The sequence below is a fragment of the Schistocerca serialis genome, chromosome 5 (genome assembly GCF_023864345.2).
Source record: "Schistocerca serialis cubense isolate TAMUIC-IGC-003099 chromosome 5, iqSchSeri2.2, whole genome shotgun sequence".
Lineage (NCBI taxonomy): Eukaryota > Metazoa > Arthropoda > Insecta > Orthoptera > Acrididae > Schistocerca > Schistocerca serialis.
This window is the reverse complement of record NC_064642.1, coordinates 121,333,427-121,405,515: the sequence shown is the minus strand read 5'-3', so window position 1 is coordinate 121,405,515 and position 72,089 is coordinate 121,333,427. Positions and strand designations below refer to the sequence as shown.

The window sequence follows — 72,089 nt, the reverse complement described above, 5'->3', positions numbered from 1 at the left end:
GTCTCTCCTTATCAAAAATCGTCAGCAGAAGTTGGAATCGAACCCAGACCATTAGTATATGAACCTAGCATCAATCCAAAAGACCACTAAAGTTTTCCTTTCGACTTGAGCTACTCTACTGCGCTATCTGTTTGTTAGAAACGTCGTGCAGTGCAAAAGAAAAGCTGTAACTGTCTGTCTAGCAGAGGTCTAGATCTGGCCATATGCATTGTCTCACAGCACTGTGCAAAGCGCAAGTTCTGGAGGAATTGTTGTTGAGTTCTGGAGGTGTCGTAGCTCTGTGTCAGATAGTAGCGTAACGGTGAGTGTCGCGCACTGTTGATAAGACGTCGCGGATTTGGGTACATTCACTGCTACATTTTTTAAAACGCCATACTGCTGTCTGCTGAAGTTATCGATCTAATGGAACTTTGAACATAATTCCCTTCACTTCTCAACCCAAAATAGTCTAATGTGGAAAAGGGGCTAACTTCTGCGACATTTTGTTCTTTTCAGGTTTAATAGATGGCCAGGCTAGAGATGCATCTCGAAACTTTTGTATTATGTATGGGGAGAGCGCATCGTGCCAAAATACGTCAGAAAAGTATTTTCTACAATAGCTGTCGTGTGGCAGTGGCATTTTATTCTTCATAAAACCTTGTTTGACAGCTTTAACTCAGAACAAGTTTTCTAGATGCATGTAATCAATAAACTGCATGTGCATTGTCAGACAGTTATAGATAACGTCAGAGAATTCGCAATTATCGTTGATGATTAATTTCTCTCTCATGTTAACTAATATTTTAACAACACTAAAACAAACCGTACGAAAATTGTGCACTGTATTATAAGAAATGAAATAAAACTACCCACGATAACCTTACGACGAAAGTCTGTTTCAATAAAACTGAGTATATGTACACAAGTGCGCCTCTATCATCACTGGTTCAAATGGTTCAAATGGCTCTGAGCACTATGGTACTTAACAGCTATGGTCATCAGTCCTCTAGAACTGAGAACTACTTAAACCTAACTTACCTAAGGACATCACACACATCCATGCCCGAGGCAGGATTCGAACCTGCGACCATAGCAGTCGCGCGGTTCCGGACTGCGCGCCGAGAACCGCGAGACCACCGCCGCCGGCCTCTATCGGCACTAATTAGTAAAATACTAATCACTTAGATTTCGATTGGGTCTGTGTTTGATTGGTATGCTGTGTCATACTCTAGTGGTATGCACATGTGGCATTTCATAAATAAAGTTATGTATTCCTAGAAACCCAAAATTTGTTTGTCAGCAGCGGAAAGAGGCGTTACCTGTTGTGCAGAGTTGTAAGTTTTTCACCATTACACTATGAGCCGAAAGTATTTTGTTGCGATTTCCGTATCGATGTGTGATCTGACTGCTTGTAGCTCTTTCACAGAAGGGTTAAAAACGTTACAGTCAACAGTACTGGAACCTCAAACCATAACTGACGCTTCCTCCCACGTTAGCACGTTTCCACAAAGCTAGGGAAGAGGCAGGCGTCTAGGGATCCTCTTACGAAACCAGTAGTGGCTAGAACTCGTAAGCCGCTATTTAAAGGACAAGATAAGATGCGATTTTCACGTGCAACGACTTTCCTGGGCTGAAAACCGTAAATTTACAATCTTTTGTTACAGCAAGCGTTAATAATAACTCAAATATTCAATGGAAATGACAGGAAAGATCAAGTGACCTTAGAGGCTTAATTCCGTGCACACCAGGAAGTAACTCGTCGATCACAGAGTTGCCAAATATACCTTGCCTTGTTGCCGATTCTCAGTTACATTACCAGCAGGAAGAAGACGAACCGATGTGATCCTACAGTGGGCTGGGAAGTGACCATAGCTGACGTCTCAAAGACGCGGCTGCTACGGCCTGGAATACGTAATCCGTCTGATTCACATTTCTGTAACTGGGTTTAGGGACTGGAGCGTAGTTACTAGTAATACTCAGAACAGACTGCAAACTAAGCTTCGTAAATCAGTAACTCTCATAGTTGCTATTATATATCTTTCGTAAATGTACTCAAAACTAAGAAAATCAGTGACGAACGTTTTAGTGCCTCGCCGATAGTCGAGCACAACAAACAAATAAAAATTAAAAAAGACTGTGTGCGCGCGCACGTGTGTGTGTGTGTGTGTGTGTGTGTGTCTGTGTGTGTGAGTGTGTGTGTGTGTGTGAGAGAGAGAGAGAGAGAGAGAAGAGAGAGAGAGTGAGGGAGAGAGATAACAATAAAAAAGAATGAGAGAGAGAGAGTAAAAAATTGTTGCAGAGAAACTGAATCATGGTATGCAAAGAAATCTTCCCCGATTGTGCCATTCTCATGTCAGCAGGATGTAAAGACTCTTCTAGGCATCATAGCTTCGATGTAAAGCCATTTTGAAATATTCACTAATTCAGCAAATTTCTTAGTTCAAGATAATCGACTGTGAAGTGTGAAGTTACCGGATAATTCGATAATTACCATCATTGTTACCATCATTTTCTTCATACCGTTGCTGGAACACGTGTGCTTGAAGATCATTTGATGCCTTTTATTCATTATAGACGTAGTTGCCCAAGAAGAGGTTCTTTCCCTGTCTACGGAGTCGTTTTCATGTTAATATCAAATATCAGCAATTACTCGCAGATTACATTAAAACTAAAGTAATTGATGAAGACGTTACTTGATAAAAAAAAAACGCGCTGCCTTTCTTAATTTACTTGCGCCTAGAAATCGCTGTCGAATACTGCCAAACCAAAAGCCAAGGGATCTTACTGCCTTCCGTTATACGTCGCTGTCAGTTCTTCCACAAGATTTGGTCGACGTGACCTGTTTCAAGTTGTGTATGGCAGAGAATGTTTTAGAAAATCAATTTTTTCCTTTTCAATAAACAGAAAGATTTTCATAGTAAGCTATCCAAGTTCAAAATTTTCGCAATATTAGTTCAGATTTAATATTCACTTATATAATGTAGGAAAGTATTTCACAGTTGCAAAACCGGCATCCGACTCATTGACCTTATACTTAGTCTCTGACCATAAATTCTAGCTCAGAGTGACACCAGTTTAAGTAACCTAATGTAGCGAAGACTGTTTGCCAGTGCTCTTTTCCACCGGAAAATATGCAATTCACTCATTGGGCTCCAATAGCACACTGTAACAGTAATTTCTGTGTGTATACAATGCATGCCGATTGTGGAATTTAGTGGTGCTCTCTCTTCCACTTCTGTATACAATATGCCTGACGTAAACGGGCCCTTTATCATTACAGGCCCTGGGCAGTACAACATCATTCTGACAACAGTAATGTGCTTATACTGACAGCCTAACTGTTTGTTTTAGCTTATTTTGTAATCATTTAAATAGAACAACATGACCTTCCAGTGGGAGTCATTTCGTCCCCCTTTTGCTTGCGTGAAATTTGTCAGTAAGCTTTTTGCCTTCCAACCAGCGAAATGCGGCAGATTACAGCCCGTAAACGAATCACATAACACGATTTAGTGCCGTTAAGACGGTTTCTTTAAACATTGTCGTAGCTGAACGAATTTAGTTTCTTCTTAAATCGTCTTATGCAGCAACGTTCACAGATATCTCAAATAGGAAAAGCTCTTTATCCAGGTACGAAGGTTGTGAGACAAATTTCCCACAGTTTGTGTCAGGTTGATCTTTTCGTCTGGTAGCACTGCGTAAGTATTTTGTCTAAGAGATATCACAAGTAGTGTTCCTGTAGCTGTGGGAATCATTGGTTGAAAACGAGTTTAACATCAATGGGTACAGTACTGCTAAATATTCAAAATGATTATCAACCTGTCTGAGTTCATCCACAAACTGAGGCGTATTTATAATACGGTAGCTAGACTGTGTATCCTTGTCTTCCTTGAGTGGGCATTACACAGATGTATACAATACTATGAATACTTCGAACGCTGTAGCTATCGTTGCATTCAAATCTAATTTTAGTAGATGGGAGGATACATAGAAACAATCAGACTCATGGGTGTGGACAGAAACTAAAGGGCAGATGCGGGCAATGTTCAGATCTGTACTTTTCCTTCTTCCGATCTATACAAATAATGTATACAAATCAGCGCATGCATTGCTTTCATAATGTTTCCCTCTTGTTTAGTCTTCTAATGATGAGGTGGATCCACACCCATGAGTCTGATTGTTTCTTTGTATCCTTCCATCTACTATCTTTGTGTGTTACCGCTCGGTGTTCAAAAAGCAATAAATTATGCCTGCTCCCACGAGGTATTAGGACGAGGTCGCAAGAAGGCTAACGAATTATAATCAAAATACAATGAGACGCCACTTTGTCTATCGTCATGGTGTTAAGTCCGTAGAAATACACTCCTGGAAATTGAAATAAGAACACCGTGAATTCATTGTCCCAGGAAGGGGAAACTTTATTGACACATTCCTGGGGTCAGATACATCACATGATCACACTGACAGAACCACAGGCACATAGACACAGGCAACAGAGCATGCACAATGTCGGCACTAGTACAGTGTACATCCACCTTTCGCAGCAATGCAGGCTGCTATTCTCCCATGGAGACGATCGTAGAGATGCTGGATGTAGTCCTGTGCAACGGCTTGCCATGCCATTTCCACCTGGCGCCTCAGTTGGACCAGCGTTCGTGTTGGACGTGCAAACCGCGTGAGACGACGCTTCATCCAGTCCCAAACATGCTCAATGGGGGACAGATCCGGAGATCTTGCTGGCCAGGGTAGTTGACTTACACCTTCTAGAGCACGTTGGGTGGCACGGGATACATGCGGACGTGTATTGTCCTGTTGGAACAGCAAGTTCCCTTGCCGGTCTAGGAATGGTAGAACGATGGGTTCGATGACGGTTTGGATGTACCGTGCACTATTCAGTGTCCCCTCGACGATCACCAGTGGTGTACGGCCAGTGTAGGAGATCGCTCCCCACACCATGATGCCGGGTGTTGGCCCTGTGTGCCTCGGTCGTATGCAGTCCTGATTGTGGCGCTCACCTGCACGGCGCCAAACACGCATACGACCATCATTGGCACCAAGGCAGAAGCGACTCTCATCGCTGAAGACGACACGTCTCCATTCGTCCCTCCATTCACGCCTGTCGCGACACCACTGGAGGCGGGCTGCACGATGTTGGGGCGTGAGCGGAAGACGGCCTAACGGTGTGCGGGACCGTAGCCCAGCTTCATGGAGACGGTTGCGAATGGTCCTCGCCTATACCCCAGGAGCAACAGTGTCCCTAATTTGCTGGGAAGTGGCGGTGCGGTCCCCTACGGCACTGCGTAGGATCCTACGGTCTTGGCGTGCATCCGTGCGTCGCTGCGGTCCGGACCCAGGTCGACGGGCACGTGCACCTTCCGCCGACCACTGGCGACAACATCGATGTACTGTGGAGACCTCACGCCCCACGTGTTGAGCAATTCGGCGGTACGTCCACCCGGTCTCCCGCATGCCCACTATACGCCCTCGCTTAAGGTCCGTCAACTGCACATACGGTTCACGTCCACGCTGTCGCGGCATGCTACCAGTGTTAAAGACTGCGATGGAGCTCCGTATGCCACGGCAAACTGGCTGACACTGACGGCGGCGGTGCACAAATGCTGCGCAGCTAGCGCCATTCGACGGCCAACACCGCGGTTCTTGGTGTGTCCGCTGTGCCGTGCGTGTGATCATTGCTTGTACAGCCCTCTCGCAGTGTCCGGAGCAAGTATGGTGCGTCTGACACACCGGTGTCAATGTGTTCTTTTTTCCATTTCCAGGAGTGTATTTTACGATCTTTCGCATGAGACAGTTACACACAACAACTCAAAAGAGCTACCTAATCGATTTGTACAACAAATGTGCCAAGACTTGAATGACGCGAAACTAGGGTGCTTACCTTACGATTCCAAACTTAAAATAAGCACTGAGGAGCCACACTTCATCACCAATTTCGCAATTTCGTGAAATACTTCCTCTTATAGTCTTTGACGGTACTGAGCTACCTACCAACAAAAGTAAAATGCATGGGAGTAATCTTGGATGAGCATCTAAATTAGGAAGAATAAAGTGTCACTGAATTTAGGAAATCTCACAAAGAAAAATAAACAACGCAATCAAAGAACTATATCACTCTTTAGTACTGCAGAGTCTTAGCTACAATGACGTAGTTCATCAACAAACTAATTGGAAACTCAAGAATAGTCAAACTAACCGTACGATATATGATCAACATGCAGTTGATCACGTCACTCCTTTCTATGCTCAGTTAAGCTGGATGAGATCTGATAGGCGACCTAATTTTATGACTCACTCTTTCCTTGTTCGGTTTGTTAGTCACTGTTGCCGTCTATATTACACGTCGCGCATTAAATAACTATCATTATTCCATAACTGCGGTATAAGATCTGATACGTCCACAATATTGGATGTTTCGACGCATAACACTAAACTTTCTCCATTGCCTTCCCTGTTTCAGCCATACGACTCTGGAACAAATTACTCAGTAATCTGCATCTCATCCGAAACTACTCTGCATCGAGGGAAGATGAAGTCTTTAGCTGTTGTCATCAGCAGTGCTTTTCTCTCGGCATTTACGAGCTTTTTTCCTTCAGTGAAGTAGTATTTCTATCACACTGTGAACACTAGCCACGCGTTTCTCATCACTGTCTTTTCCTGTTTTCTTCCTTCCATCTCATCTGCTAACGTTGCCCTATTATTTCTCTCTTTTCTCCTCGTAATTTAAATTCCTCTTCACTTTTAAGTTCCTTTGTTTTACAGACATACATTTCTTTTTTGTATCATTAGTTCTATTCGATAAGAAATTAATGAGGAAATCGTTTTACACAGCGTTGATAAGACTAACGTTACTGATTTACCATATATTCATTACTTCTTCTCACTAATTCTGTTATACCATATATATATATATATATATATATATATATATATATATATATATATCGTAATGTTTATTGTATCAGTTTTTTTCGTTATGTTCTTCTCACGTACTACGCAGTCTATAACATTAACTTACGATGTACATGTGATTATAACTCAGGAAGGGACTGAAGCCCCTAACGTTGCCGGGTGAAATAAATTCATGAGCAAATAAAGAATTTTATTATAGTGCGTAGGGAACGACTGGTAAATTGTTATAGTCCACTGACAGATATTCACCTTCACATTTAGCTTTGTAACCTCCACCTTAACTCAGCTTGATATATTCACCATTCTCCATCATCCTTGAAAATGTATATCGTCATCACAGAAACTCCATATTACAGGGAAGAATGGAAAAATCTGGCCTGTCAACCTGACATTTTCTTCAGAACCCAAACTATCTTTCCCTGTTACTTGATTTAATTTGCATTGGAATAAGTCGTCTTCAGCACATCAGAAAAGATTGGTTTAAAGATGCATGCAGGCAAAATAGGCGGAGCTGACGTGCTGCAGGGGCAGAGAGCTGAGTCAGCGTGCGATAAAACGTTGGAACAGACAAGCTCTAAACGTGGCGATGTGATCGCTATGGACCGCAAATTAGATGTTTTCTAATTTATATTATACGCAAAATATCTCACAGAAATTAATTAAATTCTGAGCGAAAGTCTCTTTAATATTTATTCTTTCGAATAAACTTTTGGAGTAACTTAACTTTGGCTACGCTACTTTGTGTTAGATTTTCTTTTCTCCCAAACTTCTTCACTCTACGAGAGCGTCTTTTCTTTTCTTCTTAGAGTCCATTTCCTCCCATTTGCTGACGTCTTTCTTGCCTGAGTTCCTGCCTGTTGTCTTGCCTATTTAAAAAGTGTTCTGTAGTCTACCATTTCCGTTGTAATTTCATATTATTCGTATTTTGTAAATTTCAGTGAGCCTTATGGCTTTGAATTTGCAGCTGTTTAGTAAGTGAAAGATCTACTTTCTGAGCCCTCATTTCCTCATTACATCATTTTTACCATTTTAAAACAGAGGTCGAGGTTTGATCTTAATTTGTATTTAGCACTACTATTATAGCATTTACCTTCAAATTTTTCTTTCAGTAAAATGTAAATGTCGTGTGACTAGGGCCTCCCGTAGGGTAGACCGTTCGCCGCGTGCTAGTCTTTTGATTTGACGCCACTTCGGCGACTTGCGCGTCGATGGGGATGAAATGACGATGATTAGGACTACACAACACCCAGTCCCTGAGCGGAAAAAATCTCCGACCCAGCCAGGAACAGAACCAGCCTTTAGGATTGACATTCTGTCGCCCTGACCGCTCAGCTACCGGGAGAGGACTTCTTTCAATTATTTACCGTTTTTCAAGATCTACAACTCTTGTTAAAATGGTTCAAATGGCTCTGAGCACTATGGGACTCAACTGCTGAGGTCATTAGTCCCCTAGAACTTAGAACTAGTTAAACCTAACTAACCTAAGGACATCACAAACATCCATGCCCGAGGCAGGATTCGAACCTGCGACCGTAGCGGTCCTGCGGTTCCACACTGCAGCGCCTTTAACCGCACGGCCACTTCGGCCGGCCAACTCTTGTTAGTTTCGCTGTTTCTGCGGCGTACAGTTTTTCGGATTTTACCGCTGTTTGATAGTGTTTTAGTTTTCATGCCACCATTTCAGATACAAGCAGCCTTCTTCGATTCTGTGATTGACAAAATTCTGAGACAGTGAAAATATTACTGATGAACTTGACACACTTTGGTACACTGCCAGCACAAATGAGCGTAATCCTTCAGTTGTTGATAACGTTTCTTATTTTATAAAAGAAAAGAAACAGTTTACAGAAATAAAGCTTGAAAATATAAAGCAAGAAAATAAAACTAGGTTTGAAATCTTATCTTTCATTAGGAAATTGTGAGAGAAATTAGACAACTTTTTAGAAATATCACAGTAATGTTCAAGTTTTGTTCCAGACAGGCAGTGAGACTGGAAGTAAATTTACTCCCATAGGTCACCTGTATCGAGTCAGGAATATAGGGCAGAGGGGTACAAAAGATAAGACAAAGTTTCATGCACATTTAAGTCAATATAACCAGTCTGTATTTGAGGGATATTTAAAACAGCTTACATACAAGAAGAGCGTATGAAATTTTACTTATGGTAAAGAATGGACAGTATACGGATATTTTAGAATGTATTGATATCTACACACATATGAAATGCAGCCCTAATAGTATGCTGGCTGAACAGACAGATCTTACGAATGTGAAACTACCTAGTCTGAAAGAGGGTAATAGGAAAAATGACCTTGAAGTATTACTCGGTTCTTTCAATTTGACACCCGTTATTGATTTTCCTACTCGGGTGGTAAAGGATAGCAGCTCACTGATAGATAACTTCTTTATAGACCAAGATAAGTTTAACCAGATAAATGCTCAGCCTGTTGAGAATGGTCTTTCTGATCATGGTGCACAGCTAGTTACAATATATGACATAGCTCCATTCAGCAATACTAAACAGTCCTCCAAAGTAGTACGTTCAGTCAACGATTTAACAATTGCAAATTTCAGGGAAAGCCTACAGCAGTTAAACTGGGATGAGGTGTACCGTGAACCTGATGCCAATTTAAAATATAATTTATTTCATGACATTTTTGTAAATGCATTTGAAAACTGCTTCCCCAAGAAAATAGTTAAATATACTCGTAAGAAACCTTGTAACAAACCATGGCTTACTAAGGGTATAAAAATATCTTGTAACCAGAAAAGGGAAATGTATCTGACAGCAAGAAAGAGTAGTGACCCAGAAACTATCAAAAATTATAAAAACTACTGTGTTATATTAAGAAAAGTTATTAAAAAATCCAGGAGTATGTGTATCATGTCTGAAATCAGCAGCTCTGATAATAAAATTAAAACAATTTGGAATGTTATTAAAAGAGAAACAGGTCAACCAAGAGCAGAGGAAGACAGTATTACCATCAAATCGAATGAAAGCTTTACGAACAAAAAGTCAGAAGTTGAAAATATTTTTAATAATCATTTTCTAAATGTTGTGGATATAGTAGGATCCAGGTGTTCATTAGAAGATGCTAGGCTGTTAATGGAAGAGGCCATACCTATGCAATTTGATACAATTGAAATCTCACCCACTTCTCCCTCTGAAATTAGGAAAATAATAAACTTGCTTAAAAGCAAAAACTCACATGGAATTGATGGCATTTCCAGCAAAATACTAAAAGCTTGTTCTCAACAGATAAGTAAGATTCTCAGCCACCTGTGTAATAGCTCTCTGGAACAGGGCATTTTCCCTGATAGACTGAAATATGCTATTGTTATACCTTTGCATAAAAAGGGGGATAGATCTGATGTCAACAATTACCGTCCAATCTCCCTTCTAACAGCTTTATCCAAAATTTTTGAGCAAGTAATGTATTCAAGAGTAGCTTCACATATCTGTAAAAATGAAGTACTAACAAAATGTCAGTTTGGTTTCCAGAAAGGTTTTTCAACAGAAAATGCCATATATGCTTTCACCAGTCAAATTTTGAATGATCTGAATAACCGAACACCACCCATTGGGATTTTTTGTGATCTCTCAAAGGCTTTTGATTGTGTAAATCATGAAATTCTGCTAGACAAGCTCAAGTATTGTGGCATGAGTGGGACAGTGCACAAATGGTTTAATTCGTACCTAACTGGAAGAGCGCAGAAAGTTGAAATAACTAGTTCTCATAACATGCAAAGATCAGCACATTCCTCAAACTGGGGAACTATCAAGAATGGGGTTCCACAAGGGTCAGTCTTGGGTCCTTTGTTGTTCTTATTATATATTAATGACTTGCCATCCTATATTCATGAAGAGGCAAAGTTAGTTCTCTTTGCTGATGATGCAATTATAGTAATCACACCTGAGAAACAAGAATTAACTGATGAAATTGTCAATACTGTCTTTCAGAAAATTACTAAGTGGTTCCTTGTAAACGGACTCTCACTGAATTTTGATAAGACACAGTACATACAGTTCCGTACAGTGAATGGTATGATGCCATTAATAAATATAGACCTTAATCAGAAGCGTATAGCTAAGGTAGAATATTCCAAATTTTTAGGTATGTCCATTGATGAGAGATTAAATTGGAAGAAACACATTGATGATCTGCTGAAACGTTTGAGTTCAGCTACTTATGCAATAAGGGTCATTGCAAATTTTGGTGATAAACATCTTAGTAAATTAGCTTACTACGCCTATTTTCACTCATTGCTTTCATATGGCATCATATTTTGGGGTAATTCATCACTGAGGAATAAAGTATTTATTGCACAAAAGCGTGTAATCAGAATAATAGCTGGAGTCCACCCAAGATCATCCTGCAGACATTTATTTAAGGATCTAGGGATATTCACAGTAGCTTCTCAGTATATATACTCTCTTATGAAATTTGTTATTAACAACCAAACCCAATTCAAAAGTAATAGCAGTGTGCATAACTAAAATACTAGGAGAAAGGACGATCTTCACTATTCAAGATTAAATCTAACTTTGGCACAGAAAGGGGTGAATTATACTGGCACTAAAGTCTTTGGTCACTTACCAAATAGTATCAAAAGTCTGACAGATAACCAACAAGTATTTAAGAAGAAATTAAAAGAATTTCTGAATGACAACTCCTTCTACTCCATAGAGGAATTTTTAGATATAAATTAAGAAAAAAAATAAAAAAGAAAAAAAATATTAAAAAAATAAAAAATAAAATAAAAATAAAAATAAAGAAAACAAAAAAACACAAAAAAATAAAGTTGTTATATTAACTTAAGTATGTTGTTAAATTAACCTAATTATGTCATGTATTGGAAAATTCGACTCGTTCCACATCATTACGAAATATCGTATTCATGATCCATGGAACTAGTATTAATCTAATCTAATCTAATCTAATCTAGACAGGTTTGCTGAAATCTTAATTACCTCATGTTAACTAGTGTGATATGAGATGTTAGCTGTGAATGATCCAAAAATCGTTAGTGTGTTACTTTTTTAACTTTCTTGATTGACTAATAGGTTACATCGATCAAAACGATAGCTCTCCTTTAAAATTATGACATCTGTTGTGACCTTTCCAACTGTTAAGCGCAAATATATACCTACATTCCTCTATACTCTTCTTTTGATGCTTGTGTCATTCTTTATTTTGAACAGTAATAATTGGAATAGATGGTGTCAGTCACTGTCTCCATCAATAGTGTATCATATGTTATAGGTGTCATAAGGTAGATCAGTCATAGCATAATGAATGTAACCTTACCTTATTGTTTGTATTTTATCCCACTGCCAGCTTGGATTAAGGATCTATTCAAGCTCCTCTGATATGACACAAAATTTCTTTTCTGCTAAGTCACTCATGTGCCATCCACACCAGCTGTTGTAGTAGTATAATAACTACTTTGTTCTTTTGTATCCCAGCAGTCTTGAAATTATGCACAAAAATTGGTGTCGTAACTCAATCAGCACTGAACCTAAGTAATATGTTTACTGTTGTACTATGATTTATTATATTCATAATATGCATGATAATGTTAGACTGTCCAGTGATTAAGCTGAAGTAAAGTGCCACTACAAATGTTACAGGATATGCATTCATTGTGTAACTCTGATGCCTGATAAAGTGTTGCTGGTTAATGTTAAAGCTAAATGTAAAAAGTGTAATTGTTGATGCTACAGGATATACAGGGTGATCAAAAAGTCAGTATAAATTTGAAATCTTAATAAACCACGGAGTAATGTAGATAGAGAGGCAAAAATTGACATGCTTGGAATGACATGGCGTTTTATTAGAACAAAAAAAAAAAAAAAAAGTTTACAAAATGTCCGACAGATGGCGCGTGAAATATCTCTTACGCACGTCGTTTGCTGATGATCGTGTGCTCAGCCGCCACTTTCGTCATGTTTGGCCTTCCAGGTCCCCAGACCTCAGTCCGTGCGATTATTGGCTTTGGGGTTACCTGAAGTCGCAAGTGTATCGTGATCGACCGACATCTCTAGGGATGCTGAAAGACAACATCCGACGCCAATGCCTCACCATAACTCAGGACATGCTTTACAGTGCTGTTCACAACATTATTCCGCGACTACAGCTATTGTTGAAGAATGATCGTGGACATATTGAGTATTTCCTGTAAAGAACATCATCTTTGATTTGTGTTACTTTGTTATGCTAATTATTGCTATTCTGATAAGATGAAGCGCCATCTGTCGGACATGTTTTGAACTTTTGTATTTTTTTTTTGGTTCTAATAAAACCCCATGTCATTCCAAGCATGTGTGTCAATTTGTACCTCTCTATCTACATTATTCCGTGATTTATTCAGTTTTCAAATTTATACTGACTTTTTCATCACCTGGTACATAGATCTACATGAACCTGATACTGAAACCTACTATACAATATTATCACCACATATTCAAAAAACATTTAATATTATCACCATAGCCTCAAATTTCACAGAATTTAATTCCTAACTCATAAAAAATAGAAAGAGTCTAATACATCTACATCTACATCTACATCTATACTCCGCGAGCCACCTTACGGTGTGTGGCGGAGGGTACTTATTGTACCACTATCTGATCCCCCCTTCCCTGTTCCATTCACGAATTGTGCGTGGGAAGAACGACTGCTTGTAAGTCTCCGTATTTGCTCTAATTTCTCGGATCTTTTCGTTGTGATCATTACGCGAGATATATGTGGGCAGTAGTAATATGTTGCCCATCTCTTCCCGGAATGTGCTCTCTCGTAATTTCGATAATAAACCTCTCCGTATTGCGTAACGCCTTTCTTGAAGTGTCCGCCACTGGAGCTTGTTCAGCATCTCCGTAACGCTCTCACGCTGACTAAATGTCCCCATGACGAATCGCGCTGCTTTTCGCTGGATCATGTCTATCTCTTCTATTAATCCAACCTGGTAAGGGTCCCATACTGATGAGCAATACTCAAGAATCGGACGAACAAGCGTTTTGTAAGCTACTTCTTTCGTCGATGAGTCACATTTTCTTAGAATTCTTCCTATGAATCTCAACCTGGCGCCTGCTTTTCCCATTATTGTTTTATGTGATCATTCCACTTCAGATCGCTCCGGATAGTAACTCCTAAGTATTTTACGGTCGTTACCGCTTCCAATGATTTACCACCTATGGCGTAATCGTACTGGAATGGATTTCTGCCCCTATGTATGCGCATTATATTACATTTATCTACGTTTAGGGAAAGCTGCCAGCTGTCGCACCATGCATTAATCCTCTGCAGGTCCTCCTGGAGTACGTACGAGTCTTCTGATGTTGCTACTTTCTTGTAGACAACCGTGTCATCTGCAAATAGCCTCACGGAGCTACCGATGTTGTCAACTAAGTCATTTATGTATATTGTAAACAATAAAGGTCCTATCACGCTTCCCTGCGGTACTCCCGAAATTACCTCTACATCTGCAGATTTTGAACCGTTAAGAATGACATGTTGTGTTCTTTCTTCTAGGAAATCCTGAATCCAAGCACAAACCTGGTCCGATATTCCGTAAGCTCGTATTTTTTTCACTAAACGTAAGTGCGGAACCGTATCAAATGCCTTCCTGAAGTCCAGGAATACGGCATCAATCTGCTCGCCAGTGTCTACGGCACTGTGAATTTCTTGGGCAAATAGGGCGAGCTGAGTTTCACATGATCTCTGTTTGCGGAATCCATGTTGGTTATGATGAAGGAGATTTGTATTATCTAAGAACGTCATAATACGAGAACACAAAACATGTTCCATTATTCTACAACAGATTGACGTAAGCGAAATAGGCCTATAATTATTCGCATCTGATTTATGACCCTTCTTGAAAATGGGAACGACCTGCGCTTTCTTCCAGTCGCTAGGTACTTTACGTTCTTCCAGCGATCTACGATAAATTGCTGATAGAAAGGGGGCAAGTTCTTTAGCATAATCACTGTAGAATCTTAAGGGTATCTCGTCTGGTCCGGATGCTTTTCCGCTACTAAGTGATAGCAGTTGTTTTTCAATTCCGATATCGTTTATTTCAATATTTTCCATTTTGGCGTCCGTGCGACGGCTGAAGTCAGGGACCGTGTTACGATTTTCCGCAGTGAAACAGTTTCGGAACACTGAATTCAGTATTTCTGCCTTTCTTCGGTCGTCCTCTGTTTCGGTGCCATCGTGGTCAACGAGTGACTGAATAGGGGATTTAGATCCGCTTACCGATTTTACATATGACCAAAACTTTTTAGGGTTCTTGTTTAGATTGTTTGCCAATGTTTTATGTTCGAATTCGTTGAATGCTTCTCTCATTGCTCTCTTTACGCTCTTTTTCGCTTCGTTCGGCTTTTCCTTATCAGCTATGATTCGACTACTCTTAAACCTATGATGAAGCTTTCTTTGTTTCCGTAGTACCTTTCGTACATGATTGTTATACCACGGTGGATCTTTCCCCTCGCTTTGGACCTTAGTCGGTACGAACTTATCTAGGGCGTACTGGACGATTTTTCTGAATTTTTTCCATTTTTGTTCCACATCCTCTTCCTCAGAAATGAACGTTTGATGGTGGTCACTCAGATATTCTGCAATTTGTGCCCTATCACTCTTGTTAAGCAAATATATTTTCCTTCCTTTCTTGGCATTTCTTATTACACTTGTAGTCATTGATGCAACCACTGACTTATGATCACTGATACCCTCTTCTACATTCACGGAGTCGAAAAGTTCCGGTCTATTTGTTGCTATGAGGTCTAAAACGTTAGCTTCACGAGTTGGTTCTCTAACTATCTGCTCGAAGTAATTCTCGGACAAGGCAGTCAGGATAATGTCACAAGAGTCTCTGTCCCTGGCTCCAGTTCTGATTGTGTGACTATCCCATTCTATACCTGGTAGATTGAAGTCTCCCCCTATTACAATAGTATGATCACGAAACTTCTTAACGACGTTCTGCAGGTTCTCTCTGAGGCGCTCAACTACTACGGTTGCTGATGCAGGTGGTCTATAGAAGCATCCGACTATCATATCTGACCCACCTTTGATACTTAACTTAACCCAGATTATTTCACATTCGCATTCGCTAATAACTTCACTGGATATTATTGAATTCTTTACTGCTATAAATACTCCTCCACCATTGGCGTTTATCCTATCCTTGCGGTATATATTCCATTCTGTGTCTAGGATTTCGTTACTGTTCACTTCCGGTTTTAACCAACTTTCCGTTCCTAATACTATATGCGCACTATTTCCTTCAATAAGAGATACTAATTCAGGAACCTTGCCCTGGATACTCCTGCAGTTTACCAATATTACGTTAACCTTTCCTGTTTTTGGTCTATAAGGACGGACGTTCTTTATCAACGATGATAATGTCCTCTCTGGTAAGCCGTCAGGTATTTTATCGTTTCGCCCAAGGGGGGGTCCCTCTAACCTAAAAAACCCCCGTGTGCACGCCACACGTACTCTGCTACCCTAGTAGCTGCTTCCGGTGTGTAGTGCACCACACTTATTAGACTGTGAGGAATGAAACCTCAATTTATGCTTGGATTTTCATCTTGCTACGAGTTTGGATTAAGAATCTGTGTGGACTCACTCTACCAAGAACTACAATTTTTAGGTAAGGCACTTATTATGCGCCCAATATAGCATCTATTGTGGTTGAATTGAGTGAAAACCTTATAATATATTTTCAATTTTTAGAACGAAATTTTCACTCTACAGCGGAGTTTGCGCTGATATGAAACTTCCTGGCAGATTAAAACTGTGTGCTGGACCGAGACACGAACTCGGGACCTTTGCCTTTCGCGGGCAAGTGCTCTGCCAACTGAGCTACCCAAGCACAACTCACCCCCCGTCCTCACAGCTTTACTTCTGCCAGTAAGGCTTACTATTAACATTGTCTGCATGGTCATTAATATACGACATCAATAGGAAGAGTCCCAACGCACTTCATTGGGGCACACCCGAAGTTACTTCTACATCTGACGATGACTCTCCATCCATGATAACATGCTGCGTCCTTCCAACGAGGAGGCCCTGAGCCTAATCAAAAATTTCATTTGATACCCCATGTGATCGTACTTTTGACAACAAGCGTAGGTGTGGTACTGAGTCAAACGCTTTTCGGAAATCAAGGAATACTGCATCTGTCTGACTCCTTTGATCCAAAGCTTTCGGTACGTCATGTGAAAAAGTGTGAGTTTGGTTTCATATGATCGATGTTTTCAAAATTCATGCCGATTGGTGTTTGAGCTCAGAAAATTTTCTAAAATCGTACAACAAATCGATGTCAGCAATACTGAACAGTAGTTTTGAGAATCACTTCTATTACCCTTCTTGCAGACGAGTGTGACCTGTGCGTTTTTTCGAGTGATCTACGATAGATTATAGTTAGAATAGGGGCTAACTTAGCTGCAAATTCAGTATAGAGTCTGATAGGAATTCCATCTGACGCTGGAGCCCTGTTCGGTTTTAATGATTTCAGCCGTTTCTCAACACCACTCACACTAATACTTATTTCATTCATCTTTTCAGTGACACGAGGATTAAATTGGGGCTGTTCTCTTGGATTGTTCTTTGTAAAGGAACATTTGAAAACGGAGTTAAGCATTTCAGCTTTTTCTTTGTTACCCTCAGCTTCAGTTCCTATCGCATTCTCTAGAGACTGGTCACTAACTTTGGAGCCACTAACAACCTTACATACAACCTGAATTTCGTTGGATTTTGTGAAATGTCGTTTGACAATATTTTGCTTCGGTAGTGATTGTAGGAATCACGTATTCCTCTCTTGACAGCCAAACGCGTTTTATTAATTATGTCTCCATCTATAGCCCTACGTTTTGTTTTACATCTATTATGCAGTACGATCTGCTTCTTTCGAAGTTTCTTTACGGTGACTGTATATCATGAAGGTTCCCTCAAATTATGAACTGATCTACTGGATAAATATCTACCCATTGTGAGGTCAACTATTCTTTGAAACTTGAGCCAGAGTTCCTGTACATGCTCCTGCCATGTGCTGAAAGTTTAATGTTCCTCATTGAGATATGACACTACTGATTTTTTATCTAGTTTACTGAACCTTTAGTATATCTTTCTGCTCGTTTTAGTTGCCTTTCGTACTTTGGTAATCTTTGTTGCCACAACTGCGTCGTGGTCACTGATCCCAACTTCGATGAGATCTTCTTCAAAGAGGTCAGGTCTGTTTGTTGCCATTAGAGCCAACATATTTTCATCATGAGTGGGGTTTCTATTATTTGTTTCCAGAGTCAACGACCTTGCCGCACTGGTAACATTGGTTTCCGTCAGATCACAGAAATTGAGCGCTGTCGGGTTTGGCTAGCACTTGGATGGATGACCCTCCGGTCTGCTAAGTGCTGCTGGCAGGCCTGGTGCACCTTGTGGGACAAAGGGAGAAGCTACTTGACTGAGAAGTAGCGATTCCGGTCCCGAAAACTGACAATGAGCGGGGGGGGGCGGTGTGCTGACCACATGCCCCTCCATATCCGCATCCAGTGACGCCTATAAGCTGAGGACAAGAGAGCGGCCGGTCAGTCTTCCGAGACCTGTTCAGACGGAGTTTAGCTTTACTTAGTTTAGATAGTTTCCAGAGAAAACATTCAGCAATCTTTCACACAATGTCTTATTATGCCCAACACTGGTAAAACTGTAATTTTCCCACTTAATCGTTGGATGAGTAAAGTCTCCGTCGATGATTATAATGTGATTGGAGAACTTACGTGAAAATGAACTGAGATTTTCTCTATAGTTTTCGGTTACATCGCGAGATGTATGCCCACCCCTGATACTGAGTCTTGCCCAAAAAATCTGACATGCAGCTTCAATTTCTATTTCGGTGGATTTGAGTTTCTTATCTACTGTGACAAGATAAACTGATTAACACAGCTGTATGCAACCAATATTTTTAAAACTTTTAGTGTCGTATCTCACGACAAGGATTTTTTGTTGTATATTTTGTCATATAGTGGGCCCTTTCCGTTGTATGTACTCCATTATCTATTGCAATCTCCTCTGTTATATTGCTCGTTATCCGCTCTCCTGTGCATTCAGAATAATTTGCTTTATATATTGTTAGTCATTTTTAAGGTTTTCAGCCCCGATATTTGTCATGCACTGTGTTTTACAAATAATATTTTTAGTGCTATTTTTATGAATAGTATGGTCGCGGGGTCGAGTTGGAACACTAAGAGACTCCGAAGTACCTAGGAGTGACACTTGATAGAACTATCACTTTCAAAAAGCAATACATAAAATGCAAGTCGAAAGTTTCCACCAGGAACAATCTCTTACGGAAACTGGACGGATCACAATGGGGTAGTCAACCTGAAACAAACCGAACATCTTCAGTGGCACTATGCTATTCTGCGGCAGAGTATGCCTGTACTGTTTGGTATACTTCAACTCATGCTAAACGGGTGGATGCAGCTCTCAACGAAACCTGCAGAATTACAACAGACTGCTTGAAATCCACTCCAGTCGAATGGCTTTAACACCTCGCAGGAATAGCACCACCGCCTGTTCGAAGAGAGATAGCTGCGAACAAGGAAAAAAAGTCAGTGGAACAGGAAATTACCCATCCTCTGTATGGCCATGAGCCACATCCGCAACAACTAAAGTCAAGTAAGAGTTTCCTCAGAACTGAGAATCACTGCTATAAAAGCCAAGTTAGAGCTATGGAGGGCTACGACTGGCCTTCGCCCTGGTTGGAAAAGAGTTGTTTAAGCTTTACTTCCAAGCGATGATGGGGAATGGGCAACTTGGAAGTTCCTGAATAGACTGATATTCAGAGTTGGAAGATCAAAAGTTAACTTGGCAAGATGGGTATACACCGATCCAAATGATATTCTGTGTGACTGTGGAGGAGAACAGGCAGTTCGGTACATGCTTCAGTGTCGATTGTGCTCAGTCTCCTGTACAGAAGATGATCTTCAACAAGCAACAGAAAATGCACTGGAAGTGGCCAAGTTTTGGTCAAAAGTAATTTAATCGTAACTGTATAAAATGTGCGTACATGTACCTGTATGTTTCTGACACGAGAAAAGAAAGTAATACTTTTGCTAGATATTTTTGTCTCCTTATTAATTACAAGTGCCATTGTGATCAGTATCAAATTATCTGGGTTAACAGAAAAAAGTTGGGTTTGCATTGACAACAAACCACACAAAAATGAAGACGTGGTCGCACAGATATCAGTCTGAGGCTGTGAGGACAGGAATGGTATTGGAGACTAACGGTAAGTCGTTATTCACATACTGTCTCATTCACACTTCCACGTCAGCCGATTGTAATAATCATAATGAGAATTGCAAAGTGGTTAGACTTTAATATAATCAGAGTTAGAGTTAACTCTGAAAGTTTCGTAAAAACTGTAGCATTATAACTTTATTATCTGTGGTTTTGTGGAATTTAATCGACACTACTTTGATTCTCATATGGCCATACGCAAAGGAACAGAAGCTGAATAAGTAAAGTGGTCTAACGACAACATGCTTTATAGTCCACTACTTGTGTTAAATAAATGCGACCGAGTTTAGTATTTTACTGTACAGCCAGGCTGTTGACCAATTGAAAACTAACTTAGTGGCGAATGGTAAAAGACTGTTTGAAGTGAAGGCTTTATATGCAAGTGTCTTACAATTAGTTCTCAACAGAAAGTTATTATGTGATGTTAGATTCCCAAGTATGGTATTACATTGCGTTATTCAGATGTCTACAGAATTTGTATTTACCGTCCGTGGACAGTTGTATGTAGAGTGACAAAGGTGCACGAAATCTGCACATTTCATCACGACCCGAACGGGAGTCCACCTGATTTATGGACCTATCAGTGAGGTCTCACTAACACTTCGTTTTACATGCCAGTATGTAAAGCCGTATATGATGAGTATCTAGATTTGGATTGATAGGCGACTGCCAGAGTCAGCTACCACGGCAATCAACGTATTTATGACGAGACTACCATCGACTGTCACAGATGGTAACAGAAGGAAGAAGTCCACAAAGTGGCAAATAATTTGCCAGTTCAAATATGGGCAAACCAATCGGCGAGTAATCATGCAATCTATAAACAGTATCATCTCCTGACTATGGGTTGCAAAAGGCAACGTTCCACTACTGAAACTCACCTCTGTGTACAAGGTTTAGCAAGCAAGTAGGATAGTTTCCACTGGAACATGGGAACATATCGCCAATATTGTTTCCGCCAGTAACTCTCTACCATCCAAAGCTGTTAGGGTGATTCATGAGTTGTGCTCGGATAGCCTAGTGAGGCTTATCCAAAGGTGCCCCATAGAATCAGCTTGTATAGGCTACCCGACATGTGACATGTTTCACACATTCTGTACATGCGCTAGCCACTTGGCCACACCTACTTGCAGGTACGGCCGGCCGCGGTGGTCTAGTGGTTCTAGGCGCTCAGTCCGGAGCCGCGCGACTGCTACGGTCGCAGGTTCGAATCCTGCCTCGGGCATGGATGTGTGTGATGTCCTTAGGTTAGTTAGGTTTAAGTAGTTCTAAGTTCTAGGGGACTGATGACCTTAGAAGTTAAGTCCCATAGTGCTCAGAGCCATTTGAACCATTTTTTGAACTTGCAGGTACCCAGTTGGTGCAGTATGATATGCTCTCTGCGGTCTGGCTCCAAGACTGTCCACATGTCAGCTGTTTGCTCACGAACCACAATTTACATGTCATATTTCGTTTTAACAGTAAAAGAAAATCATCAGATCCTCTATTACCTATCTTACTATTATTTTCTTCTAAAATAACTGATGTTTATTGTATTATACCCTCATTTTCCTTCAGCTAATTTAATTTTCTATCTTACTCATTGTTAATACTCTTGATTTTATTTCTCAAACTATCTTTTGCTTGTAATATGGTAAAATCGGTACGCATGCAGTACCTAACATGTTTCGAAAGGCCCCCCATGAAATCGGAATTTTTCCGTATCCATTGTTGATAGGAAGGCAGAGCAAATGCTTTGGGTACCCAACAGAAAAATCGTCTTACTGTATCCTACAGTACAGGGTCAAAGTTTGAATTTACACACTTCCTCCAAATTAGACAAATGGAGCAAATCGGATTTTGCTTTATGTGTGGTCTATGATGCCCCTTAAGGGGCTCATGGGGACGCGATTTATTTCTTGTACAATTCCTGAGAAAACCCGAAAAAGTGGTTTTTTGTGTACTAAAACCGACCTGTAGATTGAAAGACGGCTATTTACAGCAAGTGGCTGAAATTTTTACGATATATTCCTAACAGCCCGATCTGGAACACCTCTGAAAATTTCTTCATCTCCATATTTGTTTCCGAGATACGGATGTTCAAACTTACTCTACTTGAACAACTAAAATAGCACGTAAACTTGGGTGTGACGCGAAAGCGAAGTTTATGAAGTGACGTAGAGCCGAGGAATATTCTGTAAAGCTTTTCCATTATCGTCAGAAGGGTTCCAGTAATCCCATTTTTAAGTACTGAAGGATGTGCAAAATTATTGCGCTTCTAAAACCTGGTCTGAGGTATAAAATTAGTTTTGCATTATTTCCGTTTCACTTAAGTAACTACCAAAATTTTAGTGACCCATAAAGTTTTTTCATGTGTGTGACCAGCCCTGCTGTAACGAGAAAAAGAAGGGAAACAGAGGAAAAGTGCTCCTGTCGGAGCAAAAAAGACAAATATACGACTTTTAAATTGTGGGGTACCAGCTGCCTCATTCTGCCTTCTTCAGAACCTTTAAATATTTTCCCAAAAAATTTGGCATGTATATTCCTGTTTTTTTTTTCTGCTGAGATAGAAGGAAACAGAGGCAGCCTGAAAGACATAGGAAAGTAATAAATACTGGAAGACAGTAAACACTAGTTGTGGTATAGAGAGAGCGAAGGAGACAATTGGCAGTGTGAAAGAGAGAGAGGGTCACCATGGCAGTGGAACGTACTCGACAATGAGAAGAGACAGCAGCAGTGGGAAGGAATGAATGAGATGGTAATAGTAGGAGAGAGCAAGAGGGAGACAGTGAGAGGAGGCGTAGTAGTAGAGCAGAACGAAGAAGATCGTGGCTGTGAGACAGAAGACAGTGACAGTTAGAGACACACAAATAGATAATCACGAGGAACTGGGATGAATGAGTGAGTGAGAATGGGTATACGGGTATGAGCAACTTGCAGCGGTGGACTAGCGAGTATAAGCGACTTTCAGTTAGGAAAGTTTGTGGGAGTGAGAGGTGAGTTTGCAATTTAAAAATAACCCAAATATTTTTAGGAAAATTTTAAAGGTCCTGCGGAAGGCAGAATAAGGCAGCTTTAAGCCAACTGTTCACTAAGAATATTTTATTAAACAGGAGCATATTCGCCTTTTTTCCGCTGGTATATTATTACAAGTGAAATTTTAAAATGTGCGACCTGCTTTCAAAATATCAAGCAGCAGGTCTTTAAATGTGCTGTAAATGAAATGAAATGAAAATGTCCACCACTACCCAGCTGTGCCTGTGGGTGTCCAGCTGGTCGCCAGAGAGCCTCTTAGTCGGTAGAGCACTTCTCGGGATTAGGCAAAGGTCCCAGGTTGAAGTCCCGGTTGTGCATATAATTTTAATCTGCCAAGAAGTCCTCTGCTCAGTGAAAACACATTTTGGAAATACATCGTTGAAAATAAAATAACAGTGCTAGAAAGTTATTCAGATGTATTTTTCTTCTAATATCTTTGCTATAAAATGCCAACAAGTGCACTTTGAACGTTTCAGAGCTGGTTTTTATTGCGAGCTTACTGAGGAGATTCTTAGATCTTCATATCGTATTATCGTAAAGAAACTAGAGTTGTTGTAAATATTTTATCTCCGTGAGCCCTAAACCGGTAAAGAGAAATTTGTGTTTGGATTCTAATATTGGGTAATGCACTACTGTCATTTTAAGTTCAGATATTAATACCAATGTGAGAAGTTCCTGCTATATGTTCGTTGGAAACATTCTGGTGATAATATGTTCTACCATTTCCAGCACCTATAGTGAGCAGCAGCAGATCACCATACAATTAAAAGAGATATAAGTCCTGCTGTGTACATTTATGTTAAAGAAAAATACCTATATGACTCAAAACGTCCATCATAACAAATTTTGAACTCTTTGACATAGGATGAGCTCATAAGCGGTGTTTTCGCTGGTACATTACATTGTGATGTAGCTTTCACCACTATGAGAACGTTGATTCATCACTACCTCGAATATGCAGAGTATCGGCCAGGTGCGAGTAGCACTCAGTCACTAGCGTTCCATGAAAACTTAGTTATGTAAATATAAGGTTTACCCATTCTTGGAATCGAGAATCATGATGATATTTGTCTGTTGTCGACATTGGTACTGGCAGGGCATCGGTCCCAGGCATTCAAAGACTTTCGAGAATGTTTTAATTTCAAGTTTGAAGTCGAATAACTAACGACAAAAGAAATAGTTTTCCGTGTGATATAATTACAGATTAACAATTTTACGATATTTTTTCTCTACTTGTAATGTGAAAACTTACTTCTTGCCAAACGTCGTGATTCAAGAGGAGGTACCATGTAGGCTTTAACGAGTGAGTTTGCGAGTATGAAAATATGTGAGATAAATAGCCGTATCTTTTGATTGCTTTGACTTAGAAGCTTCCCTTTCTTACATCACTAAGGGACCGTTGATGTTAGCACTCTTTGGGAACCAACGATGCATTTTGTTTGTGGTGTCGCCCTTTCAAGATGCTTTCTGGCACCAGTTAATTTTATCGCCACCCTAAACAGTTACTAACTGAAATTTAGCAAACACTGCCACATCTGTCCTAAGATAGTGCACGTTGAATTTATTATCTGTATGTGCTCATTCTTTAGTTTTGAAAAGCAGCTGCTAAAAGAGAAATACGAACAAAGCTGGGAAGAAATTTATGGCCATTAAGAGCATGATATATACATATTCCAACCACAGACGTTCAAAATTTTTAAAAAACTAAACAGTGACACAGAAGACAATGCGCATGTGAATCCTATCCTTTTACGTAAACTGATGCAGTACTTTCCGAATATATTGCCTCGAACATCAGAATTCTATAGTCAAATGGAACACAAGTACAACTAAGTAAGTCGGATTAATGTAAATGCATTGTTAGGAGATTTTAATGCCAAAGTACGAAAGGGGGAGATTTACAGATCAATTATTGTCAATTTCAGCTAGCACAAGGAAACTTCAGATAATGGGGTTCAACTTATAAACTTTGCGATGATAAATGATCTCACGCAAAGCACCACAAAATTTCAATACGAACGATTCATTTAGGGACATGGATATAACCAGATGGTGAAGTGGTGAATCAGATGGACCATCTAGCTATAAAAAAATCCAGAACAATATTAAAGACGTTAGAACTTTTAAGGGTGCGGATTGTGACACAGACCGTATAAGTATGTTAATCATATAAAAAAATGAAAATAAAACTCAAAAGGAAACTAAGTCGAAATTGAAAATTACTCGATACAACATAGGAAATCTGGTGGAAGAAAATACAAAAAAACTTTATAAAAGAAATCAAAAGTAACCTAACAAAAACTAGACTGGCGTATAAGAAACAAGAAGATCTTGAAAGAAGATGGATATAAATAAACAACAATATTCAAGAAATAATTCCCAAATTTGAAGGAAAAAAGAGTACGAATTAATAAAATTTAGTTTAACATAAAATGCCAAGAAAAAAGTGTCAGAGTGAAGAAATGAAAGGAAACGGTGGATTCAATAAAGGAACAATGTGAAACTGAAGGAAAGATACTATAAACTCCGCCAGAAAACACAACGAAGCCTAAGAGATTACAAACAACAATATGATGAGAGAAAGTGAGGGTGATCCAAGTATCACAGGACAAGGCACATCTATCAAAATATAAGAAAATCTTTTGGTAAATTTACTAAAATGAGACAGTTTATAAAGAATCAGAGTCGGAAAAGACTGACCAACACAGGAGTGACATACAAAAAAGATGGAAGACGTTCTTTTCCCAGCTACTCGAATGCAACGATCCATAGTTTTACTTGCAATTTGAAGAACCTGGTACAGTTGATGTACAAGTCACCACACCATCAGTAGATGAAATGTAGCAAATGATAAAGAACTTAAATAATAACAAGACTTGCCTCAATGCTCAGATATAGACTGAGTTACCAAACAATGGAGAACCACAACCGGAATTAAAATTACTGTCTTTAATAGAAAGTATTTGGAAGACAATATGCCTGCTGTCTGAAAAACCACAATTATATACACAGTACTTAAGAATAATGATCCCTTTTTATGCAATAACTACAGAGGAATTGCTTTACTGCTTGTCAATTGTAAAATTCTAGCGATCTGCCTATTAAATGGACTGATCTCAGTGACTGAATAACTAACTGGTGACTACCATTGCGGTTTCCACAAAAACAGATCCACATTACAGAATTTATTCATTCTAAGACGAATAGCTGAGAAGATGTATGAACTCAATTTTGATGTCCATATATTATTCCTAAATTTCAAAAAAGTCTAAGCTAGCATACACGGGGAGACGCTCCTAAATATAATAAGGGAATCTGAAATACCACTAAAGCTAATCAGCTTAGTTATAATGTGTATAGATGAAACTTTATGTACCGTAAAGAAACCTGTAAAAGAAACTGAAAATTTTAAGATGTTCGCGGGGCTGAGACTAGGTAACACCATTTCACCTACTTTATTTATCCTCATCATAGAGAAGATCGATAGAGAATTTAGTAAAACTAATCCACAAGCGATCCAAATGCAGGAGGTGAATATTACTAGACTTACCTACGCAAATAATGTATCATTAATAAACAGTTCCAAAACAGAATCAATCAGAATGATACAAAGTTATTAGAAAATCGCTGAGAAAACAGGATTACGCGTTAATGAAGAAAAGACGGATTATCTGGTCATAAACTGGAAAATCCAGATTGTAGATCGATTCACTTTCAAAACAGCTGACTGCCTTAAGTAATTAGGGAGTCATTTTAATAACAACAATATAAGGGTAACAACACCAAAGAAAACTCTTTTTAGTTTTATGAAAATCTTAAAGAAAAGATCATTTAAAACTAACTTCAAAGCCTTCTTGTATCAGTCGACCATTATACCCGTAACATACAGGTGTGAAGTATTTATATTTCGAAACAACGATGAAGAAAAAAGGTCAGTATTTGAAAGGAGGCAACCGCTCATGAAAAGCGGTATATCCGGGTTCAAGTTCCGATCCGGTAAAAATTTTCAACTTTTGACATTGCATTACCACAACGCCCTCTGCGGCCAGCCATCACGATTTCCCAGCTATGCATTCTCTTTCGTTTCCTTTACTACATTTCATGTTTATATGAAAGAAAAATATGAAGAAAATTTTTTGTACCGATGTATGTTGAAAATAAAATGGAATGGAAGACAAGAAGAAATGAAGAACTAAGAGAGCTGTACAAACACCGTAACACAGTCGAAGCGCTAAAGAAGGGAAGGTTGAACTGGCCACGCCATATAACAAGAATATGCAATCTAAAATAGCATTCGGCAGGACAGTAGATGGAATGAGAGGAAGAGGAAGACTCAGAACTGGGTGGTGAGATAACATCCGAGAGGACATAGCTAGAATGAATATCATCACCGAATGGAAAGACAGTGAATTCGACGGAAAGAATTGGAAGAAGCTCGTAGAACAAGTGTATGTTTGATAAGGACGTTTTCGCATGTAAAGTAAAGTAAATAAAGTCCCAAGAGAAGATTATATCCAGATATATTTAAATATGCAACCATGTCATTTATATACAGATTCCTAAACTTCTTAAATATGATTTGATCGGTAGATGATATACCTGACAGCTGGACTAAGTCGATTGTCACTCCAGTCTACAAAAAAGGAGACTAACCGATTGTGATTACTGAGGATAAGTATATTGAATTCGGCATGCAAAATTTATGCCAACATCGCCAAAAATAAACTGTATACACACTACGAACCTATCATGAATGAGGAGCAAAATGACTTACGAAAAGGAAGATCATGCTGAGTTGGCTATTTATCACTGACATTGCTAACAGAAAACCACAGAGAATTTAAACTGGAAACCCGTAACAAATAGAAACAAATTATTACAGATTCCGGCAGATGAACATGTTCCAAAGCAACTCAACAAAAAACGTATGAAATGCACAGAAGAGATTTAATCCGTGTCACGAAAGGGAACAAATTATTAGAGTAGGGAAAAATCCATGCTGGATTTTATATTACAGCCATTTATGTGTGTGTGTGTGTGTGTGTGTGTCTGTATTTGTGTGTGTGTGTGTGTTACCATAGAGAAATATCATGGCTGATAAACTGTGAAATGAATCTCAACTGGTTAAAACTCATCTTCTTCAATGTTTGCATGAAGAGATTTGAATATATTTTCTTCAACTGCTTCCGGGCGATTCGAAGAAATTGTAATGTCTCACTTACCTTTGTCCTCAGCGCCAGGAAACGACTGGATATTGCTTTTCTTACTATCCGCTGTTTAGTACAATTTATTTAAGTATCGTTGAGAGTTACGTTCGGCCACTCAGTCATGTGGATAATTTTCTATCGAGAGAAATTCTTGTCGGTAACTTTGTTTGATGAAACAAATGGTAAAAATCAGAGTGGAGGACTTCCTTCTCTGTTGCTGAGCGAAGCAGATATTTCTAATGCCCCAAACATACGGTACTGATGGAACAAATAGAAACTAATGAGTTCAAAAAAGGCATCTCACCTAAATTATTACTATGTAGTATCTTCATTGGTGACCGCTTTCTACGATTCACCGTGTCAGTGGGCCAGGATAAGGGGAAAGTCGGTCCTCCTTCAGAGGACGGGACGGACTCCGGCATGGGGGCTTCCGGCTGCCATGCAGGGGCTAACCCAGAGGATGCCTTTGCCTGGTTTATGAATGGACACCTTGCGTAGAGCCTGGTGAAGGACGTGGAAAGTGCTCGTAATTGAGGGACCCATGCATTGACTTAGAAAAAGGGTAGACACAAAAGTGTCAAGAATGCACTAGTGGATGTGTGTGAATGTTGTAGCCGGCAACAGCCATTTTTATCTGCCTTAAAAAAAGCGAGAACATGTCAAGAATTCAAGCACCTCCACGGGCACTGGAACGGAGCATAGACACAAAGCACCAAGAATTTGAACAGGGAGGCGTGTGAAACTAAAGGACTGTGGAAGAAGTCAGCCTGCTTAGAAAAAAAAAAAATTTTCTGGACAGTAAGGAGGTTGATTATAAATCACAAACGACAGAAAATTCTTAAACGAGGCAGGAACATGAGACTGTCCAGGTCTCAGACAGAGACAACTGTTACAGGTAAGTGTTGTGTGACTGCTTTCGCAGCAACTTAGGAATGCAGAAAAACAATGGAACAGTGTGTGACCAACGCTTGGAACAGCCTTGATAGTGATATGAGAAAGATGCAAATTCTCGAGTCACACACCAACCCACAGAAGATAGAAAATTTCCCAGCACTGAAAGGTGTTGTCGTGAAACAATGATTAGTCATTGGGCGGCATTGCAAATTTAGTCCGCCAATGACAACATCGAGAACAAGGAAATTTCGAGGAGCTGTTGAGTTTAGCAGAGTAAGATGGATGAGCAGATAGTCGGTGATATAATACGGATGCCAGGAGGACATGAGAACTCTTCGATCCATTGCCTATACTCGCCTCCCAACATCTCGATGTCACAGCTTTGGCCGCTCAACACACAACGAGCTATCAATGCAGAGACTGTACCTGGACATCGCCGCCTTGCAATAAAGCCACGGGTCGCCGATGACAGCTGCCGATTCGCTGCTGTCACTAATCAGTGATGCGCCGTACCGGCACAGCGTCCGCCGCTGACATCACCACACTGTGAATGACCGCCCCTTAATAACTGAGTCGTGTCCGCACCTAGTCATATGGGCTCTGAGATTCATAAGTTCCTTTTTCTGTAAAAGGCATTGCAGTAATTGCAAACATTTCACGTTTTATTAGCATAACTAATGTGCTCCATTCATACATCAATACCCTCTTCTGATAACCTTTTGCTGTCTGAGTTCACTAAATTATTGATGTCACTGTATTATTGGCTCCTAGGATAGGGAAATCTCATTGGTAATTTGCATACTACGCGATACCACAAAGAATTCTCAATCCACTACATCTATTAATCCATACACTGTTTATGTTTGGGAGTATCGACGACATGACATGTGTAGGAGGAAGTCTATCAATAGTTCGTTAAAAGTATGTTATAAAATGTACGTACTTCTTCCATAAATTGATCGTGAACTTTATGATGATATATTTATGAAGTGTATGCGACTGCAGTCTTTCTCGGCGTATTCCATTGATGAATTCTTCTCGGGTTATCAGCCGAGTGGTGGCGTCGTCTTGTCGCGACGTTTCAATGAGTTTCGTACGCATCATCTACTGGCGAAGATGATGGGTACGAAACTCATTGAAACGTCGCGACAAGACGACACCACCACTCGGCTGATAACCCGAGAAGAATTCATCAGCATTTGAGAAGTGACTATCTGTATCACGTAAGTCAACTTAAACCATACCAAGACCTTGCAGTTTGTTTTTGCTGTACAAGCTAAAGGAATGTGTGGAATATGTGCTTTGTTATAATACTTATTGAGTTATTAGCTTATGCTCCTCTTCATTGTATGTCATACGAGTAAATTAAATTCCAGCCACATACATACGTCGTAACACTAAAAAGTCAGCACGTAATGAGGTATAGGAATACTTATTTTGAGAGTATGACATATCTTTAGAGGCCGTATGAGGTGAAACAAGTGAGGGAGATGTGATACAAAATTCAAACACAAATTAGAGTGGAAACAGAGAGCAGTTTATTGGCAGCAACAGTGAGTGAGTAACAGTGGCAGGTGAGGCTTCAGCTTCAGCCGTAGTGCCAGCCGCGGCCTCCCCAGCCGCCGCCGCCCCAGCCGCCGCCCCAGCCTCTGCCCCCGTAGCCGCCTCCCCAGCCTCTGCCGCCCCAGCCGCCTCCCCAGCCTCTGCCGCCCCAGCCGCCTCCCCAGCCGCGGCCGCCCCAGCCGCCCCAGCCGCGGCCGCCCCACGCAGACTCGGCGGTTCCCAGCGTCTCCTGGGCTTCCTCTGGCTGTGGATCGACGTCTGCGGGGATGCAGAAGGCGACCGTCACCGCCATCGCTAGCACCAGCAACTGAAACACAAAGCACGAATCTTAGAACACCTCCTGGCGCCATTGTTGAAGCAAATATCTGCAGCCTGACTTGGGAAGCATGTAAAGTTTGGAAGGTAGGAGACGAGATACTGGCAGAAGTAAAGCTGTGAGTACCGGGCGTGAGTCGTGCTTCGGTAGCTCAGATGGTAGAGCACTTGCCCGCGAAAGGCAAAGGTCCCGAGTTCGAGTCTCGGTCGGGCACACAGTTTTAATCTGCCAGGAAGTTTCATGTCCATCTTAGTTCCACATCTGGAAGGACGAGTACTTGTTCTACTTAAACCGTTCCATTTCTTTGTGCGAGAAACCACTTCAGATGGATTTCAGTATGATACGAACCATCTTAACTGGCATTTTTCCCAGTGTTCATTTTCCAGATGTGAAGTGTTCAGCCTGTAATTACCTAATAAATACTAGCAAGCCTTCAGGACCTCGTAGTCTTTAAATTATCTTAAACTGCAAAGGTACGTAAGTGTAGTGTGCTGGGTTCTCTTCTAATATTATGTTATGTGTTGGACGTTCGGGATTTATATTGTGATACTCTGACGCCAAACAAGCTCTTAACCAGCCAACAAACTTCCGAAGTTCAGTACAAGGTACTGTTTAAAATGTTTTCTACTACGAAGTTCTTACAATCGAAATTCAGTTTCTGTAATGCATCTGAAAAAAAAGATAAAAAGTAAGACTTTCGGTGGCAGGACATCATATGGTGTGAATGAGAGTGGATATGGTAACCTTATACACACCGTAGAGTTGACACTGGGACTCAAAGGTGAATGCGTCTGGGTTCTATGATATCAGTAGTGCCGTAGCATGCTCCTAAAGTTTCGTAATCAAAGATCAGGTTATAATACTGAAATGTCAAAAGTGTATCTGCTGCCCTCTCTCTCGCTACACAGACGCAATAGAAATACGTCCAGAACTTTTCCGAGGTGTTCTAGGGGTGGCTGGTAGATGACATATTTTCAGGCTACCAGGCGAATTGATAAGCCAGCCGCTGTGGCCGAGCAGTCTTAGGCGCTACAGTCTGGAACCGCGAGACCGCTACGGTCGCAGGTGCGAATCCTGCTTCGGGCGTGGATGTGTGTGATGTCCATAGGTTAGTTAGATTTAAGTAGTTCTAAGTCTAGGGAACTGATGACCTCAGATGTTAAGTCCCATAGTGCTCAGAGCCATTTGAACCATTCGAATTGATAATTTTATTATTGTGCACAGTTCTGTTGGAGTCCAGACAGCTTCAAACATCTCACGAAGACGACTGAGTCACTTGTAATATTGTGCAAAAAAATGGAGTTTTTAACTCGGTAGGAAACTCTTAGTACGCCCTAAATCATATCCAACAGAGCACTGAACTCTATCCTGAAGTGTCGGAAGTTCAGATTCATTTTGGGCAGACTACAGCTGGTGAATAAAGACGCATGGAAAAATCAGTTTCCACCAGTGAAGTAATTCCTGCTCAGTTAGTCCTGGAAAATAGTAATTCGTATGCTCTATATAGTATATTAGAAAAATATTTGCGTCACTATGCATCTGCTGCAGCATGATCAACCGACGGGACATCAGAGTTACCACGTATGGAATATGTCCTGTCATTTAACGTGTATTCTAATAGCGTCTACAGTATGAATTTCATGTTTTTGAATTTCTTGTATACATCAAATCTGAGCAAAAACTAGATAATTGCTCCATGAAGGATTCCACTTCAGAAAGCATGTTCTTCCTGGCATGATGGAAGAGTCGATTTTCAAATCAGAACAAGCCAGGGCCATGTCATCATTGTAGTACACTGCCCAATAGACAACAGTGATATCTAATCTAGCCTTAGGGTTGGCGACTGAGTTTAAGCTGTAATCGCCTGTGAAGTGGACAGCTACTATTGTGCGACTATTGTGGTCCTTACTGAAAACTGAAGAATTTATTCAGAAAAAGAAAGAAATTGGAATTGATCGTACGGGAACCTTCATTCAGGAACTTGCTCAAAGAAGAAGAAAAAGATGTCCACTTCAGGTTATCTCTGTTGCTCAAAGAGATGTATATTGACTGCGTGGCCCTTACGGATGCTGTATCCTTCTTCACTAGGGTGATCACTACGACAGCAAGCAAGATACGACAGATGAATGAAGTAGATGAAAATTTTAGGTTTCAATTTTCCCTTCACTGAACAAATTTCTGTGATAGGTTAGTTGATAATTAATTATGAGACCAGCAAATGGATCAATTCAGTATCTGAGTAAAATAATCCATCAGAATGAGTAATATTAGCGAGAGTTACTATTGGAATCGGAACAAATGGTTCAAATGGCTCTGAGCACTATTCGACTTAACATCTGAGGTCATCAATCCCCTAGAACTTAGAACTACTTAAACCTACCTAACCTAAGGACATCACACCCATCCATGCCCGAGGCACGATTCGAACCTGCGACCGTAGCACTCGCGCCGTTCCGGACTGAAGCGCTTAGAACCGTTCGGCCACCGCGGCCGACTGGAATCGGAACAGATTAAGTATATCACCTGAAACAAAATTCTGTAGGATCAAAACTACGAATACAGAAATCAAGTTCAGACACTGTACATTCCCGATTAAATCGTATGTAAAATGGGTGTATCAATGAATACCTGAGCCATATCAGTCAATTAGACGATTTATATCCAGGGACGCAGATCCTAAAACTGAAGAATAGTATTATTTCGATCCCTGTACCTTAAAACAGCCGACAGTAAAGCCAATATCTGAAAAAAATGAGCATCTTTGGAAGTGTAGAGATAGTTTTTTTGCAGTTATCCACACGTGAGTGGAGTAAGGAGGAGGCCAGTAATATACACTCCTGGAAATGGAAAAAAAAAAACACATTGACACCGGTGTGTCAGACCCACCATACTTGCTCCGGACACTGCGAGAGGGCTGTACAAGCAATGATCACACGCACGGCACAGCGGACACACCAGGAACCGCGGTGTTGGCTGCCGAATGGCGCTAGCTGCGCAGCATTTGTGCACCGCCGCCGTCAGTGTCAGCCAGTTTGCCGTGGCATACGGAGCTCCATCGCAGTCTTTAACACTGGTAGCATGCCGCGACAGCGTGGACGTGAACCGTATGTGCAGTTGACGGACTTTGAGCGAGGGCGTATAGTGGGCATGCGGGAGGCCGGGTGGACGTACCGCCGAATTGCTCAACAAGTGGGGCGTGAGGTCTCCACAGTACATCGATGTTGTCGCCAGTGGTCGGCGGAAGGTGCACGTGCCCGTCGACCTGGGACCGGACCGCAGCGACGCACGGATGCACGCCAAGACCGTAGGATCCTATTCAGTGCCGTAGCGGACCGCACCGCCACTTCCCAGCAAATTAGGGACACTGTTGCTCCTGGGGTATCGGCGAGGACCATTCGCAACCGTCTCCATGAAGCTGGGCTACGGTCCCGCACACCGTTAGGCCGTCTTCCGCTCACGCCCCAACATCGTGCAGCCCGCCTCCAGTGGTGTCGCGACAGGCGTGAATGGAGGGACGAATGGAGACGTGTCGTCTTCAGCGATGAGAGTCGCTTCTGCCTTGGTGCCAATGATGGTCGTATGCGTGTTTGGCGCCGTGCAGGTGAGCGCCACAATCAGGACTGCATACGACCGAGGCACACAGGGCCAACACCCGGCATCATGGTGTGGGGAGCGATCTCCTACACTGGCCGTACACCACTGGTGATCATCGAGGGGACACTGAATAGTGCACGGTACATCCAAACCGTCATCGAACCCATCGTTCTACCATTCCTAGACCGGCAAGGGAACTTGCTGTTCCAACAGGACAATGCACGTCCGCATGTATCCCGTGCCACCCAACGTGCTCTAGAAGGTGTAAGTCAACTACCCTGGCCAGCAAGATCTCCGGATCTGTCCCCCATTGAGCATGTTTGGGACTGGATGAAGCGTTGTCTCACGCGGTCTGCACGTCCAGCACGAACGCTGGTCCAACTGAGGCGCCAGGTGGAAATGGCATGGCAAGCCGTTCCACAGGACTACATCCAGCATCTCTACGATCGTCTCCATGGGAGAATAGCAGCCTGCATTGCTGCGAAAGGTGAATATACACTGTACTAGTGCCGACATTGTGCATGCTCTGTTGCCTGTGTCTATGTGCCTGTGGTTCTGTCAGTGTGATCATGTGATGTATCTGACCCCAGGAATGTGTCAATAAAGTTTCCCCTTTCTGGGACAATGAATTCACGGCGTTCTTATTTCAATTTCCAGGAGTGTATTATGTTCCCGTTACAGTACGGTAGTAGGTGTAAATTCCTTCCTATATCACTGGGACCAAAATCTGCGCATTTGGCTGAAATGAGGACTTTCTGTTGTTGATGGCAAGTCATCAGCGAGTAAACCTTGGAGAGCCGACCAGTGTTTTGCAGGCGGGATGAACGCGGCGCTGACTTGCACCATCGCACTGACTGCAAATGACGCGAGTGTCTGCGTCCCCGCATTCACGCTGAATGGACTTGGATCCTCATTACCATACGAAAGCCGGCGTTTCCATTAGTTGGCGAGTGTCTCTGGGCTCTTCAAAGCGGCGCACAACCTTCTGGCGCAGCGGTGGCGTTACTTTAAAGAGGAAGAGACCTTGGGAGCTACGGAAAGAGTACCTCCGACGTCAGACGCAAAAACTGAGGTAAAAATAACTGTAGATAACTTTCGGGAAATACGACTCTGGTGGCCGAAGTATTGTCGTATTGACAAAATCAGCCTGGATTAGGCTACGACACAATAAAATACGCTATTGAGTAATATATTCTGTAAAAGAATTCCTGTAGTCTTAATTTGCGCTTTACGTCTCATTAACAATAATGTAACACACTTAACAAAGATAGGGAAGAAACAAGTAATACATCGTCTAGAACTGACTTGACTTAATGAAGGAAAAATGTTGGTAAAGAGTAAATCAGAATGTTTGGTGCGGTAGGTACCACACTAGCTTCCGGAGAGCAAAGTGCTCTGTGGCTAGAAGAAGGCTCCTATAACACTGCATACGAACATTTTTCGTAACATAAATATAGAAATGAGTCATGTAATATATATCTAATAATGGTATCTCTTGAGCAAAACGTAACTCGTCTTTCTTTTTTGTCAGTGACAAACAATTTTTTTGATCTGCGGGCATTTCGTCAACTTGTGCTTATATATTTGCTGATACCTAATGTGTGAGTGCGAAATGTACATGATATTGATGCGTGTCTTGTACATATAGCGCTTCAGATACATAGCAATGAAGTCAACAGTACTAAAGACGTACAGTATGGGTGTTTAGCTTGATTAACTGAGCCCAACAAATTAAAACATAAATATGACAAGTGTATCATCTTCCTCTGATCTTTCACCGTTTGTACCGCGAGAGACAGTCCGGTGCTGATGATAATCGTCCAGCCATGACCACTTTTTTATTACGCGTGTGATCAGGTAAGATAATATCTTTTCTGTCGCCACCAAAACCTTCTAGCCTAAGATACGAAAATCGTGTCCGCCAAATTTTTACGAATGCCTATACTTTGTCCTGTCTCTGTGTGTGTACGTATTTTAATGTATATTCGCTCTCTTTCCAAGGCTGCGATCAGAAATTACCATGGCGGTCGCTCAGAATGTGAGAAATCATCTACAAACTACACTCTTGAAACTACACTCCTGATCGAGGTTCCTAAATACGGCTCGTGGAGACGATCTGCCACCTGATTACGTCGCTTTATCTCCAGCTGCAGTACTCTGAGCTGAATCTGCAACGCCGGGGCAATTACAGTCATTCCTGGAGACGGAGGTATTGTTTCTATCTAATTCTGGCATGATAAAGATGTCGTGAGTTTCGCTAAAATATTTGATCCTTGTTTGCAGAGTGGCGAAACTATGAGCTTGTTCCCGAATGATGTCAGATATTCACAAGTTACGTTCATCTACATCTACATCTACATGACTACTCTGCAATTCACATTTAAGTGCTTGGCAGAGGGTTCGTCGAACCACAATCATACTATCTCTCTACCATTCCACTCCCGAACAGCGCGCGGGAAAAACGAACACCTAAACCTTTCTGTTCGAGCTCTGATTTCTCTTATTTTATTTTGATGATCATTCCTACCTATGTAGGTTGGGCTCAACAAAATATTTTCGTATTCGGAAGAGAAAGTTGGTGACTGAAATTTCGTAAGTAGATCTCGCCGCGACGAAAAACGTCTTTGCTTTAATGACTTCCATCCCAAATCGCGTATCATATCTGCCACACTCTCTCCCCTACTACGTGATAATACAAAACGAGCTGCCCTTTTTTGCACCCTTTCGATGTCCTCCGTCAATCCCACCTGGTAAGGATCCCACACCGCGCAGCAATATTCTAACAGAGGATGAACGAGTGTAGTGTAAGCTGTCTCTTTAGTGGACTTGTTGCATCTTCTAAGTGTCCTGCCTATGAAACGCAACCTTTGGCTCGCCTTCCCCACAATATTATCTATGTGGTCTTTCCAACTGAAGTTGTTCGTAATTTTAACACCCAGGTGCCTTAAGAATTGTACTATTTATCGAGTAATCGAATTCCAACGGATTTGTTTTGGAACTCATGTGGATTACCTCACACTTTTCGTTATTTAGCGTCAACTGCCACCTGCCACACCATACAGCAATCTTTTCTAAATCGCTTTGCAACTGATACTGGTCTTCGGATGACCTTGCTAGACGGTAAATTACAGCATCATCTGCGAACAACCTAAGAGAACTGCTCAGATTGTCACCCAGGTCATTTATATAGATCAGGAACAGCAGAGGTCCCAGGACGCTTCCCTGGGGAACACCTGATATCACTTCAGTTTTAATCGATGGAAATGGAAATGAGCGTTTGGCGTCATTGGCCGGGAGGCCCCTCGCGGGGCAGGTCCGGCCGCCATATCGCAGGTCTTATTACATTCGGCGCCACATTGGGCGACCTGCACGCCGGATGGGGATGAAATGATGATGAACACAACACAACACCCAGTCCCTGAGCGGAGAAAATCTCCGACCCAGCCGGGAATCGAACCCGGGCCCAGAGGACGGCAATCCGTCACGCTGACCACTCAGCTACTGGGGCGGACTTTAATCGATGATTTGCCGTCTATTACTACGAACTGCGACCTTCCTGACAGGAAATCACGAATCCAGTCGCACAACTGAGACGAGACCCCATAGGCCCGCAGCTTGATTAGAAGTCGCTTGTGAGGAACGGTGTCAAAAGCTTTCCGGAAATCTAGAAATACGGAATCAACTTGAGATCCCATGTCGATAGCGGCCGCTACTTCGTGCGAATAAAGAGATAGCTGCGTTGCACAAGAACGATGTTTTCTGAAACCATGCTGATTACGTATCAATAGATCGTTCCCTTCGAGGTGATTCATAATGTTTGAACACAGTGTATGCTCCAAAACCCTACTGCAAACCGACGTCAATGATATAGGTCTGTAGTTAGATGGATTACTCCTACTACCCTTCTTAAACACTGGTGCGACCTGCGCAATTTTCCAATCTGTAGGTACAGATCTATCGGTGAGCGAGCGGTTGTATATGAGTGCTAAGTAGGGAGCTGTTGTATCAGCGTAATCTGAAAGGAATGGTTCAAATGGCTCTATGGGACGTAACATCTATGGTCATCAGTCCCCTATAACTTAGAACTACTTAAACCTAACTAACCTAAGGACATCACACACATCCATGCCCGAGGCAGGATTCGAACCTGCGACCGTAGCGGTCACGCGGTTCAAATACGGAGAGATCGTGTAAGAGGAGATTCGTCAACTTTAACATGGAACTTAGTTGTGACGGTACTACTGGAGCAGAAGCTATGCCGCAGCCATAAGCAACTTAAGCTAACAAGTGGGCTATTTCTGTCAACGAATATCGTCAGTCCTTTAGTACTACCCGCCGTCACTTGAGCAGATGCAGATTGCTGTAAGGAGTAGGTTACTCATTCGAATAGATGTTAATTTCTGACCATTAATTTTTTATACCAAAGCCCTCTGTTAGGAATCGTCTATTATCTGTAGGGAGACGGCGAAGAAATGAGTATACGTGAAACCCAAACCATAAGAAGGCCTAGGATGTTATGCGTTGAGACATCAAGGAAGAAAAGAAAGGAAGATTAGTGTTGAACGTCCTGTCGACGACGAGGTCATTAGAGACGGAGCACAAACTCGGAATTGGGAAGAAAATCGGCTGTGCCCTTTCAAAGGAACCATCCTGGCATTCACCTTAAGTGATTTACGGAACTCACTCAAAACTTAAATCTAGATGACCAGACGGGGATCTGAACCGGCGTTCTCCCAATTGCGAGTCTAATGTGCTGACCAATGTGCCATTTTAAAAATGGTTCAAATGGCTCTGAGCACTATGGGACATAACATCTATGGTCATCAGTCCCCTAGAACTTAGAACTACTTAAACCTAACTAACCTAAGGACATCACACACATCCATGCCCGAGGCAGGATTCGAACCTGCGGCCGTAGCGGTTACGCGGTTCCAGAATGAAGCGCCTAGAACTGCACGGCCACACCGGCCGGCTTGGGCCATTTCGCTTGCTAAGATGTCGAAGAATATCTTCCATTGTACTAAAGAGAGCCGCAGAGAGCAAAAGCTGTAAGGAAGACAGACACTGAAATATACAAAACAGACAGTGAATGACGTTGAGTGTGTCAATCTGAGATGAAGAGATTAGAAGAGGGAGTTAATGCTTGGTGGCTCACATCCATCTGTAATGTTAACTATGTCGAACAGTGTTTACTGAAATTAACGTCGCTTTTTTCTCAAAGTTGCCCTGTCAGATTTCTAAACAATTCTTATGATTCGTTCTGGTTGGACTGCCGGTTACAGATCTAGCAGCACATCTCTGAATTCCTTCTATCTCCGCCGTTAATACGTTCTGGTGAGGAAGTCAAACACTTCGGAAACGAGTTGAAAGTTAGAACATCTGTGTCATCCGAAGATACTTCCGGATATGTGGGTACATTGTGAGAAGAGAAGTCGACAATTTAGAAAAGACCATCTAGCAAGGAAAAATCGAAAGCAGATGACAACTAGGAACAGCAACCAGTAGATGGTTGGACCAAGCTAACAATACTACCAATCTGCCTCTTGACGTTATGTTAAAAGCGATAAACATAATTGCGAGTGGAGACGTTTAGTCCAAGATTCAGCCACGTAAGAAACTGGTGAAAAGAGGTAACGATACCGAGCAATGCGTTAACAGACTAATGATGATCCTATAGGTTAGGAATAGAATTCGAGCGTATGAAAACCTTTTTGCCTCAGCAAGGTGTCTCAGATAGTGAATTGTGGCATGTTCTGTCGTGTCATATATATTTCCGAATAGCGTCCTTCTGACGCGACACAAAACACATTTCCTTTTGGGCGGTCACTTTCGCCATCTAGGACAACATAGTCTCAGAAACCCTGCTAATAATTTTGTTGTTAGTCTTCTCTACAGAGGTAGCCTGCCGTGCCCACTTCTTCTTGTTCCACATCTCTGGAAACTCTCCTCCACGGTGTAGTATACGGACCATGGTGTGTGGATTCAATAAACGAATTTACGCATGTTCGAAGGGGCTTCCATTTAGTAAACCAGTTGCTAATACCACGTCTCTCGGCAAAATCTTTTACTTATCCCGCCAAGATTTTTTCCTGTACATGACACCGTTGTCTGTGAACAAACTGAGAAACCTCATGCCGCTGTATAAATTTGGAAAAAAAGTATCGCGACTGCACGTTACTACCAGACTGCAACTACTCTGCAGTCCTTCAGCATGCAGTTCGCAACAGAAATTACGTTGGCTTTTGTAACAGCTAACTCATGCTGTCGGAAGACAACAAGGGTACTCGGATTTAAGTAATGTAATAGTGAGAGTGAGAGATCAAGTACCGTGACTTCGGAACACCAGCTATTACTGCAGACAGAATTAGAGCCGCTGCAAAAAACAGCAGTTACGTTTATTAACTTGGCACGCGACGCGGTTAGTCATCTCTATACAGGCTGGCGAGAAGCAAAGCCGCAAGCTTAAGTGGCATTACTCGGCGATTATGGCAAATTGCAGCCTTTCTTCACAGGGGCGTTGATTTAGCACAGAAAGTCCCACGACCCGTAGCGCAACGCGCCTCTTGCAGGGTACTGAACTCCTTGCGTATCTGCGGATTCTTACAAGTGATGCTTCCCATTGAGAATCATGGACTGTTTTCTCTTCACATGAACTCCTTTCACATGCACAGCTCTCACGTACAGTGCTGACGCATCTATTACCTCTGTTGTCTTCCTGTAAGACGTTGCCGAGCTAAAGCTATGAAGAGACATACGGTAGGATGAAAGCATAAAATCAGTTTCATGGAAGACGTACGAACTTAAATTTGGAGAGTTCTGGAAAGGTGATAACGTGAGCTTGAGCCTTGTGTAAGCTTTGCTAGAGTAACATTTGACAAATTTAAATTGTATACTAGAATTCGAAAGCAGAACCACCTACTGAATATTCAGTAGATTTACCCAGCAAACAAAAAATGGCCCACAGCTTGCACGATAACGTTGTCCTGTCGCAGTGTCAAGGGAACGATGTGTTGTCCTACTGGCTACGAGGACTCTCGGGAAAATATGGGACTAAGCAAGCTCATTCTTCAGCACCGCCGATAAGAATGTGGCGAAATGGTTTTCCGTCAATCATGAAGAGAGTCGCGTGTCAGTGGGAAAATGAGCAGATGGAGATACTACGCGATAAGTGACACCAGATGCAGGCCAGTAAAAGCGCAAAGGGGGCGTATTTCTAGTCACTCAGATGGATAGCAGTTGCGGCACTGGTCGCCCCCAGGGAAAACAAGTACCTGTTTACGTTGCTTGAGACATGCCAGATACCACGCCCAATATCGTATTTAACTATATTCTATTTTCAGCAAAGAGAGCCTTAATTTGCCCTTGCAGTATCCATTTCGACACACGTTATTTTATTAATCGACATTTTATTAGAAAATTATAGCTATTTAAATAACATCGCGAGACGTGCAGATAAAGATATTACTTTGCTGATGCCAGTCCATGTTCCGGCTTTCCTTTTAAATTCGTTATTCAATTTAGAGAGAATGGTACGAGTCCCGGCTGCTACTTCCGAAATTCCCATTTTATTGTACCGAAGAATATCAGATATAGGATCGTTGTTTTACTACTTGAGCTTTCAGATATATTAAAATTGCATCGTCAAGTTATTACAAGGGTAAAAAGATTAAGCTCTTCTTATTCTTTGTTCAGTTAATACTGTTCAGAGTTTGTGGTGTCTGCACAGTAATCGACCACTGATACTGCGAGAGATTTTTTACTTTTATGATGTTACCTTCGTCCTCGTATTCAAGTAATCACGTGTTACGATCTGCATGGGTAATAATGCTAATGAAGTCATAAGGAAAATTTAAAAGACGTAAAGCATGCCATTCAAATATTTCTTCATATTTTTTTATTTGTCATCCAGTTCCATTTAAATTATTAGCATTATTTTTTTATTAAAGATATCACTTCGTCTACCTGAAGAAAAAATGAGTTGAGTTGAATGTGAGATGCTAAACTGTTTGTATTATTTGTATACCTGCTCAAACTGTTAGTTACGAGCGGGATGTGTTCATATTTCCTTATCAGTGACTAATGAACTGTACTTACCACATTCATTGTTTTGTACGTTTGACTATCGTCTTTTCTTTTATACATGGTTTAAACAAGACATTTTTATACAATGGAGCATGGACAATGGGGTCAAGAACAGCAATCAGTCGCGAAAAACATGTTCACGTTAGACCTCTGTATGCTCTATGGTAACCAATATTGTTTACTATGAGACACTTTGGATTAATGTCACATGTTGTTATATGCACTGAGGATGAAGACTTTAAATTATTTAACCATACTTATATCGCAGAAAGAACATTAAGAGCGCACTAAACACAAAAATCGCGCCGGCCGGTGTGGCCGAGCGTTTCTAGGCGCTACAGTCTGGAACTGCGCGACCGCTGCGGTCACAGGTTCGAATCCTGCCTCGGGTCTGGATGTGTGTGATGTCCTTAGGTTATTTTGGTTTAAGTAGTTCTAAGTTCTAGGGGACTGATGACTTCTGAAGTTAAGTCCCATAGTGCTCAGAGCCATTTGAACCATTTTGAACAAAAAGCTGTCCGCATAACCGAGAACATCACAGAACCGGCATGTAAGGATTTATTTATCCCTAGCAGTCCACAAATGGCTTATGTGAAATGCTACTTCACATTTGCCTCTTTCAGTTTCAAGTGACAGTGTGAAAATATAGCGATAGGAGAACGTCCTCCCCAGTGCGTGTCCACTGAACCCCAGCACCAGCTCGCTCGACTGTGACTTGTAGTTTCAAAACACAGCTGAATGCTTGGTGAACGTGGGCCTGATAGTATTTCGCACATCGAGAGCTCATCGGGGGAAACCAGCAAAGTATTGGCGCGCGTAGGGGCAGGGCTGCCGTGCCGGCAGAAGACGCACCTGCAGCTGCGTTCCATAGCTGCTCTGGAGGCAGCCGCAGTGAATCATGTACGAGGTCGTACACCCAAGGACGCCTTGACGAGCCGTGGGCTGACCCCTACCCCCCTACTGACGCCATCCTTCCCTCCCCCCCCCCCCCCCACCCCCCACCTCAACAGCCCAGGTATCCTTTTAACACTCTCATAAAAACAAAAGAGGTCTGTCTGGCGCCACGTCACCTGGAGAACCGGTGCTCACAGGGCAGCTACCTGCTGCAGCTGCATGCTTGCTCTTCATTTGTTTACATTTTTACTGCCTTGTCTATTACACGAGACAGTAACTACAGCACTTGTCACCACTTTAGTCACCTGTCCATAACGTAACTGATCGCGCTCCAAGCACCATACGCTTACTGTTAGTAAAGAGCTTGAGTGCTTCGCATACACACTTCATGAAGGGTTGTAGTTCGTTTAGAAACGTGGAGATTTGTTGATGATCGGAACATACAAAAATGTTCGTTCAGTTGCACTGCATAATTCCATCTAATTTGCAACCATCTATCCTAACGACCCTAGTGATATCTGATAACTGATTGAATCTCTCGAAATGAGAACAAATAAAAAAAAGTGACGCGTTGCCTGTTCTTGGACGTCACCGGATTTCTGTCCGACAGTAGCCAGTGTCAGACTAGACTTGAGCCCATGGTCACTGTATTGCCCCCTTTTTCTTGTTGAAAATATTGTTGTACCTACGAATTTCGCGGGCTTCCGTGAGTAAACTGACGTGGAGGTACCCAACAGCGAGAAACTATAGATCATTGACAGTGCGTACTCTTCCACAGCCCGTTTATGTATTCCAACAAGCAATGCCGTTTATGTTCGGTGGTTCTGAAACTAATGGATAAATAATTGAAGGGCTACTAGTGGTTGTGAATGGCTATTCAGTCTCCCCCTGTGGGAAGATTTGGCTCAAATGCCTCTTTGACGTTTCAGTGGTTAGACAATGAACAGTGCCTTCACTGGAACAAAGAGGGATTGGAGAATCGTCCGTAGCTCTCTCTACCTTTTCCTGCAAAGGTTTATCGACATCGAGGGAAATATAAATCCTGATTAGGGGCCATGTAACGGTATTGCACATAGAGATTCAGCAGCCTTTGGTGTATCTATATCTACTCTGCAAGTCACCTATGGCTATGGGTGGCGGCGGCAACTTCTGGTACCACAAACTGACCCCTCCTTCCTCTTAACTGTTCCACTTGCGAATGACACGTGGGGAGAATTATCGTCGGTGAAACTCTGTAATAATTCTAATTTCTCTAACTTTCTTGTGGTGGTCATTTTGAGGGACGTATGACCACACGAGAAAATTAGAGACATTGAGGCTAATACAGAGCCTTACCAACAATCACTCTTCACTTGCAGTCCCGATTGCACACGTCAATAACAAGATGGGCACTTTCAATCTACTCGACCATCTCCAGATCTAAAAACGGTTGTGCAGACTGGAATCATTTATCTCGTAAATGGCATAAGGTAACTCTGCTGCAAATACACTGCGAGACGTGTAACTGTGTTTGCAAGTCTGTGACCAAATCAAGATGATCAGACGAAGATACAATAGTAACATTCCTCTGTCATTGTGGTCAACATTAAGCGAATAGTCAGCTGCAGCTGCATTATTCTAATTTGCACACTGTTCGGTATATTTTTATTTATTTTATTTGTCTACTTCTTTTAACACCAAAACCGACGATGGTTGATGTACAAATTTTTAAGTTACAGAACGGAACAAAACTTTAAGGAACCGTAAAGGTCTGAGTACTACATAACGTAAATGATTCGAAATTAATACGAGGATCAGAATATAAAAGGTGTAGTACAAGGAAACCTTTTAACCATTATTTGAAAATATATGCTGCATCATTCACAGCTTTAATTTCCGTTGGAAGCGTGTTGAGAATGCACCCTGTACAATAGAGCGCATGAATGTGTTAACGTAGTGTTACCTAAGGGTAAATCGGTGTTCACTGCAAGAATTATGCAGTCCGTTTTGGCCACATTTACAATATTATTACCACTGTAAAATACAAGTCGCCGGGGGGCGGATAGGAATTTTATTCCGGATCCTTGAAAATTTAAGTTGCTTCAGCCACGGCACCACCTCGCTCGATCACTTGTTACGAGTAGCCTCTCTTGATAGAATAGTTGGGTGTCTCATTTTCATTAGAAAACTACATACAAAAAAGAGAAAAACAACTACGATGAAAGGAAAAAATTTGTACCTAATAACACAATGCAGCATAGAAGTTGAGTATACGAGTTTACATCCTCATTTAGTTTTCTGTGTACTTGCTCAGACTGGAATAAGACGAGCGGAAATCAGTCTTGAGATTGGTGAAACAACCATTTCTATAACTGATATAGCTAGGTAACTGTAAATGTGATTATAGATGGCGAATCTGGGGACATAACTACAGATTTTCCGTTTGCACTTTTAGAGCCTCATTGTTTATTTACAAGATACATCGAGAGAGACAAAGGTAATAAAATTAATTTGAGTGTTAGCCACTAACTTTGACTTGAATGATGTTGGAAAGAACCTATTTCAGATTCATCTATCACCTCTCCATATATTTTGAATACCTGTATCCTAAAAGTGACGACAGTAATTTGAAGATATCTTTTGTCCTATATGTGCAGCTAAACGATAAATCACAAAGGACGTACCAGAACTGAAATAAAAATGCAGTACATACTCAATATTCTAGTTCATCGATTTTTAGCATGCAAGGAACTGTTGCTCGATCTACGTGAAATGCATTCAGACTCTGAATGGAATACACTTCTCATAATGTTAACGAACAATCAGGTTTATTGTAACATCATTCATTGTGTAACAAATTACCTTCATTTCAGTGCATTAGAATTTGAAAACATCTTCATAGGCACATGTACGTCTTAGGATACAACATAAAAAATTGCTCTCAGAGACATGTAGTGCCCGAAGATATCTTGTAAATAACGGGAAACTAAGTCCCAAGGTTTAAGTTGAGAAACTTATTACACAGGTAGAGACGGTTGTATAAGATACATATTTTTCAGAATAGACAAACAAAATGTCAGTTGAAAAGTGAGAAAAGTTGCAGTCTCAACTTGAATTAGCACAAAGGCTTTGGGTAAAAAGTACACTTTATGGAAGCATTATTAGACTTAAACAAGCCTCATACTGCAAGTAAGTACCAGTCAGATTGTGGAGATGTACAGAAAACTGGTTCACAGGTAAAGGAAAAATATTTTTCTATATCCCATATTTGGACTTATAAAATTCTCCTTCAGATAGATTCGCTGTAAAAACGTGATAAACACAGCAAACTTTTAGTTTCGGTCTGAAATATCACAAAAGTACGAGGCGACAACTACGACTTTTTTTTTCCTTTTTTTTCGGGGAAACATCGAGGCCATCAAAAATCCCAGTCACATTTACGATATGTACTGAAAACTGCTATTCCTTTCGAGGAGAAATAGTTTTGGAATATTTCGCTCTAGGAAATTCGTTTTCAAATTATTTCACTATAGGGATGACGGGATCAAAATACATTTGAAAGTGGTTTGTGCATTCTGCATGAAACTTCTGTGAAGTAAGAGCGAACATTCTGTATATGTAATCTGTGAATATAAGATCGATTTCTCTTTAGAGTAGGCCATGTGTTAGTTATTTGGTTGCCCTATGAGTTACCACCGTTTAATATCCATTTACTTCGTAGAATTACTGTGAATATTTGAAGATAATAAGATGTATGGTCCGAACGAAAACATGAGAATAGTGAACATTTTCAGAGTGCGAATGAAAATTTGCGGAAAAAGTCTCCTTATATTTCTGTACTACTAACTAATGACTAGAGGAATGGAGGTATAGAAACGGGCGGTAAAGAAAGATAGGAAAATTTGTTTCCTGCGGATAATAGAGGAATATGGACAACAATTATGTAGTCAAACACATCGCAGCGTAAGAAGAAGATTTGTGTACGAAATATATGAATCAGACGCGTTCTATGAGAGAATGAATGGAACACAATGTCAACGTGACCCACTAGTAAGGTGAGAATAAAATCAGAGAGATTAGAGCCCACACAGAGGCATACCAACAATCTTTCTTTCCACGAACAATATGAGGCTGGAATAGAATGGAGAACCGATAGAGCTACTCAAAGTACCCTCTGCCACACACCGTCAGGTGGCTTGCGGAGTATGGCTGTAGATGTAGATGTAGATGAGTTAGGCAGGAGTTTGCACGGCACTCACCGACAGGCGGAACATGGCGTAGTCTGTCGTCTGCTTCAGGTCAAGCTGCTAGTGTGGTGTGGTGTAGCGCCACACGCTCTGCCTCCAGCAGCGAACCGCGGAACCTTAAATACGTTGCCGGGGTGCCGTCATGGGGCAGTCATTGCGGTCGCTTTGGAAGCGTGCAAGAGCTTAGCTCCTCCCACACCGTGCCTACAGATACTCGCAGGTACAGACAAAAGGAGGGGTGGAAGAAAAGCCGGGACCTAGCCTCGAGCTCCCCTCCCAGAAACGCCCGGGGGAGGGACCGCCGCAGAGGCTGTTGCCGGGACCTTGAACTCCGGCTGTCGGTCTCCTTCACTCCGCCCCGGGTAGAAAGGGCTCGTCCGGAGGAAGGCAGAGCTGCCAGCATGCCCGTCTGACTCACGCCCGACCGCCGTTGAAAACACTGTGCAACGTTCTCCAGCTCCAGAACCTGCGTGTCATGGCAATGTGAAAGACGTCATGTGACATATTCAGTACCTGGAGTGGCTCCATCCGACTTCAATACGCAGACGGAATTTAACGGTTTGCTATTGACCTTTATAACAGAAAACCCAATTTAAGCCTAATAGCACTGAAACGATGTTCTGAGGCAGAGCTGAAATTGTAAAAACTGAACAAAGCTCCAGGGCCCGGTGGAACCCCTATCAGAATCTATAATAAATCCGCAGCAGAGAGAGCCCCTATCCTATTGTAGATCCCTCGAATAAAAAACTGTTCCCCGTAGTTGGAAGAATGAATAGGTCACACCCGTTTAGAAGCAAGAAGTGGAAGTGATACGCTAAACTAGCGCCCCCAATATAATCTTACAACGTATTCCGAGTTCAAATATAATGAGATACCTCGAACAGACTGACCTCCAAATGCCAACCAGCACGGATTCCGAATACATCTATCATGGGAAACACAACTCACACATTTCTTACGTGACGTACTGAATGCTTTGGATCGAAGCAGTCAGGTAAATACAGTATGTCTTGATTTCCGAAAAGCATTTGACCCTGTATCACATCTACGCTAATTGTCAAAGTACAATCAAATGCGGTATCAGGCGAAATTTGTGACTAGGTTGGTGATTTTTTTTTTTTTTTTTTTATGTAGGGAGGACGCAGTACGTTATATTGGAGGGAGAGTCGTCGCCAGATCTAGGAGTAACTTCGAGTGTTCCCCAGGGAAGTGCTTTGGGACTCTTGTTGTTCTTGTGTATTAGTGACCTTGTGGAGGATATTTACGGTAAACTAGGGCTTTTTGTATATGATCCAGTTCAGTGGCGAGACGTGAGGTATTCGCAACTGTAACAACTTTTTAAAAAATGTCGAAGTAACAGTATTGTTGTTGTAACTATTATTATTGTCGTCATTGCTATTATTAATATGTTATTGTTTGCGATTATGCATTATTGAATCGTATCATGCCCTAGTATTGCTCTGAAAAATTTTCTATGCCGCCAATTAAAGTACAAGGTGGTCCAACCTCGTAAAGGTCTGGCGTGCTGAGCGATACATGACACTGAGAAAATACCTGTCATTTTGTCTACCTGAATAAGGATGATATTAAAAGTTCCGTTTCTCAGACATTTATTTATTTGATGTCAATTCGGCGATCCTTATTCAGTCACGGAGGCGTAGAATGATACTTATTGTTTCACGTACGTGATCAATCGTTTTTCAGTGGCCAACATAGCAAGGTGAGAAAGTCCAGTTTGCGGCTGTGTATTTCGAAGATAAGTTTTGATTCTCTTCCACCCGAAAAAGATCTTTCTGCCAAAGCACTGGTTGCAGGAATTGTTAAAATTAATTTCAGTGGTTTTAATGCTTCAGGTACTTCAGGAGGTAAGAAATTGACTTTGTCTAATTACTGGCTAGTTCTGGAATTCGTCTTAAGACTATATCACAAATAGTTCCGTCCTTGGTCGAAGGATATCAAAATGTCTACCGTATCATGCCTTCCAGGAATTAAATACTGCCCAAGGGAAGTTATCTGTACATTGACTATACTTTTCTTAATTCACACGTGAAACAAACTCCAAATTATCCAAGTCAACGTTCCTGCCACTCAACTGACACAACAGTATCAACAATTTCGCAGAACAAAGCACGGTTCGGCGTTTCTCTGTCAGTCACGCCACACCGTTGCTTCTTTTTGGAAGCTCACTAGCACTTTCTTCTGGCTCGGTTTTAGATCACTCTTCTTCAGATTTACCACCTAGTTTCGACGTCCCACGCATCTTTCATAAACTTGAAAAGCTTTTAGAGTTCAGTCATATAGTTCGCCACTAGCTCGACTTATCTGCTCATATAACTATATGGTGTTGGATAATGCAGGTAAACGTGATTTAACCAATTCATCCAAAGCTTTAGACCTTTTAGACGATTTGGAGAAGAAAAACAAAACCGGAAACTGTATGAAAAAAATTGCCCTCCCATATATGTTCAACAGACTGTATCAGTAATAAATTCACATTATGAGCGTAGAAATGCACTAAGAGATCTGAGGGATATTTGCCTCTCACAAATTCTTGGGGTGGCTGAGCGGTTCTAGGCGCTACAGTCTGGAAACGCGCGACCGCTACGGTCTCAGGTTCGAATCCTGCCTCGGGCATGGATGTGTGTGAGGTCCTTAGGTTAGTTAGGTTTAAGTAGTTCTAAGTCTAGGCTACTGATGACCTTAGAAGTTAAGTCGCATAGTGCTCAGAGCCATTTGAACCATTTTTGAACAAATTCTTGTACTTAATTATGTTGCACAGTCATGATAGCACAGCCAACTTGCGTCTGAGCTATAAGTTTTCTTCCATGATCAGATGCACTTATGCAGCCAAACAGATGCTCCGCTTAGCTAACAGCATTTCGGTCATCACTGACAGCAACAAATCCCAAAATTCTCTCACACACTTTACCAGTTGACAAAACATCGCAAAATAATTTAAAGTTGGGACTGGCTTGAAACATTTACCGTTCCATCCACAATAACAACAAACTTCCGACATTTCTGTACGAATGACTTCAGCAGTGGAATCGATGAGGTCATTCTGTATGTTATTTTGAGAAGCCCCCATAACGATGGCGCGATCAATAACTAATGCAACATATTTTTTTATCTGTAGTTTCCGGTTAGAAAATAAATGCGGAATTTGTTTTGGGACATAGTGGAACATTCCCGCTTCAGTCCCTATCGTTTCATGAAGTTTCGATTGGTGGCACCGTTTCACATAGCCTTCAAAATGGCGTCCGTAAAGCCGCTGTACACGGAACGACGTAGCTGACGTTGACGTACACTCAGATGGGATATCCTACATCACGAGAGACAGCCCGTCGACACACGCCACGAGCCAGTTAACCCGATTTTGCGCTGTCGACATAACTCCAGCGGCGGTTGTCAGCTTTATTTGGCTCGCAAGCCATACAGTTTGTTCACGAAAATGAACGTACGTAGAATACCTACGTTGGCTCTATTAAAACGCATGTTACCTTTCTTGACCGTATACTAGTCACATTTTTCTGTTTGTGGTATACATAAATAAAAACTACAATAACCGTGGGTATGTAATAAGACAAAAATGAAAGATACATGTCCAGTCATGAAGGACATCAGCTGACAAAACTTCACCAAATGGCACAGACTTACTCCTGACACAGAGCGCACTTGACAATGACATGACATCAAATATTACAGAATTATTTCTGTATTTTCATAGGAAACTCCCATAACTTTTTATAAAACACGGAGATGGAAAAGAAAGATTGGACACAGCACGACACGAATCTTTTTCCAAGCCATCCTCAGTTCCATAAAGCACTGCCTCAACCCATTACGCTATGCAGAAACTCACTTGCGGTCCATCTCGTGTTTTATATTACAGTAATCTAAAGGCTTTAATTGACAAACAGTTCTTTACATTTAATTATAACAGATCATAACAAGAACGACGAGTCCTCAATGGGTCGTTTCTTAAAATGATTTTGTCTTATAACAAGCGAGATATAACACGAAAAAAAATTAAATGTGCAAATTTCTTAACCACCTATATGGCGTTTCTCGTCATTTTATTACAACATATAGTACCAATAACGATTGGCTCGAGACATTCAATGTGCTGGCGTTTGCCGTCATCTTATTACAACAAATACTTACAGTAGCAATAACGATTCGTTAGAGATTCGCTGCCCTGGCGCTTACGAACAGCATATAATCGTAGGGTCTAACATATAAAATAAAACCTACCGAATATGGGCTTCTACTGAACACGAACCATACAGTATGACGTCTTCCTTTCTGCTTGTGACGTAGGGAGCGTTCTAGTTTCCTATTTTTCTACTTTACGTGGCACGTTGCCGAAAAATCACAGAACTAATTTTGTGTTTCACGTGACGAAATGACTCTTCGACGCGATATAGCACGAAGTGGCGTCACAAAACTCGTATCCCGTCTAGTCGACGTTAGCTAATTCGTCCCGTGTGTCGGAGCTTAACGGAGTTGCGTCCACAGCAGAGAGCTGTCACTGAGTTTCTTTTGGCGGAAAGCCAGACTCTCGCAGATATATTCATAGTCGCTGGCAGTGAACAAAGGCACGGTGAGTCGTTGGGTGAGGCGTCTGTCGTCATCGAAAGAAGGTCTCGCAAACGTGTCCGATCTCCCGCGTGCCGGCCCGCTGCACACAGCTGTGACTCCTGCAATGTTGGAACGTGCGGACACTCTCATTCGAGGTGATAGGCTAATCACAACAAACATATTACTACACAACTGGACGTCTCTGTTGGTAGTGCTGACACATTCCTTCACCAGTTACGGTACTCGATGGTGTGTGCCCGATGGATTCCTTGCCGCCAAACAAAGACCATAAAGAGCAACGAAGGACCATCTGTACGGAGTCGCTTGCACGTTACGAGGCTGATCGTGACAGTTGTCGAACATCGTCACAGACGGTGAAACAGGGATTCATCACTTTGAACCGGAAAAAAAATGGCAATCTACGGAGCGGCACCACACCAGCTCTCCCCTACAGAAAAAGTTCATAGCCGCATTCTCAGCCGGTAACGTCATGGCGACGGTCTTCTGGGACTTTGAAGGGGTTATTCTGTTTGACGTCCTCCCTCATGGTACGGCGATCAACTCTGAAGAAACGACTTCAACTTGTTCGTCGTCACACAAATGCAAACGAACTTCTCCTTTCCCATGACAATGCAAGGCTTCACAAAGTCTGTGTACCCCAGACGAGCTCACAAAACTCCACTGAACTGCTCTTCCCCATCAGCCCTGCAGCCCAGACCCCGCACATTACGACTTCCATCTGCTCGGAAGGATGCACTCTGTGGGAAGCGGTACATGGGCAGCGGGGAATTTATTGATGCAGCAAGATGCTGGATCCGACGTCAACGAGTAGAGTGGTACATTGCGGGGGTATAAGCACTCCCAATAAGATGGCGTAAGGACGTCGCATTGACTACGTTGGAAAATAGGGTTTTGCACCCAAAAGAGTGGGGAATAATCTGGTGTACTGGGATCCTGAATAAAGCGAATCTGCTTTCAGAAAAAAATGTATTGCATCACATATTGAACGCTCTCGTACATAAAGACCTTGCTTGTTATGCGTTTATATATCAATTTAGTTTATCCGTTGTGCAACATTGTCAAATTATCCGTTTGACGTAAACTGCTGGATAAAGGCCGTTTCTACACTTTTCATGCATTGCTGTCTTCAGTTATTACCATCAACTTTGTTTCTGCACGTTTTTGATGTTATCTACGCACCTTCCACTAGCCCGTAGCCTCCATACTTTTTATCTCTTCAATTAGACCACTAAAGTTCCTTCGTCTATCACCTATCCGCCAAGATGTTTATCGTGCTCACAAACATTTCTGTTTCGTTGCAGCCGTAAAAAAGCACAACGTTCTGGTCTGTGCCTTGTCCATATTTTTCTCTTCTTGGCTGTTCTAGAAATTCCGGAAATTCGTATTTCCATCGCTCTCCGATGGTCCTAATTTGTGGTTACGAATGAAAATTCGACACCTCACTGCTGTACATCGAGACTGGTAACACAGTGATAACGTATAAAAAAGATCCTTTATTCTTCGGTTTACAGGTGTTATTTGAAACAAGTTTGTTTCAAGCTCTATAGATGAGTTGAAAGATTCTTTTATAGAAATGACATGGGATGAACCAGTTTACAGAATATGTACACATGATTGGTGCTAACATGAACTGACTCTAGTTTGGTACGCTGACCAGCTACAGCAAGCTCCTTACTTAAGCCTTCAGATATGAATGTCAGTTTAAAGAGTTGCTTGCTGAATGGGGTCGAACTACAGGGAATGATCCCTGAGAGCACAACGGAGAAAAAAGGCCATACGGACGTATGGCTGGAAATGCGTTGAGAAGGAGGTGTACCACTTGAAGGTGGAAATAAAAGATGTTTGACAGGGTAGGTTTCAGTGATGAAAAGTACACGTGAGAAAACACCAGGTGGGTGGGAATGTCCAGTCTGTACTAATGTTTTAGCTCGCAAGTAAGCTGGGGCACGTTATTCTTCGGACCGCTTCCAACAGGAAGTGCAAATACATCCAAACTAATTGGCATTTTGGATAGGTGATTTTGGAAGGGTGACTGATCTACTAATCTACGAGACGATCGATAACAGCCGCCGCCCTGCCCCCCCCCCCCCCCCCCCCCGACACACACACACACACACACACACACACACACACACACACAAACACACACATTGAGGCTGGACCAGTGCTAAAGGTTCGCTGCCACCATACCATGGGGATTCTCTGTAACCCGCAGGTCGGTGAGGGATGTAGTGAAGGCCCCCTGTAGCAGTAGCGTCATCTGTGAATAGGATAGATGACAGAATTCCCAGCAGAGTGGTGGTCTCAAAACCTTCTCCTCGGAGGCAAGCTCATAGGTAATAAGACTGAGCGCGTTATAGGAGATACGGATCGTGGTTGTTGTGTAGAATTTTAATCACGGTAGTCTGGCTTACCTCACGCTCGCGAATTATCTGCCTGATACTGTGTCACTGTGAAAGATTTACCGCCTCTTCAAGTGTGTAGGTACCTCCCTAAAAAGCGCACTCCCATCAATAAAATCTGCGTTACTTCTTATACCTTCAGGGATTGTCTCCTGCAGTTTGTTTCCATATAGCAAAATCACACTGTATACAAAATATTAAAATGTGAATAAAAATCGGATACGAATACCGAAGTTCACAGGCACAGAGACATAATGACGAAAGAAAGGAAGGTTTACCCTCGTAGTCGGAGTGGAAGAATTCAGCTCATTAGACAAGTAAGGAAGTAATATGTGAAAAGCTAGCTGGTCAGGGTGTGCAAAGCTTTCATCAATAAAATTGGTTTAGTGGTATTGAACATCATCATTGGATTCGATAAGCTTTTCCTACAGTTTCGTACCTGGAACGTGACACTGAACAGAAATAATAATTAAAAGTTGGCGACTCAAAAAAAAAAAAAAAAAAAACAAAAAAAAAAAACAAAAAAACTTGTTGCTGGTCCATCACAGTTTGATTACATCAGATCTTCGATATGGTTGTGTTTCTTGAGTTTCGTCATTTTGTGACGACTCAGTAGCGGAAATTTCGTGACCAGAGAAGAATCCACATACAAGGTAAACAGCTCTACGCAAGGACAGAGTGTGCGCGCCTTTAGCCATATTAAAACGTCTGGAGATTCTCTGCCTAAACAACGTCGTTAGCTGTATTTCGTTATGACAAGGGCACAGTAGCGTTCCGTTTGACAAATAATATCACTTCCGTCAGACGGGCCTAAAACGTCATTGGAACTTCGTGCAGGTTCATTAGTTTTCGAGAACGACACCGTGATCCTACGTGTAGCACGTTTTTGTTTCACTCGGCCTCTGACCTTTTCTACAGTCTTCTTGGCGGAGATCCCGGAAACGCTGTTTTCCACCTTTCTTGAATGTGATTGGACACTGTGTGGTTCCAGTGGAGGATGCTTGTACTCTCACACTGAATCGAATTCATTCGAATGTGCGATGCTCGTTATGAAGTGCAACCAAAAGCGTGACAGTGTTAAATCATGTGCAGGCAGTAAATGAAACAAATATTCAGATCATTTGCCAAGTGGCCAGGGCCACATATTTTTAAACAACATGGTTGTGTCTGGACTTCACTTCGTGTGCTGTTTCTTACGTTATCCTAGGGAACAGCTGACGTTTATACGCAGGAGAATATATTTCGCTGAACGAGAAAGTAGACACACGGAAACAGCAGTTATCTGTATGAGGAAAGAAACTTTACGCAACTACTCGGAGACCCCTCCCCCACTCCCTGCTAAGTGTCACTATCGAGAAAAAGAATTATGAACTTTGGAACGGCATTATAATAACGTCAGGAAGCCTCTGTCCTCAATGCCAAGAAATGTCTACAATAGAATTTTTCCCCATGTCGTAGGCGATTCAACGTATAATCCGTTGTCAGACTATGACAAGCAATTCGTTAACAGCTGACCTATCCAACAGATCCCAGTGACAGCTTGGATGCATTGCCACAATTATTGAGCTTGTAGTTCAGTTATGACATTACACAAGACCTACAAAAGAACGTATATATTCTGGGGACTTTACCCTAATAACAAAAAAATGGCTATGAGCACTATGGGACTTAACATCTATGGTCATTAGTCCCCTAGAACTTAGAACTACGTAAAACTAACTATCCTAAGGACATCACACAACACCCAGTCATCACGAGGCAGAGAAAATCCCTGACCCCGCCGGGAATCACTAATAACATGCAACACCGTGTTTAGTCTTGATAAATCTCAATTCAGCGAGAAAGAGAGTGCAGAACCGTTTTTTCAGGCATAGCATATCTTGCTGGATGTATTCTTTCACGATTCGATCAAGTATATTCCCCAAATTTCAAATATGTTGATTTCTCTTATACCCGCTGTTCTAAATAGTCACATATTTTTCTGTTGGATTAATACAATATAGTATGCTTGCAGCTCTGTGAACAAGATCGTTGTCATCTTTTAAGACAGTAGTATTTGTGCATACACATCTTGAAGGTGTAGAAGGAAATGTAACACTTAATAATCAAGAACGTTGCGAGAGGCATCATGGTTCATGTTCGTGGTGCCTGAACGAGTGTGCCAAAGTAGCGGAGAAAGCATCTAATGAAAAATATTTAATGATGGAAAATTGCGGAAAGTACCTAATAAAACGAGAATTATTTTGTTTGGAAATTTCTAATGTAAGGGGCTTTGAACACTGACAGTGTTAAATGAAACGAACCTTGTCGCAGAATTGCTCCCTCACAGTGGCTATACATTATGTGTCGAGAATGTGTTCACACCCAGTTTTTTTTCACAGCACACAGGGAAATCTCCTTCCAAATGAGTTCTGTAATTAGGGGGCTGATAATTTCTTACCAGCAACGGACACTCGGTTCGGCTCAGTATCAGCGTTGCAACATAATAAGCCGGAAGAGAAAAGCGCTGCGCTCCATACTGTATTTTATCAGTTGTCAATAAAGACAACACCCTATCCACTTGTCGTTCTTTTCATTTTCTGACAATGTTCAAGTTCTCATTGTATTCAAAATGTATTTAGTCTAAGAAAACGGAGAAGATGATAGTAAATTAGAAATAAAATGAAATCACAACTTACCAAATTTTCTCAAAACTAAAAAACTAACATTTAAACTCTTGTTAATAAAATTATTCATTATTTTGAACGTTATCACAGACGCCAAGTATTACTGAAGTACAAAATTGCTATTACTTTTACTTTTAAATTATTAAATCAAAGTCTTCTTTTAACTAACAGAAGTCGATAGAACTAGCTAACATCTTGGATATATGACAGATAATTCGTATCGTTTACCTAACACTCGAAATCGCTGAACAGTGAAAATTAGCAAACTACAATAATCGCTAAATGCACACAAAACAATGAGGCAAATATCTTTTGGTTGCTGATTCTTTTCTGCATCAAAATCAAATTCCAAAAATCTTTCTTCAAATAATATTCAATGCTTAGCTGTTCTCCACTTCTCAAAATTTGTCATCTTCAAAAGAGAACCACTTTCTCTGACTCAGAGTTCCTCAGATAAGCCAGTAGATCATTATCACACCTCCCCAAGGCTCGACTACGACTCACTCTCCCTGCTATCAATGTTGGGCGTATCGTATGCTATATTCTCACTAATGGTTTTCCTACTACTCAAAGACAGTGAATTCTTTCACGTGTCAAAACTTTATAAATGTATCTACGGAAGTTAAAGTCTTTGCAGTCATTCTGTTACAAAAATGACTGATAAACTCGTGCTATGGAAAATTATATCTTTATAAATCGATCCAGTGCAGTATATTGATACATTACAAATACAGTCAACAAATTATTTTTTGCAAATAAAATTTCTTAATGATATAAGTGGTAGACAAGGTGTTTCCCTAAGATTCTTCTACGATACAAGTCAAATTGATCTATAAAATATTCCTATATCATGCAAAGTAGGTGGCTTTCTCCTAAAATGAAACTTTCATAACACCCTACCTACAACACAAGAATTTGTCAAGATCTTTATTGGCAATGGCAATGAAGATTTTTTCACGTTCTTAAAAAGAAAGGCTGATACTGTGGCCTGTGAAAAATATTTAGTAAAGTTTTACATGCTTTTAAAATTTTTCAATTTCAGACTAGAAAGTAATTATTGTGAATGAGCATATTATTCAGATTCTAGATGTCCAGTACAACATGAAAAATATTTAATGATGAGAAATTGTGGAAAGTATCTAATTAAATGAAACTAAACACGTCGCGGAAATGCTGACTCACAGTGGCTATGCATTACGTGTCGAGACTGCGTTCGCGTCTAATTTATTTCACAGCAAGCAACAAGGAAATCTCTTTCCAAATGCGTTCTGTAATGAGGCTCTGACAATATTTTACCTGCAACGGATACTCGGTACTGTTCTGTTTTAGTGTAGCTGCCAGTTGTAGTGCTGTGCACTCAACGTCCTGCACAGTTTGGTAAGAGGAAAAATCGCGACCCGTCGACCATTTCACGCCCCCAGACAGCTATTGTCTAGTCTCTGTATTGTTCGATTAACTGAAGATGTGCAGTTTTATGTGCCGTTGTGACGACCTTTGGTAAGATGCTGGACTTCAAATGTCCACTGCATGCAGTTTCCATCGCTATGTTCGCTGGGAAACAAGCAACATTGGCAAGGTGCGACGCTCGTCCCCGATCCCTATCGGTTGGCATCTTTTAATGGCCATTATTGCTCTTACGTCATTATACATGACTGCGAACGATAGCCACAACGTCCCTAGTACACACGTTGGGCAGTCAGCATTAATATACCAACAAACTGGGTGACTGCACTCACGGTGTGGTCATAGGTATGTCTAGCCATGATAATTTCTCTTCAAATGGCTCTAAGCACTAAGGGAGTTAATATCTGAGGTCATCAGTCCGCTGGATTTAGAACTACTTAAACCCAACTAACCTAAGGACATCACACACATCCATTCCCGAGGCAGGATTCGAACCTGCGACCGTAGCAGCAGTGCGTTCCAGACTGGAGCGCGTAGAACCGCTCGGCCACAGAGGCCGGCGATAACTTCTCTGTCACATCTCCATGTCGACCAGTCTTCTTCTTCTTCTTCTTCCTCTTTTTCTTCTCTCAAGTATCAGACCAGTAACTCGAATTTTGATCCAACCATCTTCTTCTACATCTATCAATCTTCCCTCTGCCTTAAGGGATGTACTGCAGCATCTGTTTTAGAATAGGTTCATCATTCATTCGTTTTATCTTTAGTGTATTGCTTAGGTTTTCATATAAGTTGTAATTTCCTACATACTTATGGATGGTTTAATTTTAATCTGTTTTTTTTTCTCGTTATTATCTGCACTGTTCTCCTAATTCTCACCTCAGCTCCTTGGAGGCAACAGTGTGTTCTACAGTTCATAATCCAGTTTTCACTTTCATATAGCCCTGCTGTGGGACACAACCTTGTCGAAAGCAACTTCAGTGCAGGGCTGGAAGGTTTGTGCACTTCGATGAAGTCGATAGCTGTGCTGGCGTTAGTGTGGCCACCCAATCTGCATACGCCTTGATACAGGAGCCACACGGAGTTTGTCGCACAGTATAGGCCAGGGACGACTCTAGAAGCATAGTGAAGCCAGGTTCCTGAAAGCTGCCCTTCACATCCAACAGATCAGCCAACTCTTCTCCCCACCTCCACCCCACAATGAGCAGGTCGCCAACCTGTGTGACTGTATGTGGGCACACTGTGACTGTATACCAGACGATACCTGCCTGCAACGACTGAGTGTGGGATGTTAGATAGGAGTCAGGCCAACCAGCAAAACGACACACAAGGGCCACGGAGCTGATCACTATGAAATCGCCCACACAAAAGTGAAAGAATCAGGGCAGACCCACCTGGCAGGGGTCAGCTGACTAGTAGACCTGTGTATAGGGGCCTTAACTAAACATTGACAAAACATCCTGCTGGCCCCAGAGCAGTGAAGTGGCAGCTCCACTACTGGACAACCCCCTCTACAGCGCTTGCAAACTTCAAGTTAACCTTATGTGAAAGTGGATGGATAAAATGGTAAATATATCTGCAAAGTTAAAGCACAAACGACTTGTATAGACCCATCTTACTAATTACATACAATCGATGCAGTATACACAGCACTACATTGTGATGACTTATGTCAGTAGTATGGTCACATGATAGCCTATCAGCTCCGCATTAAAAACAGAGCTCTAAAACGGTCAGTGCACTCCTTTACAGGGTATTTCAAAAATGACCGGTATATTTGAAACGGCAATAAAAACTAAACGAGCAGCGATAGAAATACACCGTTTGTTGCAATATGCTTGGGACAACAGTACATTTTCAGGCAGACAAACTTTCGAAATTACAGTAGTTACAATTTTCAATAACAGATGGCGCTGCGGTCTGGGAAACTCTATAGTACGATATTTTCCACATATCCACCATGCGTAGCAATAATATGGCGTAGTCTCTGAATGAAATTACCCGAAACCTTTGACAACGTGTCTGGCGGAATGGCTTCACATGCAGATGAGATGTACTGCTTCAGCTGTTCAATTGTTTCTGGATTCTGGCGGTACACCTGGTCTTTCAAGTGTCCCCACAGAAAGAAGTCACAGGGGTTCATGTCTGGCGAATAGGGAGGCCAATCCACGCCGCCTGCTGTATATTTCGGATAGCCCAAAGCAATCACACGATCATCGAAATATTCATTCAGGAAATTAAAGACGTCGGCTGTGCGATGTGGCCGGGCACCATCTTGCATAAACCACGAGGTGTTCGCAGTGTCGTCTAAGGCAGTTTGTACCGCCACAAATTCACGAAGAATGTCCAGATAGCGTGATGCAGTAATCGTTTCGGATCTGAAAAATGGGCCAATGATTCCTTTGGAAGAAATGGCGGCCCAGACCAGTACTTTTAGAGGATGCAGATACGATGGGACTGCAACATGGGGCTTTTCGGTTCCCCATATGCGCCAATTCTGTTTGTTGACGAAGCCGTCCAGGTAAAAATAAGCTTCGTCAGTAAACCAAATGCTGCCCACATGCATATCGCCGTCATCAATCCTGTGCACTACATCGTTAGCGAATGTCTCTCGTGCAGCAATGGTAGCGGCGCTGAGGGGTTGCCGCGTTTGAATTTTTTATGGATAGAGGTGTAAACTCTGGCGCATGAGACGATACGTGGACGTTGGCGTCATTTGGACCGCAGCTGCAACACGGCGAACGGAAACCCGAGGCCGCTGTTGGATCACCTGCTGCACTAGCTGCGCGTTGCCCTCTGTGGTTGCCGTACGCAGTCGCCCTACCTTTCCAGCACGTTCATCCGTCACGTTCCCAGACCGTTGAAATTTTTCAAACAGACCCTTTATTGTATCGCTTTTCGGTCCTTTGGTTACATTAAACCTCCGTTGAAAACTTCGTCTTGTTGCAACAACACTGTGTTCTAGGCGGTGGAATTCCAACACCAGAAAAATCCTCTGTCCTAAGGAATAAACCATGTTGTCTACAGCACACTTGCACGTTGTGAACAGCACACGCTTACAGCAGAAAGACGACGTACAGCATGGCGCACCCACAGACTGCGTTGTCTTCTATATCTTTCACATCACTTGCAGCGCCATCTGTTGTTGAAAATTGTAACTACTGTAATTTCGAAAGTTTGTCCGCCTGAAAATGTACTGTTGTCCCAAGCATATTGCAACAAACGGTGTATTTCTATCGCTGCTCGTTTAGTTTTTATTGCCGTTTCAAATATACCGGTCATTTTTGAAACACCCTGTAAATGGATGATTAATGTTCTGTCTGTTGAGCTTTTTTTCTCACGATGATATCACGAATGCTGTTTTCACAAGATTGGTTTATAGGGGCACGTCCATGCATGACCACCACAGTCAACTCCAATTTGTTTAACTTCTGAAAAACTGAGTTCTTAGAAGCAAGTTCCAATCCTAACATAATCTAAAGAAGATGGCTACCTTGAGTTTTGTCAACGAAATGATGGCAGTGCCAGTAGTGATGTGTCCTATATTATGATGGCAACAGTTCATCAGGATGCTGTGTGACAGGTACAACCAACGTGAGAAGAGCTTGGAGGACGTGGAGGCAAAACAAGTAACTGTCACTGAGTCTATGAGACAAAATGATCCCATGATACATGAATCTATCTTCGACTCCCAGTTTCGAATACAAATCTCTCATAAACGCCGTAATTACCAGTGTCCCTGAGTGCCAGGTTATAAAGTCTATCGTTCATATTGTAGTACTGTACTTCGTTGAATACTGGGAAATAACAGTTGCCGTAGACACAGTTTCATGCTATATAGTTCAGTGTGTTTAGTTAGATAATGGACATTTCCGTACTTCTCATGTCACAAGCGACAACATGTGTCAGAGATGGCATTTCTCGCATTACAAAAAAAATGAGACTAAGCCCCTATTTTCCGTCCTGAATACGTCCAGAAAGGTTTCCTGCAGGGCCTAAACACGCGTACCTCTTGGAAACCAGTAACAGACCAGCACGTGGAACATCTAAACAGAGATGGCGGGATGTCATTAAAAAATATATTAATTTCGTTGATTTTACGCAGAAGACTCAAGAGGTTGACAAATGTGGCATTATTATGTCCGAGGTAACGGAGCACATGTACGAAAACGTGCGGTATTTTTTCGTACAAAATTTTTTGATTTTTGAACAGGACTGATTGCTGACACAGAAATCGTAGTCGCAGCTTATGTACATCCGCGACTTGTTTCGATGGTCATGCCATAAACGGTGGGTGGTTTGTATTGTGTCTCAGGAGTTTGATTAGTGGCATGGTCATGTAACGTTTTTCTGGAAGCCAGGAATGTAATGATATGATGAGGTTGGTCTGTAGTGCCTAACGGAAGGGAAACGCTTGCTCTCGTATGTGCTGCCACCATACATTCAAACACGATAATATGAGTATCTTGCAGCTCTTACGAGCCAAAGACGTTCCTCTTGCTGTCACTTGCCTTGTTGTCTGTTATCGCTGATTTCAGGCTCTTCGACTGACGGTTCTTCTTTTGTTTTACTGACTTCTACCGCCTTAAAACAAGTGGCACTGGCCAATGTACAGAGAAACCGCTAATCGGCTGCCGGCCGAAGGGCACTAACACGTAATATCACATTAGGAGTGACTGTGGCTGTACAATACTTATCAACAAGAGTAATTGTAGCCGTGTACTTTTATTTACAATTATTATTAGGCGTTTCAAGCTGTGCTGTAATTATTGTCTGGTTGAAGACACAATTTAGGAAGAAGAAGATGACGATATTTGTTCATACAATAATTCCTCCGATGGATTAAATTTTGAAGAAAACAAATAAGTAGAATGCCTTAAAATTTATCAAGAAACGTCGTCAACCTCAGATTTGGTTCAATGTGTAGGATGTTCTAGATGGATTCATGAATCATGCGTTCTCTCTGAGAACATGTGTTGCTTGTGGGAACGATTTAACAATCCACTTGAAAAAAAAAAGTGAATGTTATTTTCAGTGTCTTTTGCAGTTGGTCATTTGTACCTCCTTACTGCAGCATCTTTCCCGCCATTTAATATTTTTTTGAAATTTACAAGCCACTGTATATCATAAGGATGTTCCTTTGTTATAAAGTGTTTTGTAATACGACAATTCCTTTAACGATATACAATGTTCTAACCACAAATCTTGCCTAAATTTATTGCCATTAATAAAAATTAATTTGAAAAATGTGCAGCGTCTGTCCCGTCTTTACCTTACAAGCTTTGAGTGGCGAAGGTCGGGAAAGGAAATGAAGTCTTTTGCATTATTAAGGCAACGCTCTAAACGGTTTAGCGAAAGTACCGAAAATGTGACTCTGATTGTTAGGACGGAGATTTGAGTCCCTCCAGATGTCAGTCCAGTGACTCAGCCACCGCGCTAGATCGCACTGGTACGACCGTTCTTGTAGATGACGAAGATGTGCTGGACCACTGTCGAACCCGTTCCTTGTGCGGACTCTGCAGGCTGTGGAGTCAGCGGAGTCTGTCTCCCCTCCCATCTCCTCCCCCTTTGACAGCGCCCCTACCTTCCATTGCCTCCACACTGGCAGTGGTGCACTTTTTGCTCACGTAGAAGCTCCCACAAATTTCTGTCGGAGCGGCGGTTGCGTCATTATCGCCATTACTGTGGTCTCGCTCTTTCCTTTGCGGCAGAGGGACTTTCCGAGAAGATGTGCACATGTTCTCCTCTCCCGCTCCGTCGGTTCCCATCCCGATCGCTCTTGAAGATAGGTGGCTACCGCTCAGCACCGACAGCAAGAACGCATTTTTGTGATGGGCAATGGAGATGGCGTCTGAAACACTCTGCAACTGAGAGATTGAGACATCTAGTTCCTTTGGTATCAAGGGTTTATAAATATTTATTAAAATCTGAAGCTCTCCTACTTTTTCTTTCTCCAATTGCAGTCTTCCTGTTCACTGCAGAAGCTGCTGTTAAAGAGTTCTGACGAGAAGAAACTTCTTAACTGACTGTTGAGCTAACAAGCTGAGAATTGTTTGATGCAGATTGGATTCATACCCTGTACACAACACTACAAAATGACAATTTCCGTTTATCGCTGCCGACAAATTATATGGCCGAAACTGATATTGAAAGTTATTGTCATTATCACGCATCTGAAAGCGTGATGTGCACCACACCATGGATAAACAAGAATTGTTGCTGGAAGTGATGATGCTTTCTCGTAATTCCTTGTTGACTTTGTCATACACGTTACGCTTTTAGCTACTCAATAATGGTGGATAGTAGGAAGCAGAAGCATGACCCGCCAGGTTAGCCGAGAGCGCTAATGCGCCGCTTCCTGGACTTGGGTAGTCGCGCCGGCCCCAGATCTAATCCGCCAGGCGGATTAACGACGAGGGCTGGTGTGCCGGCCAGCCTGGATGTGTTTTTAGGCGGTTTAACATCCCCCCCCCCCCCCCCAATAGGTGAATACCGGGCTGGTCCCCATGTCCCGCCTCAGTTACACGGCTCGCAGACATTTGAAAACGTTTCATGGCTTACACTAGATGTAGACAGCTGGGGTACACTAATTCTGTCCCGGAGGATAGGGGTGGTGACAGGAAGCGCATCCAGCCACTCTCTGACGCTAACATCGCCACATCTATAGTAACAAGGCTGACACCCTGTTGAAATGAGACAAAGGCCCAAGGAAATGATGCTGATAAGTCTCAAGAAGAAGCATAGAGCTAAAGCCATCATTCGCACTAATGTCTCTGCTGTAACATGAGGGCATGTAACATAGATAATTATGACCAGTCGGTTGGATGGAAATGTAAAGTTCGGTGGCTTCAGGAGATTTCCCTCTGGAGCAAAGGAGATATCAAAAGCAGTTAGGTGTATTTGAAGAAAGCTTTTAAATAAGAAATTATTATCGTTATTATTTTGAGTTATCAGTCTTCTGGCTGGTTTGATGCGACCCGCCCCGAATTCCTATCCTGCGTTAACCTTTCATCTCGAAATTTCACTTGCATAGTACTTCGTCAATTATTTGCTGGATGTATTCAAATCTCTGTCTTCCCCTACAGTTCTTAACCTCTATATCTCCCGCTAGTACCTCAAAGGTTACTCCCCGATGCCGTAACACATGTCCCTTTTTCTTGTTAGTGTTTTACATATGTTCCTTTCTCGTCGATTCTGCGGAGAAATCCCAAACTCATTATTATACAATGTTGTGCTCCAAACGTCAAATTAAGGCCTATATTAGATAGTGGTAGACTTTCCTTGTCCAGGAATCCTCTCTTTGCCTGTGCTTGTCTGATTTTTTATGTTCTTCTTGCTTCGTCCTTCATGGGTAACTTAGCTTTCAAGGTAGTTGAATTCCATAAATTCGTCTACTTTGTGATCACCAATTTTGCTCTTAACTTCCTCGCCATTCGGAATTCTGCTATATCTCATCTCGTAACCTTTCTCTTTTTCCGGTTTACTCTCAATCCACATTCTGTACTCATTAGATTGTTCATTCTGTTCATCAAATTCTGTAAATCTTCTTCACGGTCACTGAGGATAGAAACGTCGTCAACGAATCTTGTCATTGCCATTCTCTGATCCCTGAATTTCAGCCTCACTGTTGAACCTTCCTTTCATTTCCGTCATTGTTACTTCCATGTGTAGATTGAATTGTAAGAGTGAAAGACTAAATCCCCGTCTACACCAATTTTAATTGGAATACTTCGTAATTGGTCTTCTAGTCTTATTGTTCCCTCTTGATGCCTGTACATATTGTATATCATTCGTGTTTCCCTGTAGCTTAGTCCTACTGTACTTTCTCAGAATTTCGGACATCTTGCATTATTTTACACTGTCGAACGCTTTCTGTAGGTCGACGAATCCTAAGAGCGTTTCTTGATTTTTCTTCAGCCTTGTTTCCATTATTATCGAGCGTAACGTCAGAAGTGCCTATATAGTGTCTTGCTTTACCTAAAGCCAAACTGATCTGATCGTTATGTAACTGATCCTCAATTTTCTTTCCGTTCTTCAGCTTATCATTCCTGTGAGCAACTTCGATGCATGATCAGATAAGCTGACTGTGTGATAATTCTTGCAATTGTCAGCTCTTGCAGTCATCGGAACTGTGTGGATGAAACTTTTCAAAAGTCCGATAATACGTCGCCAGTCTCACAGACTCCACACTCTATCTTGAACAGTCGTTTGGTTGCCACATGTCCCAATGATTTTAGAAATTCTGCAGGAATGTTGTCTGTCCCTTCTACCTTATTTGATCTCGTGTCTTCCAGAGCTCTTTTACATTCTGAATCTAGTACTGGACCCCCTACAACCTACGTCATCCACATCGACTCTATTTTCTTCTTCTAACCGCGTCATCAGACAAGTCCTTCAATTTACTCTTTCCATCTGTCCACTTCTCTCTCTCTTCTGCGTTTAACGGCGCAGTTCCCATTGGACTCATAACATCACCAACCTTGCTTTTAATTTCACAGAATTTCTGTATGCTGAGTCAGTCGTTCCGACGATCACTATTTTTTAGATTTCTTCCGCATTTTTTCAGAAGCCATTTTGTTTAGGCCGCCCTGCACTTCCTACTTATTTCATTCCTAACGGATTTATGTTGCTGTATTCCTGTGTTTTCCTGAACGTTTTTGTATGTCCTCCTTCTATCAATCAGTTGAAGTATTTCTTCTGTTTCTTTCTAGTAGACATACATGACTGTCCAACATTTGTAACTGCTCTTGTTAGATATGTCCACATCTATTCAACTGAACTGCCTACTATGATGTTCCTTATCGCAGTTACCACATCCTTAGCAAATTTCTGAGTTGTCTTGTCATGCCGCAGTAATTCAGCATCGCACTTCCTTCCACACCGATTATTTTGACCTATTCTCTTAAATTTCGGACTACTTTTCAATATTACTGAATAGTGATCTGAAGTAAGTTAGTGAGCGCTCAACTTTAGTGTCCAGGATCGGTGGGCGACGTAATTCGTAACCCTCGCAAGAACCACCTCACAGCTTCAAACGCGCGTGCACGCCACCAGCTGCTCCGGCATGATTACACTGCTCTGCCCCAACCGACCGACTGCCACACACAACCCAGGTGGAGAATATATCCGCCACACCAAAGATAGTATAGCAGTGTTAGTATCGAACACGCTGCTGCTGCTATTCACGGAGAGAAGACAGCAACGTTATGGCGGAAACCAAAGAAGAAATAAGACACCACTGGACTGCAACCAATGATAAAAAAACAAGGCATGACGCGAGCCAGTCACGGCTGAATCTCCCCCCTCAAACATGATGCTCAGGGGGGGGGGGGGGGGGACTCAACCATCAGACTAACTGAATTTAACCTGGCTAAGGTGAACGCGGTACTGCTTACTGGAGCGGTTATCTTTAACCAGCAGATATACTGGGCCTAAAATTCGCACAATGGTGTAAGGCCCCAGAAAATGAGGATTAAATTTACTCAGATTTCCGACACGTACCTGCCTACCGGGGAAATTACGGACGTAGACCTGATCTTCTGGCCTATTACGATTGTAACGCACAGCTTGTTTATTATGGGCCCTGGGTGTATTAAGTCTGGCATGGTTCCAGTTTTCCTTGATGACTTGAGGAGTAATATCCGCCGGAACTAGATCTTAAATTTCTCACAAGTTCGAAAGAGGGGAATTAAAAGGATAGGAAAGGATCAAAGAGGCGGGAGTAGCTCTCAACGCTCCATGATTGGCGGTATTAAAAGTAAAACTAAGCCTAGGAAGACTAGAGTCCCACTTACTGGGCGTTATCTGATGATAAATAATCAAAATGGATTTACGATTTCGGTTAACCCTCTCCACAAAGGATCCCTGCGGATAATACGGCGTAGTGGTGATATGCTTGACACCGTTCTGAAAACTGAAAACGCCTTGAAAGGAGTCGAATGGAAGGCGGGCGTATTATCACTAACAATTTGCTTAGGTGGCCCAAAAACACTGAAAACATTAGTTAAATGAGAAATAGTGGTGGAAGCAGTGACGTTACAGCTCGGAAGGAGCCAATTGAATCTGGAGAACGCATCAATAATAACCAACACGTATCGGTGGCCTTTCTTAGTACGTAGTAAGGGTCCTAGATAATCGATATAGAATTTGTGCATAGGACAGGACTCGCGATCAGAGCTCAACAAACCCTGTTGAAGAGCATTCTTGGGTTTGGCTACATTACACAGCCGACATTGGGATACCATCTCTCTTACATCCCGGTCCATGGAGGGCCACGTCAAATGCTCCTTGATTTTTTGCAGAGTCTTATAAGTTCCTAAGTGACCACCCACCAACGAATCACGAAAGTAACGAAAAACCGGGCGCACCAGAGCAATTGTCAAACTGATCTTGAACCGCTTTGCATGCCCTACCCTTTTACGCAGAATGCCATTGTTAATAATATATTCATCCGACAGTTCCCCAGCTAAACGGCGTTGCTTAATCGGCCCCCAAATAGGGTCGTGATCCTGAAGATGAGCGACATCATCAAACAAAAGAGGAATTTCACCCAACACTATACAACTAAGACCGTATCCATCTGTCTCCCGGGTTCCCTCACTAGGTGTAGATTCGGCGAACATCCGGCTGAGGACTCCGCAAGGACATTTTCAGTGCCTCTCACGTGTTTATCTTCAAATTGAAATGCGGAAATGCGTACAGCCCATCTGGCATTACGGCCAGTTTTACGCGGCCTAGCCATCACCCAGCTCAAAGCCTGATTTTCGATTTCCAACTGAAATACCCGATGCTCAAGGTAGAAGCGGTACTTCTCCAATGCAAACAAAACGGCCAACGCCTCGCACTCGTAGACGGAGTGCTTAAGTTCGGGACCAGTTAACCGACGAGACGCGTAAGCTAATGGCTGCCTCTGACCTTCGAACTCCTGGAGGAGGTGAGCTGAAATACCAGCATTAGATGCGTCAGTTTGGACAATAAACCTTTTATTAAAGTCTGGTATTCCGAGAACCGGAGGATTGGCTATAGCTGCCTCAATATGCTCAAACGCGGCCTCCTGGGCAGGCCCCCATTCTAAACGAACTCCCTTCCGGTGCGGTTCGTTCAATGGCGCCGCCAACTGAGCAAAATTAGGGACAAAACGCCTAAAATAGTTCGACATGCCTATGAACCTAGCCATTCTACGTTTATCAGTAAGCGGAGGCAAAGCCCGTAAGCCCTTAGTTCGCTCTTGGTCGATGCGAATACTCTGACCTGACACTAGGTGACCTAAGAAGGACACCTGCTGCCTGGCTAACGTCATCTTACTGGGTTTAACAGTCAGCCCAGCTCCCTGTAACCTCAAAAGAACTTGCTGGATATGCTCCAAATGGTCCTGAAACTAACAGCTATAGATGACTAAGTCGTCGAAATAATTATACACACACACACACTAATTTCAAGTCCCCAAGGATATTATCCAGCAAACGAGTAAGAACAGCCGCATCAGTTGCCAAACCAAAGGGAGCTCTGTTAAACTAAAACAGATTCCAATCAGTACAAAATGGGTAACATGTTTACATTCTTCAGCTAGTGGAATCTGATAATAGGCTTGGTTAAAAACAAGAACATAAACAAATTGGCGCCGGGAAACCAGGTAAAAGAGCTATGCAAATCAGGCAGAGGCACATATTCGAGGACAACCTTAGTGTTCAAGCGCCGGTAGTCAACCACAGGTCTGATATTGCGCCCCTGATCCTCAGGAACAAGGAATATGGGGGAAGCATAAGCAGATGTAGAAGGCATAAAAACTCCTTGTTGGAGCATTTGTGATATTTTCGCCTTCAGTATCTTCACCTTAGGGGGTGAGAGGCGATATGGGGACTGCCTGACAGGAATATCGTCGGATAGATGGGTAAGCTAATTAAGAACATTAGTGACGCCCAAGTTATCACTAAGAAGCTCAGGAAAACTCTGTAACAAATCCCGTAATTGAGAAGCCTGATGGGCGAGAGATGGGTAAGATCAAATTCATTAGCCACAGCCTCTACGACCGATGCGTCTGCATTTCGATGCACAATACGTTTAGCGCACTCACAGAAATCAAACTTCTCCACAGGAGCGAACTTCAGGAAAAAAGGTGTACCCAGAATAATCCAAGACTAACCCAGTCCTATTGATGAAATCACACCCCAAAATTAGATCGACCAGCAGCTCCTTGACCAAGGCTAATGAGAAGGGCCAGGAGATATCCCCCACCGATATTCTCCCTCGGACCCAGCCATACAGGGGCAACACCTCGCCATTGGCCACCCGACATCTCTGCACCGGAGAAGGGACGACAGAAGTTTCGTAAGATGACCAAATTCCAAAAACCACTCGAAGCTCAATGATGAAAAGGAGCTACCAGATTCCAAAAGAGCACAAATCGGTTCGCCACCTACTCGAGAACAAACATAAGGTAAGGGCGGTGATGAGGGAGCGACAACACGGGTACGCCAGGGTCTAAAGGCTCTTTGACGAGGTCGCTGCCTAGCCCGGCGTCATTTATTGGTTCTGGGTGCTCGAGGCGGAAGGCAAGAGCACACCAAATGAGCCGTGCTACCGCACCTGAAACAACGCCGGGATTCCCTTTTTACGGCTTCAGCGGATGTAGACATTTAGGAATTTCCCTTGCCATCGCCGGTGGCCTGCCCCTTAACTCCATGACATACATCGTTCCCAAGCGGCAACGCCGATTCGCTACAACCGCGGCATGGAGCTCTTTCCAAATTGAAGGCGCATTCCCCTAAGAACAATAGACACCAGCTCTTGTTCAGGCAAATCGATTGACAAGGCCAAGGAGGCCGTCTGAACTCTGTCCACATACTGATGTAACTGCACTTTATCCCGCTGCATTTCCCAAATGTAACGACACTCAATCTGTTTTCGAACTCCGGTGGTCAACGTCTGCCTAACTACGAGCTCCCGCAATTGCTGTAAGTAGAACCCTTAGAGGAGGTTATGCAACTCACCTCCAGCCAGCAGGTACAGCAGTGACAAAATTACTTGGTG

The 72,089-nt window shown here is 42.0% G+C and overlaps 1 protein-coding gene across 1 annotated transcript; it reads right to left on the bottom strand.

Moving 5' to 3' along the window:
• Nucleotides 1-30,829: 30,829 nt before the first annotated feature.
• Nucleotides 30,830-48,159, bottom strand: LOC126481007 (neuropeptide-like protein 32). Its single transcript, XM_050104461.1, has 2 exons — nucleotides 48,002-48,159; nucleotides 30,830-31,184 (listed from the first exon to the last, which is right to left on the bottom strand). Exons 1-2 carry the CDS (start codon nucleotides 48,014-48,016, stop codon nucleotides 30,903-30,905), a joined length of 297 nt encoding a protein of 98 aa, XP_049960418.1. The 5' UTR covers nucleotides 48,017-48,159; the 3' UTR covers nucleotides 30,830-30,902.
• Nucleotides 48,160-72,089: the final 23,930 nt, after the last annotated feature.